Source organism: Eubalaena glacialis, chromosome 1 (assembly GCF_028564815.1).
Source record: "Eubalaena glacialis isolate mEubGla1 chromosome 1, mEubGla1.1.hap2.+ XY, whole genome shotgun sequence".
Taxonomy (NCBI): domain Eukaryota; kingdom Metazoa; phylum Chordata; class Mammalia; order Artiodactyla; family Balaenidae; genus Eubalaena; species Eubalaena glacialis.
This window is the reverse complement of record NC_083716.1, coordinates 128,100,096-128,172,184: the sequence shown is the minus strand read 5'-3', so window position 1 is coordinate 128,172,184 and position 72,089 is coordinate 128,100,096.

Sequence of the window (72,089 nt, the reverse complement as noted above, 5' to 3'; positions counted from 1 at the left end):
TTCCCTTCCAGGGTCTGGATGTGCTATGAAGGGCTTGGCTCTGCATGGTGCCCCTCAGGGGTCTAGCTCTATGGTGAGAAGCTGCCTTAGTACCTGCGGCTATACTCCTGCCAGTGTTGCTGGCACCCCAAAACAGTAATGTAGCAGTGATGGTAGAGACAGTGGTGGGAAGGGGTGGGTATGACAATTACAGAGACAGAATGTATCAGTCAGCCCTTGCCACAGTAATGCTGTATGACAAGCCATCCCCAAATAAAGTAGCTTAAAACAGTAATCAGTTATTCTTACTTAAGCATCTATTGGTTAGCTAGGGATTGGCTGACCTAGGTTGGGTTCAGCTCCGCTGGGTTTCAAATTGATACAAGGTATAATCTCCATGTCTCTCTAATCCACCTTGGAGCAATGGAGTAGCTAGATTATGTTCTTCTTGTGCTAACGGTAGAAGTGCAGGAACATAAACTCCATTTCAAGGTACATTTCAGGCCTTGGCTCACATCACATCTGATAACATTCTATTGGCCAAAGCAAGTCACATGGCCAAGCCCAGTATCAGCGGGATGAGGAGATATTCTGCAAACTCCTGCAAGGGAGGGAAACTGCAAACTCACATAGCAATGCATCAAGAGTGAAGAACTGAGGCCAATAATGCAATCTACCACATAGATGATAGGCCAACCAGCATAGGCATCAAGAGTTTGCAACAACTTAAGTAGGACACAAGGTGGTAGAGAGCCAGGGAAGAATCATGGGACCAATGGGGTAAAATCACCCCAGGGTTAGAGGTAGCCAGGACATACCAGTGCTGCCTGGCCTGACTCTTCTGATGCCCTGTAGGGTCTGCCATCCTGGTGGTTGGTGGAGGCTCTGGAAAAACTCTGTCACTCACTATGTACTGAATGTTTATATTCCCCCAAAATCCATATGTTGAAACCCTATCCCCCAATGTGATGGTATTAGGAGATGGAGCCTTTAGGTGGTCATTGAAATTAGATGAGGTTATGGGGTGGAACCCACAGGAAGAGGATTAGTGCCTTTATAAGAGTCATGGGAGAGTTTTCGTCCTCCCTTTGCTCTCTGCCACATGAGAATCCAACGAGCCGTCTGCAGCACAGAACAGGGCTCTCACCAGAACCCTGTGCTAGCATCCTAATCTCAGACTTCCAGCCTTCAGAACTGTGAGAAATAAATTTCTGCCCTTTGTAAACCACCCACACAGTCTATGGTATGGATACTTTGTTATTGCAGGCCAAACTGACTAAGACATCAGTCCATGCCCTCAACTTTCTTCTTTAAAAACTGAAACAGGTGGAGGATTTCTTCTGAAGCCCCACCTCTCTCCTGCCCCCTTTCTTATCTTTACACTCCTCTGCCTCTGTCTTCCTCTTCATTAATGTTACCTCTCCCATGGGGTACTTGTCCAAAGCAGGTAGAATTGCAAGTATCACCAGAAACTGGGCAGGGGCAGATATTTCTAGGTGGGTTGGACCCCCTTAGAGAAGGCAGTCTAGCTCTATAGTAAGGCAATGTAACTTTAGAGTCAGGCAGAAACATGGTCAAGTCTTATCCCCACCCTATCAGTGTGATCATTTTAGTATCTCTTAGCTTCAGTTTCCTTACCTACAAAATGTATATAATCATTTTTACCTTGGCATTGCTGTGAGAATTAACCATGCTAATGTGTATAAGGCAGGAATTTTCCAGCACGACCTTGGATGCAAGAAATATTTCCTTAAGATAAAAGTAACTCTAACTCTGAATCCCCATCCTAAAAGTTAGTAGTAAGTTCCATCACAAGCATTATTAGAGTTCTCTCCTGTTTCATGGTGTGATATAAATATGTGTTCATTAGTTTCTCTAAGCTGCACTCCAGGGACTGTCACTTGCTCTTTCCTGAAGTCCCACTCTAGAGGTGGTCAGCTACTATGTATCAGGAAGGCTACCCTCCAGAGGTAGCTACTGCTCTTTCATCTGCTATCTACATTGTGATCATTAGCAGACTTACTATATAGCATCCTAAATAGCAGAAAGGGGTTTCATTGAGCAGTGGGTTGAATTGTGACCACAAAATATGTCCATGTCTGAATCACCAGAACGTGTGAAAGTGATTTTATTTGGAAAAATGGTCTTTGCAGATATAATTAAGTTAGAGATCTTAAGATAAGGAGATTATTTTAGATTATTCAGTTGGACCCTAAATCCAATGCCAAGTGTCCTTATAGAGGGAGATTATACAGACAGAAGTGGAGTCAGTGTCAAGATAGAGGCAAATATTGGAGTGATGTGACCACAAGCCAAGGAATGCCAGCAGCCACGAGAAGCTGGAAAAGGCAAGGAACAGATGGTCCCCTAAAGCCTCCAGAGGGAGTACAGTCCTGACACACCTTGATTTCACACTTCTGGCCTCCAGAAACATAAGAAAATAAACTTCTGTTGTTTTAGGAAACCACATTTGTGGTAATTTCTTACAGCTTTCACAGTAAACTAATACATTGGTAACACTAATAGTGTGCTAAACTACATAAAAATGCTAGAAAGAGGTTCTCATTGGTCAACTATGGGGACTGACTAAAATAGCTGAGAGACACAATGCTACCAACAAGGGATTAATTTCCAAAATATACAAACAGCTCATACAGCTTAATATCAAGAAAACAAACAACCCAATCCAAAAATGGGCAGAAGACCTAAATAGACATTTCTCCAAAGAAGACATACAGATGGCCAACAGGCACATGAAAAGATGCTCAACATCGGTAACTATTAGAGAAATGCAAGTCAAAACTACAATGAGGTATCACATCACACCAGTCAGAGTGGCCATAACCAAAAAGACTACAAATAATAAATGCTGGAGAGGATGGATGTGGAGAAAAGGAAACCCTCCTACACTATTGATGGGAATGTAAATTTGTTCAGCCACTATGGAGAACAGTATGGAGGTTCCTTAAAAATGGTCCTACAATCCCACTCCTGGGCATATATCTGAAGAAAACTCTAATTCAAAAAGATACACGCAACCCAATGTTCATTGCAACACTATTTACAATAACCAAGACATCAAAGCAACCTAAGTGTCCATCAACAGTTGAATGGCTAAAGAAGATGTGGTATATGTACAATGGAATGTTACTCATCCATAAAAAAAGAATGAAATAATACCATTTGTAGCAACATGGATGGACCTAGAGATTATCATACTAAGTGAAGAAAATCAGACAAAGACAAATATCATATATCACTTATTTGTGGAATCTAAAAAATGATAGAAATGAACTTATTTACAAACCAGAAATAGACTCACAGATGTAGATGACAATCTTATGGTTACCAAAGGGGATGGGGGGGGAGATAAATTAGGAGTTTGGGATTAACATATATACGCTACTATATATAAAATAGGTAAACAACAAGGACCTACTGTATCACACAGGGAACTATATTCAATATCTTGTAATAACCTATAATGGCACAGAATCTGAAAAAGCATACATATGTATACATAAAAAAAAATAGTTGAGAGATACTCCCCATCTCTACATGAGCTAGCATAAGAACTCATCAAGGCCTTTAGCCTGGACGTGTAGGGATGATGCACAGACTTAATCTACAAACAATCCCGTGTTAAGCTATTGGTCTGGATGCCTGATGTCAACTATAAAGGGACTAGAACCTTGCCTCTGGTGTACTATTACATCTGTATCAAGTGACTAGTGCACATAAGGAAGTGTTCAAAGCACCTAATAGGACAAAGAACCAGGGCTTCACCAAGTGTACAAGAGCATGTGGTAGGAAGAGTGTGCCGACTGCTCACTACTAAACGCTAGTTCAAGCTACTCTACACTCCACATCTCTGAAATTCACTTATTCTTACTACCTGTGTTTCTTTAACATTTTTCTTCTGAGTATTGCAGACCAACCCTTAATATGTTGGACCATATGCTAAACATAAAGACTTGGTCCTCCAGTGTTTCGTGTACAAGCAAGCAGATGCTATGTAAGTGCTTCTTAATGGTAAGGAATATAAACAGTTTGTCACAGCAAGTGGATTTTAAGTGAGATGTAAGAAAGAATTCCTTAATGAGACATCAAGGATGTTGTGGAAACTCCTTTGGTGGAAGTCTTTTAAAACAGCACACTTTTTCTTTCTGGCCGATTAAAGTATCACTTTCCTAAAGAAAATGGATCCTTATATCCCTTCCAAAGTTATAAGATTCTGTTTTTCAGTGCTTAAATTAATAATATTTTCTTCCAAAAGTTAAAAATAATGATTAACAATAATAATAAAGCAAGAGGGAAGAGATATGGGGACATGTGTATATGTAAACTGATTCACTTTGTTGTAAAGCAGAAACTAACACACCATTGCAAAGCAATTATACTCCAATAAAGGTGTTAAAAATAATAATAATAATAATAAATGCTAGTTCAATGATGGCTGTGTGGCAACATTTGACCTGAATTTGATTTTCTTCTAATCTGGTAGTGAGTTTATGCTGGCTACTGTTATGTTGCAAAAAGAATTTAAGACTGGTGTGTGATCAAAGTAGCTTAGATCAGCTCTACAAAGGCTCTAAAGACCACATGGATCCTGAAACATCAGGGACCCTACAATCATCCCTCCACACCGGTCAGCAAGCAGGTGCCACCCTCAAGGTCTTCATGGGCCCCTGAGACAGGTGGCTCAGTGCTCTGTTGCACAAGCGGGTTTGATGACCTTGGCTGTTGCTTCAAGCACAGGTATCTGGAGTCCTCCTCCTCCTGGATGTGCCACAAGGCTTTCCCTCTGACTCCCCCAGGGAAAAGAACGCAGATCTCCACCACCCTCAGCCAGCCCCATCTGTTCCCTTTCCAGTTCTGCAGAAGCTGTTGGCTTTCTTAGTTCCCACCTCTGTCTCCTCCAACCACACTGCTCCGTCCCCTCCTCCTCTTGGACCCCAGCCACGATCTCCTCTGAGATTATGCCTAGAGGCCTCCACCAAAGATGAGGAGAGAAGGTGTTCCCCGGCAACATGAACCTCACCCTCAGGCAAGAGAACATCAGTGTGGGCCAGCACCCTTGGAGTGGGGAGAAGGAAAACTCTGAGAGAATACACGTACAATATCAAAAGAATTAAATTTTCCTGACACATATGCAAACTGCTAACACAGTGCTAGCTACACACTCAGTGAGTCACATTAATATCTGTCGACATCCGTCAGACCACACCGCCTAGGAACGGTGTGTGTGTCTACGGGCAGCCCACGTCTGGTTTGCTCACTTATGTATCCTCAAGGCCTAGCAGAGTTCCTGGCACATGATAGGCATTCCATAAACAGTGTTCAATGACTAACTTGCTATTCCACGAATGAACAGTGCAGAGTTTTCTAGAAACTGGTGCAAAGTTTAGAGATATGATTAGATACGAGATCCACTAAGTTTGTGGGTAAAACCAGGCAATCGCTCAAAAAACATACAACCATTTTGGTTGCTGACACCGGGGTCAGCCATTTATCTTTATAGACAAGTTTCCTTTTTTCTACTTTTCTGTGTGTTCCAAAATGTCTGTAATAAACAGATAGCAATTGCACTTTGGGTAAATTAACTGTCTAAAAACATAATTTCTTCCCTTCCCCACTGCCTATTTTCTTATTAATTTTGGAGACAGAAAGATGCATGTGTTCCCCACATTGCATGCTCCTGATTGGTCCCACTAGTTGGTAGGGTAAAGAATGCCATTTGCAGAAAGTGAAAGAAAATGGATCTAAGAAGCTGCTAATAGTGGTTAATGACTCTGTCTAATCCCTCCCAGACTTCACGGATGGGGTATGAGGAAATCTCGAGTTCTTCAGTTCCTTTGTTTGTTTACCCTGAGCTTCTGGGTAGGAATAATTTTCCTGCCATGTTATCAAAAAACAGGTGGAGTAAATACCTTTACCAGGGAGAGCTGGACCCTGTGAGCCTCTAAAGGAAGAAATGAGTCAACTCAAGAGTAAGACATTTGGGACCACATCTCACAGACCTGCACAGTAGGACTGTCTCTACGGGTCACATGCCTGTGATGTCATGTCTCTAACAGGAGCTCTCTCTGGGATGGGGATTCTGAGGGTTGTCACCATTTAAATGACACCATGGGCGGGGGGAGGTGAGGATAGGGCCAGAAAGGATTTTGCTTGCTCCTTTCCGGCCCCAGTGGAGGTCCTCAGATGGCTTCTGAGGGGCCGCCCCGGGTGGGAGCTGTTCCTTTCCAGGAAGAGGAAAGCGGAGTTGGCAAGCCCCTAGCACTAACATGCCAATGTTGATGTCCCTTCATTCTCCACTGCTCTTGTGGAAAAACAAGAGGAAGTAACTCACTCATCAATTCCAAGAAACATTTAGGGCACTACAGGAAAAACCGGGCAAGGCTCAGAGGATGAATGGTACTCAAATCCATGCTCTCAAGAGGAGGAGAGGAGGGTTTCAGCTTCTCCTGGCTGAGAAAACTGAGCAAGAGGGTTATACAAGGCCAGGGACTGCCCTGGCCCACGGTCTTGACCTTGAAGACAACTGGAGACAATAAACTCAGAGGAGAAGGCAAAGCCAAAGAACATATCCAAGACTACACGGCACCACTGGATGTCAAAATGCCAGAAGGATCAGGGTGTTTCCAACTCTGGAGGGATGCAAGCTGGGCCTGAGGGTCTAAGTCTGAAGACAGAGTAACTGCTCATTCAGAACCAGCAGCATAAGAGCAAACAAGGATGGAGTTTGAATGAATGAGCACATCAATGAGTGAATGAACAGAGGGCTGATGTCATGGGGACAATGCTGGAACATGCCCCGGCAGGAAGCTTTTGGGCTCCAACCAAAGGATGATGACGGGGGGTTGTCCAGCTTAAAGACAGAACCAGCATGGAAGTGGCTCAGTGTTGGCTGCAAGCAGAGCAAAGGCCTGGATCATTATCTCCAAAACCCCATTTCTCAGAATGCTTGTCCCAGGATATCATCCTTGAATAAATAATTCCCCAATGAAATAATTTGAGGAGGGGCTACACACCATGGGCTGGTAATGGAGCCCTATAATGCACTTATTGAAAGCTCTGAGACGGAACATGCTAAAGAAACCTGTTGAACCAAACATTTCTCAAATGGGTGAGGCCATAGTACATCTCTCGTCCATTAAAAAAAAAAATGCCACATAAAACACCAATTAATACCATACGGGACATGAGCCCTCCTCTGAATACACTTTGGGGAAAGCTGGCCTGGGTGCATGATCCCTTCAACTATTTTTTGTTTAAGATTAAAGGCAGCACCCACAAGTATTACACAGTCAGCCCTCCGTATCTGCAGGTTTCGCATCCCTAGATTCAACCAACCACAGATGGAAAATATTTTTTTAAAAAACAAAATTCCAAAGTTCCAAAAATGAAAAACTTGAATGCAGGCAACTGTCTACATAGCTTCACATTGTTTTAGGTATTATAAGATGATTTAAATTATATGGGAGGATGTGTGTAGGTTATATGCAAATACTGTGCCATTTTATATAAGGGATTTGAGCATCCAAGGATTTTGGTATCTGAGCGGGTCCTGGAACCAATCCTCACCCCCATACTGAGGAAGGGCTGTAGTCTCTCCCTCCCTCCTTCCCTTTCCTCATTCTCTCCCTCCCTCCTTCCCTCCTTCCTTCTTTACCCTCCTTCCCCTTTTTTAAACTGGGGGTTCCCTTTCATTTCCCTCTTTTCCTTGCCCACATTCCCTGACAATGCACAGCCATTCCTTGGGCCTGAGAGTTGATATCCCACCATAGCTGTAGCTGACCCAGCTTCCCCTCATCCCCGGAGCCATCCAGAGATCACTATCTCAGCAATTTGCAAATGGTACCGAGGGTGGGCACTGCTCCGACAATGGCCCTATTAGCTGCCAGCTCCATTTTACCAGCCCCCAGGTTAATTGGCTCACATGACAGAGATGGAGAGTAAACTGCACCCCATTAAATTGATCCTCTCTGGGTAACAATCTACTGTGCTCCCCACCTGTTTTCACAAAGCTTCCAAGAGACAGGTGAAGGCACCGGGCTTAAAGATGAGGAATGGTTTCTCATTAGCCTCCCTGTTCTAGAAGACGGCCTGGGCCCCCTGTCCCCTCCCCCATCCCCAAGCAAATCCAGTGGGCTCCCCACTTCTGTGGCCTTTGATAGCGCCACAAATTCATCAAAGGCTCTGCCTCTGGGTTTCTAGTCTTCTGTGGAAATAACTGCTCTTTATTTCTGAGAAGCTTTAGGTGAGGGTTTTTTTGGGGGGGCGGGTTGTTTTTCTTTTTTTTTAAAGCACATTTAGAGTCTCCCCAAGACTTTTCAAATAATTGCCAGACCTTGGATTCTAACACGCTGTTTCATCATATTCAAACATTGACTGCCCGGGTGGAAATCTATATTCCTTCTCATACTTAAGAGCCTTTTCCCCTGAGTAATGTCTGCCCTGCTATTTTATTCTAGGTACTATCGATCTTCCTGCTCCCCTCCAAAGTGCCTTGCAGAGTGCCAATAATTTTGTAATAGAAACCTTTTATTAATGGACTCCCCACAGCTTAATTCTTTTTAGATAAGTTTAAGTGTGCACACACACACACACACACACACACGAGAAAGAAAGCAACAGTTGACAAACTTTTATTTGCCCCAAGTCAGGCCACCTGTGGAGTGGCTTATAGGGACTTGAGGGTATGGAGTGAGCAGGCGGCACTGTTATAAACAAAACTTCAACCAGCTGCTGGGGAGCTCTGAGTCACCCAAAGCAAGCAGGATGTTCCACTAATCTACAGACTGTTTGATTACACCCAGAGCCGAGTGGCACCAAGCCCAGCGGTGACTGATGCATCAGGGCCCAAGGCAGCCAAACACCTCTTAGCTGGCTGTCCCAAGATGCCTCTGGAGCAGCTGTGGGCTGACATGTCGTACGTGTTTGATGTGAGAAGGAGTGCATTTCTTTCCCAAGATCAGCCTCTACACAGAGAGATTAAATCAGTCCCATACAGAGGAACTGGTTTTCCCACACTGACCTGTGTTTGTGAAAAGCTGTCAAAAGTTCTTGCAAATAAAGCTAATCAGAATGAAAGTGCTGACAGGACAGATCATACCCACAATCCGAGTACCCTGACCACAGAAGGAGCCTCACCACTGAAACCCTCCAAGGAGGTCAGCAGCGGGACCCAGGGCAGGTGCTTGCAGAGGCCTCCTCACCTGCTACAAACCTGGGCCTTCCCAGCAGTAAGGCCTTTGTGGCCTCAGCTACAAGGTGATTTCACATTCTATAATGACAGCAATTAGGCAGAGATGACTTTGGACTAAGCAGAATCCTGACAGAACAGATTTAAGCTAACTAGCTCTATGATTAAGCAGAGAATAGGACAGCTAAATTCACCATATGTTCCTCCCCAAATATTTGCCCCATTCACCTGTTATCATGCCAGAAATCCCTTCAACAGGGGAAGGCTTAATGTTAAGACTTTTAAAGCCATTAGCACTGTAGTTTAAATTAACTTGCTCGAATGGTCAGTCGGTTGGTTGGATGGTGGTTGGTTGGAGGATGGGAGAGATGAGTGGATAAAAGTATAAATGGATGGAAGGAGAGATGGAGGGATGGAGAGAAGGCAGACTTAGGCTCCAGAAAATATAGGATAAGACAGTAGAACACACATCAGTAGGGGTAAGAAAATGAGAAGAGGAAAACAAAGAACATGAGAGACTGCCTAATAGGACTCATTTTGGAGAGGAGATGATGTGGACGACCATGACAATACTGGTGGAGAATGGAAGATGGAAATGAAAATGAAGATGGAAATCCTAGGAGAGGTGAGACAAAAATGAATATCTTCTTCACAATTTTGACCAATTTTTTTACAGTCAGCATCTCAGCTGCGCGTACAGCCATTAACCATCATTTCATTCCAGCCATTCATCCAACTACTACACTAGTCCCTTCCCTTCTCCAACTCATGGAATGTAAAGGAAAACGACCCAGAGGGAAGATTGTCTGGTTAAGGATATTTAGTAACTGGACCCATGGATAGATCTTTAGAGTGGACCTCACTGTCCACAAGGGTTGTTGTGTGGCTTGGGAGAAGCACACACTCTCAGCAGCTGGAAGACCCGCATTCCCTGAACATGTAAATAACCTTGAACTCCTCTGGCATGTCTAAGTTCTCTTTTCCGGCCGCGCCTTTGATCTCTTTACCCCGACTCAATATTCCGCCAAAGATCCGGAAAACGAAGTACATTTCAAAGCCCTACCATTTGGCTACCAGTTGGCAGTGGAAAGATTCAGGAAAAAGCTAAAGAGTTGGCTGGAATGACATTGAGGGTCGAGTGAAGACTTCCTTTTTGACCTTTGGCCCTAACGGCAGGGATGATCAAGAGCTGATGAGCAACATCATCCTGCAACCTCCACCTGAAGTCGCCTCCTCCAGGGAAATGCCTGCACGCTCCAACGTTCACCAATCCTTTCCACGCCATGCAGAGTCTGACCCCCACAGCTCAGCATCCCAGTTAATCCCTGACTCTAGCTGCTTCCTGTGTACAAAACTGCCTCACCTGTCTTCTATGTCAACATCCCCATGGTGTCTGGAGGTTTTACACAATAAAAGGTTAATGAACGTTTGTTTAACGAGCATGCCCATGCAACTTTGGTAGAACTGAACTTTTAGCACAAATCATTTTGGAAAATAATTTGGCATGAGTCTTCCGGCAGAGACAATGGCTGCCCACCAATAATCATTCTCCCCATCTTTAGACCCCTGAATTTTAATTAGGCATAGCCAAGCTAGAAACTATATTTTGTAGCCTTCTTGCAGCTTAATACATCGCTATGGGACCAAGTCCTGACAAGGAGATGTGGGTAGAAAAATATGTGCCACTTCTGGGTCATGCCCTCGTAAGGAAAGCCCATGTGCCCTCTTGACGTTTTCCTCCCTTGTTGGCTGGGACAGGATGGGAGCTGGAAAAGCCACCAGGACCAGAGGTGCAAGCTGGTGTGGACATGGCAGAACCACTTAGCTCTGGTCTGTTGTATAAAAGAGAAGTAAATTTCCTTCTTTGTTAAGTCATTATATTTTTGAGTTTCACTGTATTTGGGGCTTTACTTCTAGCAATTTAATCAGTGTCCTAACCATAACAAGTTTTAAAATATCTTTGGCCAAGTAATTCCACTTCAGGACACACTAGTGAGGAAATAACACTAAAATAGCAAATAACAACAATAACAATAATAATGAGTTAAGCTTTTGTTCAATTCGACTATTCTTTTTAATATAAAAAATGACAACATCCTAAATGTATAACATTAGGGAAATTTATATCACTGGTGCAACATACATGCCGTCAGGCCTTACCACTTCAGAGCCTTAACTTATCTGCATTTCTTTGCCTGAGGACTTCCTCTGCCCTTGCATGAGGCAGGCTGGAAACGCTGGGAAACAAAGCCTTCTAGGAATTATCCACCAACCAATGATTGGCAGGAGTTGGTGTACACAGAACAAAACTTGGGAAATGCTGCCCATTTCATTTCAGAGATCACAGTACTGAGGTGCAAATGATTTACCCATGGCAAGAAATGGGTTAAAACTCAAGTCTCCTGCCTTTTCTCTCTGCTCACCACACCACACTGCAGTGTTAGGTGGGGTATAGATACAGCAACGCTGGAAGGCTTGTCACCTGTTCCTAGAAAAGGGCTAAGAACCCAATGGGGGGTCAAAATTAAGAGTGGCATCAACGGTAGATTAAACCTAGTGATACTTTAAATGGAGAAAGTGACTGCTGATTCAGCTATGACACTTGTAGCCCCATAAAGCGGTTGTTCCCACTAATCACATTTAATGAACAGGTTCAGACCCCAGCTTTATTTAATTACTTCATTCAGGTAAATGGACTGGAGGGAAAATTCTTCTAGAAAGATCTGCTAGTAAATTTCAGCCTTGGTATCCAGGAGTCCATCTTCTGGGGATAAAATCAAAGGGGCACTTGCCCTGATGGACCCCTTAGCTTTAATGGCCTTACAGGGTTCCCCCACACACAAGGATGGAGGGTTGTCCTGCCTCCCAGCCAGGTCTAACTGTGCATCGGTTTCCCCTTCTCAAGCTGATTTCTTGTCACTGCACAGCAAACCCATTGTTTACATCCATTCCCTACTGCATCCTTTCTGTTGAGGTTCCTCTTCTTTATCTCATCTCCTCTGTTGCAATTTGTGACTGGGTGAGGAAATGCATCACAGAAAGAGCAGCTCTCTTGCCTTCATTGGTCCCCGTTCTGTTGGCACAAATGGTGGGCTGCAGATAAGGTGAGACTGGGCCTCCAAGGGTGGGAGACAAGCCAGACCCAAACACCAACCCCCATGCAGGTGTCTGCTTCCTCTTTGTCGGAGCCCTGCTATATTTACATTTAGAGATCTGGAGAACTGTGCTCACCAACCGTCTTTTTACCTTACCTACAAAGTCTCCTTTAAGAGCATGAAGAAACTGTCTCATCAGGTAAGGGTAGCCCCGTTTAGAGGATTCAAGCTGAGTGCTTTCTCTTGAACAAGAAAAAATTAAAATACAGCAAAGATCTCTCTCACATTTCCTTAACAACCAAGTTCAGAAGAAGGAGACACTCCTGACCAGCTAAATGTGTGTTTCATCTGAAGGTGTCCTCTTTAGAGAATCACACCTTGGGCTGTCTTCATTTCTTTTACAAATTGATTCTCCTTTTGAAAAACACAGAAGGGCCCCGGTCACCCAGTTTCAGACTCATCAACATCCTGGATCTTAACAGGCAACAAAAAATAGAAATGATGGATGAATGGATAAATAAAATGTATCATAAACATACAGTGGACTCAGCCATAAAAAGGAACAAAGTTCTGATACATGCTACAACATAGATGAACCTCAAAAATATGCTAAATGAAAGAAACCAGATACACAGGTCATACATTGTATGATCACATTTATATGACATATCCAGAATAGATAAATCCATAGAGACAGAAAACAGAGAGGTAGTTGCCAGGACCTGTGGGAGGGAAAAGGGGGAGGGACTGCTTGGGGGTATGGGATTTCCTTTTGGGGTGATGAAAATGTTTTGGACTTAGATAGAGGTAGTGGTGGCACAACATTGTGAAAGTACAAAATGTCACTGAATTATATACTTTAAAATGGCTAATTTTGTTTTACATGAATTTGTCCCAAATAAAAAAAAATAGACGTGACAAATCAGGCAGCCACTTCTCTCCCCACAGACAAGCTGGATCTGTCTGAATGCTTGTGAAATAATTCATGAAAATTTCCAAATTTACAGAACACTCCACCACATGACAGGTGAGGCCTAGACAAGCTTCCACAAATGCCTGACCAGAAACCTCAGACAGGTTCAACAGGGCCTAACTTTGAAGGAGCAGAGGGTCACTTGTCTGGGCTGTTTCAACTCTTGGCCTAGAACTGAAACCAACCTGGGAACTGATGTTCAGAGTGTGGGCAGCCTCTTTGAATCATTCTTTCCTCCCAGGGTATTTCTTTCTGAAGCACTCACAGGTCTGGTCTGCAGGCTAGCCCCATCCTGGAAGACCTAGTCAATACCACTTAAAAGAGAAGGGTCCTATTGACACCTGGGGGCTTTCATTCTGGGAGAGCTGTTTGACCTGAGAAGAAGGTCAACAGTTGGGGAGGAAGTAGAGGCTTGGTGTGGGGTAAAGGGGGTTGGGGGGGAACATATGGGTTGAGCCAGGCAATGCAGATCTTGCTTAAATTGCTTCTCATTCTAAAGAACTATTTTTCTAACGAGGGCACCAAGTTCCTCATCTCCCAATGCAACTGTGTTACCAAGCAAGGACTTGTGTGCCCTCGGCACAGAAAGTCAAACTCTGACAGCAGGTGTTTGGTGTAAAGTAAGTGTTTATTTTCAGGGTGCCACACAAGAATAACACGGAGCTCATGCTCAAAAAGCCAGAACTCCCAACGGCTTTCTGGCAAGGGTTTTTAAAGACGGTCTTATGGGAGAGGGTCATAGGATGCCTGACCAGCTCCTGGACCTTCTTCTGACTGGTTGATGGTGAGATAGCAGGTGATGTTTTGAGAACCTCAAGCAGCTGGCTCCCAGTCTTGGGTCTATGTATTTGTGGTCAGCATAGCCACCATCCTCCACTTGGCTAGGGGTCTTAGTTTCTATAGAACAACTCAAAGATATCATCAGGTTGTTATCTACATCCCTCAGGAGGAACTAGGAATCCTGTGACTCTAGTGTCCTAATCATTAACTGCTTGAGCCTGCTCTTTGGAACTCGAGGAAGGCCTAGGAGACCGAAGCCTTTTTTACAAAGGAGCAACAGGAGACACAGAAAGGCTTTTGTACCCGAGAAGGTCCCACAGGGTCCTGCTTGGTTTCAGTCCCCTCTTTTCTTTGACACTCCTCAATCCTGAGGGGAACGGGGACAGAACAAGGAAGGGAATAAAGTTTTGGAAAGAGAGGTTAATCATAAACTCAGTAAGGGAATTCAGTTTCAGGGGGACTCGATTAATCCCCACTCCTGTTTTAACTTTCCTCAAATCTTCGAGGGAATAGGGTGACAACTGCTCTGGCTATTTCCTGCTGAAAAGGGACACAGTCCTGCCTGGCTCTGGGGAACAGACACCATTTCATCTGGACAGGTTTTTACAACCTGATTTGGCCCATACCCTGGGACACCCCACTCCCCCACTCCCAGGATCACTTTGGCTCAGGCAGAGGCACGTTACTCTGGGACCCCTCCCACACATTCCTGCGTGAGGTGGGAAGTGTCTTCTCAGACCCCTAGGGGAAGGTCACCAACCTCCTGGCTATTCTACGTCTTCAATTCTGATGGAAGAACTATCTCCCTGGCTCACCCACATGGGTTTCACCAGCTCAGGACCATCAGTCTAACAGCTGAAATTAGGATTTCAGGCTTTATAATGGGGGTTGGACTTTTAATCAGTCACCTCTTGACTGCCCACTTGATCTCTCTGCCTCCCACTGGAGACAGGACTTGGGTCTTACGACATGGTGTCTCCCCCACTGTGCCCAGCACATAGCAGAGCCTGAAAGGTCATCTGCTAAATGATCAATAAGTTAATGTCAGAAATTCATATGAAGCACTGGAAAAAGCTTTGAGGGTAAAAAATGAGAAGAGGTCCCCATCTATTAGGAAGGCCAAAGAGCTGCTATACAATACGACAGATGCTGGAATGGAGGTTTGTATCAAAGGCTTTGGGAGCACAGAGGAGACTGCAAGTGACCCTCTGGGGAAAGTCTGGACCTGCTGAGCAGGAGAAGGTGGAAAGAGTTGGACAAACCACAGAGGAGAAATGAACTGGGACCTGAAGGATGAGGAAGAGTTCACCCAGGACAGAGGGGTGGGGTATCTTAGAGACAAGTCAGTCATTCAAGGGTAGACTTTACTTCTAAGTCCTTTGGGCAATTGGCTTTTCCCTTATTTTCCTTTCTTCATTTTTTTATCTTTTTCTTTTTCCCTTTGGAATACCCAAGTGGCCTTCTTCTATGGGTATTTTTTATTGCCTTGGTTTAAATGTTTTTTAAAAAAAAAAGGAAAGAAAACAAAATGGGATCATCTTTCTACAGATACATTAAAAAATAGAGTAGCACACACGCCATAAGATATATGTCATTGATGGATTTTTTTTTTACATTCTGTTCTGGTCTTAGCTTAACAGACAAGTTCTTGGATGGGTCCTGATGGGACATCAGATGTGTTCCGCCTCATGTCCTCCTGGCTCACCTTTTCACTCTAGCCAGTGATGAGGCAACAGCCATGTGGAGGAATAACCTGACAACACCTTGTTTCAGCTGGCCCAGAGCTTCCCTGCAACACCCTATGGGACACCATGCATTTCTAACAGGACACAAGCCTGGAAGTTTGAGGAGTTAACACCCCCTGGGGCAAACCTTGACTAATGGAGGAAGGGAGACAGTGGGTACATTGGACAAACACTCCTGTCTTGTGTCTCCTAAGCAGATATTCCTTAGGCATATGCTGCATAGCTCCTCAAAGGGACCCCATTGGTATCAAGCCCCAGTGTCCCAAAGGGATGCCCAACTCATTCACTTAACAATGCCCTCTTGAATTAACTTCCCCTCCTTGCCTGTTACACTCTTCCCAGTACCTTGTGGTCACTTCCTAAAATAATATGGATGTAAACCCTTCTCTCAGACTCACACTTTTGGGAAAAACCGAGGTTAAGACAGTGGATAACAGAAGTGGCCCTAGAAAGCAGACTCTTGGGATGGGATTTTGGAATTTTTTCACTCATGGGTCAGAAACCCTCTGTTGCTGGTGGTAAATGAGGTGGTAACGAGCACTGGTGTGCAGTAGCATCACAACAACTAAGACTCTCACTGGTAGCCATCCTGGATGAAGCATAGGTGAAAGATGAAGCATAGGCTTATGTGGTAGTGATAGCCCTTGAATGGTAGGGACAATGTAATTTCAAGAATTATGGAGGTATGCACTTTTTGTCAATGACTTTAGATACTTTGGTAAAAAGAAAAAGAGAGGTCAACTGAAGATACATATTCAACGATCAACTTCAAGATACCCTGTGAAAGTGAAAATGTATCTTTTGTAGTTTTTAAGATAGAAGATATGGCTTATTTCCTAAAGCCAGAGACCAGGCTGTGCTGAAAACCATGGGCAGGATTTAATAATAAGGTTAGCAGAGCTCCAAAAGAGACTGAATGCACAGCCTCAATCGATCTCTTTGACGAAGTCAGAATCCTCAAAGAGCTGGTTCCAAAAACTCAGGATGGGGACATTTGGATAGATGAGCCTGCACACTTGGAATGCTCAGAATCTTCTTAATTTGCAGCCTAGCAAGTGGCTCCCTCTCCCTCGCCAGAAAAAAACCAGTCTCTTCTCATCTGCAAACAGCAATAGGACCTCTCCTGAGGAAAGTACTTTGTAGGATGACACTTGTCCTCCTCAAGATCACTTTGCTTCCCCTCATAACCTCCAGACTAAAAATTGGAGTCAGGTTACAGCACAGCCCAAGCAAGTAAACTCAGCCCTTGCTATGGAAGGAAATAGCATATAAAACCAAAGAATTGTAAAACCTGCTCAGACCCCTAGGGGAGGGTCACCAACCTCCTGGCTACTCTATATCTTCACTTCTGATGGAATCATTATCTCCCTGCATCATGTGTTTCTACCATGAGCACAAGCCTGGTTATATGTGCCAGAAGGAGGGAGCAGGTGAATAGATCTTGAAAGTTGAATATAAGGCTGGATAAGGAAGAATTTTACTGAGATCAGACCATTGTCCCATGAATCTGGGTTTAATATTCTTCCTGGCGAGGATACCTGGAACCAGTCCTAATACACTGCTAGGATGTCTCCTTGAAGCCTGAACACAACAATGGGACTCAAATGCAATAGAGATTCGCCAGACTGTCTCGGTGGGGTAATGGGGGAAGAGGGGAAATGGAAGGCTCAGGAACATGTAAATGTTAAAGTGGATTTGTTATGTAAAGCTGAGAACCATCCTCTAGGCTGTGTTCTCTGAAAGGGCCTACAGGGTACACACTTTGAAAGGAAAGCACTGGTGAAGGAGTGCTTTCTGGACCATCTTCACAGACCTTGTAAAGCCCGAGGGCCTTGGTGCTGTACCTATAGTGCCTAGTGGATAAATGGCCTTGTTCATAAAATTCTCTGAGAGTCTCTTTCAGACAATATCAATGGGGACCATCCCTTCTGATTCTTAAGCTGATACCCTTAAAGAGAGCATTTTCAAATGTCACAGAATTTACACATTGAAAAATACTCTCAGGACCTTAAGCAAGTAGAAATGTAATATTATCATTGCTTTCTCCCTGTGTCATGAACTTGACCCCCTTTGGAAACAAATAGATAGCTCCCAGATGAAGAAAAGTGTATAATCATCTACAGAGGGAAGAGAAAGAACTTCTGAAGCAATGTCATACCAACTTCAAACAGGGAACAAGCCAGTAACTTCACAAAGCATTTATATAAATCCAAACCAAAATTTTGGGCACCCCACGTAAATCAAGTCAATTTTGTGGGAAGTCTGATAGAGCAAACAGTCCTTTGAAAAACTTGTGTGCCTCTGCCTTTCCTCTGGCTCTCTCTGCGTAAAGGAAATTTAGGACCCTATGCATCCCCGCTCCTGCTCAAGAGTATTTAAAAGCTCATAGATTCTCAATATTCTGTCACTGGAACAGACTTAGAGCATCCCAACAAGTAGTTCTCGGGCCCAAATGCTATAGAGTGAATTACAGAACTTTAAGAAAATGCAAGGTTCTGAATCCCAACCCTGGAGATTTTAATGTAGTAGGCTTGGAAGGGAGAGGTCCCCAAGCAATTTCAATGACCAGCCAGGTTTGAGAACTGAGTCTGTCAATCTTTCACTGTAAAATCTCAAAGTTAATTGATTTCATAAATTTATGTTACACACACACACTTGCAGAAGAAAAAAACCAATAGATTCTGGACAGAGAAAAACAAACAAACAGTTTGCATCTCTTAGTCTTAGTTTCACCAAATTCAAAGCCTGAGGCAAGGACTTACGTACAAGTATTTTCAATAGTTTATCTTAGGCAGCGATCCCAGGGAACAAGTGTGGGCAACTAGGAATAATGAAACAGAGAAAAAGGGTACATCTCCAAGATAATCATCACAGTAAGTACCTGAGGGTCAGTCCCACTGGGGACTCCGATGGTCTGTGTAAATGTACCTTAGGATTATACAACTGAAGGAAAGAAGATAGGAGCATTTATCCACAAGCCTCTATTATCCTTAGTCAAGGATGCTCCATAGGGTGGTGATACCTCATGCTGCAGGTTTTTTAATGCATCAGCATGGCTGAGCATCTCTTGTGAAGTAGCAGAGAATGTCCAAGGTAGAAAGCAAGAGAAACGAGGATCAGTTGAAGAACGATGCTCTCAGGATATAATTGTATGCAGCTGGTGACCACAGCAGTGCTGAAATTTAAAAGGCGGGCCAAGATAATATGAAGCAAGGTACATAAGCTGTCAGATAAGTCCACCCCTTACACTGCTCAGCTCTGCTCAAGCCTTACTTTAAGTCAAAACCATCACAGAACCTTCAAGGTGTTAGCCAGCCAAAATCTCTACAAAAACCTTCAAACAGCTTTAGTGGTATAAACTCTAGTCCCTGCTGATGCCAAGGCCATATCTGGTATTTTTCATCTCCCTCCTCCATCACTTGTTGTAGGTTTCCCTCACCCTCAAGCCAGCAGTGACAGCTCAGACCTTCATGCTCTAAGAATCAGAATCCTCAGTGGCTTTACTCTTCTTGGACTGTGGTTGCTGCACTTGCTCATTTACAGTTAGCACACAGACACCCCAATGAATCCCCTTCATTCCAGATACAGTCCTTCCTGTCCCCATGGTGTAGCAGCAAGTCTAGTTCTTAATGATAGTCAGGGTCAATCACTCCTGCAAATATGGTCCATCAGCATAAGGAGCCTAAACTGACTGGGTGGTCATCATAGCTTCAGATCCAGCAGAACCTTAGCTGGGTACCTTGCCTGTGGTTCTCTAGCCCCTCTCACCAAAACCCCAAAACCAGGCCTTCTAATCCAGCACAGCCTAAGTTTTCAAGGATGAGAAGTATGAATTCCACAAGCAGGTCATGGGAATTGTTGATATTAGAGGCCAGTCCTCTTAGATCCTGGACCTATGTAATCTAGCTACTGAGGACAAGAGGCAAAAAGCGACAATGACACAATAATACTTCTTCAAGGTCCTATGCATTTTTAAAATACTTTATGACTTCAAAGGATTTTATAAACTGGGCCATTATAAATATCAGGTGCTATGAACACAAGGCTTCTCAAGAATCTATAGAAATGTTAGAGACTGGGGGGAAAATGTATTGGTTTCAAAATACAAAAAAAATAAAATCACAAAATCTAAATAAATATTTAATTCAATAGCTACAAATATAACAAACTTGACACTGTCACCAATTGTTAAATTTAATATGTGTAAAAATGGAATTATATTTGAAAAGAATTTGCAGGCTAGATTTTTCTCACATCAAAAGGATTTCTAGGGCTTCCCTGGTGGCGCAGTGGTTGAGAGTCTGCCTGCCAATGCAGGGGACACGGGTTCGAGCCCTGGTCTGGGAAGATCCCACATGCCGCGGAGCAGCTAGGCCCGTGAGCCACAATTACTGAGCCTGCGCGTCTGGAGCCTGTGCTCCGCAACAAGAGAGGCCGCGATAGTGAGAGGCCCGCGCACCGCGATGAAGAGTGGCCCTCACTTGCCACAACTAGAGAAAGCCCTCGCACAGAAACGAAGACCCAACGCAGCCATAAAAATAAATAAAAAAAAAAAAAAAAAAAAAAAGGATTTCTAATTATTCATGAATCATGGACAATTCTAGTCAATTACAAATAAATAAGTTATAATGACTATATAATTTTAAAATCTAATTTATAAAAATCCATAAAACTGTGTGTATGTGTGTATTTAATGTGAAATATGGGTGCTTTGTAATATGTATGCTTGGATGTACAGTGGGAAATCTCTGGGAGTAGTAGTTTGGTCCATAAAATTCTTAAATAAGCCTTGTTTATAAACATCAACTTGATATTATCATTCCTGTGATTATGTCATTAATTCTAATTTATAGATGTGTTGACTTCATATGGAAATATCTTTGACTCTTCAACCTGAAATCAGAACATACCTGTTAATATGTATTATTATAATTTAAAATTTTAACAAATAATCTTGTGTGAAATAGCTAATATATTTAAATCAATCCTTCTCAGGAAATACACTCTATTATCTATTAAATGAAAGTTTTACCAATGGCAAAACTGGTCCACAAAGTTTTACCACTGGATAATACTGATTAGAAATTCAAGTCCCTGGACTTCAGCTCAACTCTGAACTGTTTAATCCAAGAGGAACAATCGGTCCTGCTTTATATTATCATAAATTATCATCTTTTTCAGATCACTTCCTAGTTTTCTCAGGAGTAATCGCCAGTTGGGATTATATTCATTTACAAAAGGATTATGACATTTCAATAGTTTAAAATTTAACAGGCCAACCTGGCAGAACTGTCAGAGATGAACGATGCTTTAGGGGCATAAAATTTTAAAAGATACATAGTGAAGATGCTGCTCCAAAGATCTGTTTATTGAACTGTGTGCTAAGATGGTGGTGGTTTCTTTTGGACAATTTTGACACCATTTCTAATGAGAGAAGAGACCAATATTCTATTTTGTTTAACCGTGGAAACAAGTGGGACCAGAAGCTTCTTCCTCCTTCCTCCTGGGAATAGACTTCGGGTTCACAGCAAAATTCCCCTCTCTTTCATTCTGTGAGATTTCACAACAGAGGCCCACTGGCTATGCTAAGGCACTCTAGTTATTTTGCAAACCAACCATCAGAAGAAAATGCCCACAGATGACATAGCACATCTCGGTGTGAAGACTGTGGAAATGGTAGCATTATTTCAATGCCCTCTTGACTGTTTTACGCCAGTGTATTTCCTGTGTCTGAACCTTCTATGCAAAATCTGACCTTAAATTGGGCTACCTGATACCAACTCAAAGCTTTGAGGTTTTTCTTGAATAATATAGGCCGTTTTTGAAAGTTGGGAAAAAAAGACAAGAGGATTTATCTATCTGAGGTTTATGGGAACTTTAGACACGTGTCTCTTGAGGTCCTTCAGAGAGACAAACAGTCTGATACCAGGAGCCCCATTATTTAGCCTTCCTTAAACACCAGGTCAGATGTTTTGCTTCCCTGTTTCCCATTTCTGTTGTCAAGAGATGTCCCGGCTTTGCTCTGACACCCCATCTTCATTGTCTGTCCTCACCTCTGCCCCCGCCACCCAGGGAATCTGTTTACGAATCCATCTGGTTAGTCTCGGAAAGCCACAGAGCTGCAGTGCTGGCGGCCCGGACCCCAGCTACCAGCAGCTCACCCTGCGGACCAAAAAAAAAAAAACCGCAGGTTTTTGTTGTTGTTTTTAAGTTGATGAAACTAACAAGGTCCAGTAACTCCTTTGGAAAGCTGGGACTTGGTGATAAACGAAAATTGAAGACAAGATTTTTTTTTCAAACTTCTCCTCCATCCATTTTTTAAAACTACAAATTTAAAACTAGAAATCATCAGGAAAAGTGATTGAACTTAGGGGCAATGCCAGTGAGCCTGGCATCTCTTAAGTGTGTTTTGAGAACCCATAGAGCCCACAGTGGATTCCTCCTCACACATAATTCTGCAGAATTTGAGAACCTACAGCTGTACACAAATTTAGAGAAAATATCTCATAATATCTCAAAATATCGCATCCTGGCAGAGCTTGTAAATAAAGAAGCATGCGTAGTACATGAACATGCTGTCCGTGTTTGCATTTCAGGAAGGGGGACTGTAAAGCAATAGAGCAGGGAAGGCAGGACCTGAGTCAGCCCTTGTGGGGTTGCTGCTTTCAGCGCTCTCTTGATGAAACCCAGACGCCCACACAAAGTCAGCACAGATTTGAGGAAGGTTTACCAAGTGTCTTGGGGAAACTTCTGTGGCCTGCGAATGGTTGTCTGAAAATGCGTGCCTGAGGTTTTGCATAGCATGCCAGGAGTGCTGCCCCGGAACCGCTTAGGGAGTGCACAGCATCCCTTAGGCTCCGCTGCCTGGGGATTTCCAGGGCTGAGGGATGAAGAAATGATGCTCCCGACACTCTCCCCAAGCGGTCGGCGTTCTCTTTCTGTCACATAAACGGAGCCTCGTAGCAGCATCTCTGCAGACACCCGTCCTTGGCTTCAGCACTAATTTCAATCTCCCTGGGGTAAGTCATAATAGGAGGGAGAGAGGACCAGAGAAAGCAGCTCTTAACTGGACATTGTACCATTTAGCTGACTCTGACTCTGAACCTCAACTGCTTCATCTTTAAAATGGGGATCATAATTCTTATATAGCTGGTTTTGAGAAACAAAAGTATGTAAAAGGACTTGGAAAATATAAAAAGCACTAAGTAATGAAAGATATCATTGCGAGACGAGGCTCTGATACCAACTAGTTGTGTGATCTTAGTGATTATGAGTAAAACTACTAAAGGCCCTTCTGAAAATGTTGTGAGCCTGTGATAGATCAAAGAAGAATTTTAAAGAGCCAGGGGGGGCTTCCCTGGTGGCGCAGTGGTTGAGAATCTGCCTGCCAATGCAGGGGACAGGGGTTCGAGCTCTGGTCTGGGAAGATCCCACATGCCGCGGAGCAGCTAGGCCCGTGAGCCACAACTACTGAGCCTGCGCGACTGGAGCCTGTGCTCCCCAACAAGAGAGGCCGCGATAGTGAGAGGCCCACGCATCGCGATGAAGAGTGGCCCCCACTTGCCGCAACTAGAGAAAGCCCTCGCACAGAAACGAAGACCCAACACAGCCAAAAATAAATAAATTAATTAATTAAAGAGCCAGGTACTTTCTGTCCGGCTAATAAGATGTTCAAGGCAAATGTGTTCTCTCGGCCTGATCACGTGGAGTCAGTTCTTCTAGTTCTAGTTTAAGTGGTGAAACCCATCCTCCTCTCCACTTCTCCCCCTCTGGTAGTCTTGGGTCTACTTTAGAACTTTTCCCTCAAAGCACCCTGGCTTTGGAGAGGAAACTGAACCCTTCTGCAGAGGGTCAGGCAGCTCCGTTCCTCTCTCTCTTGAGTTTTAATTCTATGAACAAACGAGTACTGAGTGGCCTGCAAGGTGAATTAATTTGGGAGCTTAACAAACGCTGCACCTATGACTGTGGGCAGCCCGAATCTGCTTCCTAATTGGCAGAGATGGGCACACCCAACCTCCCTCTGAGAGCATTTCCGTGAGAGTTGACTGTCCTAATTAAAACTGTGACCCAGATATAGTCCCCTCTGCTCCAGAGAGCTGATATAACTGTCTCTGCAGGAAAGAGTTTCCAGTTTGAGTTTTAAATACATTAAAGTGAACTAGACTCAGATTTCTATCAAGTCAACCTCAAAAGCAGTGAAGGAGGTGATGTGCTCAGCTGGGGAAGAGGAATTGGGACAGATGCCTTGAAGCTCCCAAGCTGCCAAGAGTTGACCTGCCCTGACCCAAACCATCGCGCTCAGCCAGGCTGATGCCGGGCCCCAGTATGCACCGTGGCCATGCCCATCTCTGTGCCTTTGCTTTTGCTCTGACTTCTCTTCCAGAATTGCCTTCTGCTCTGCTTTTCAGTGCGTCAATTGGTCATGCAACAAACACTTCCTGAACACATTTTGTGGTTCAGCACTGGGCTAGGTATTGTGGGTCTAGAAAGATAAACCTGATATGACCAAGGCTCTCAAGGAGCTTGTTTCCTGGCAAGGGAGATGGGGCATGTGCCCAAGTCATTCTAGTAGCAAATATGCAGGGAGAGTGGGATGAATGCCTGATAGAGTGCCTAGGAGAGTATGGAGAAAGGAGAAATCCCTTATGACAGAAAGGGGTGAGGAAGGCTTTGTGGAGGAGGTGGCATTTCGTGGAAGCCTCGATAAAGGTTTCAAGAGACTAAGACTGGCACAAGGTGATGTGGAAACAGGGATTGGCTTGGCTGGGTCTGCAGGCCTAATAGGTCCAGGAAAGGATTTGAAGGGACAGTGCAAAGGAAGGGAAGAAATGTTTATTGAGCACCTACTATGTGCAAGTCCATATGTCTTCATATAGTCTATATTATCGCTCTCCGTAGGTTTTACTATTCCTGTTTTGTGGGTGGAAAAACAGAGCTTCAAAGAAACTAAGTCGCTTGCTTTAGGTCCCAACAGCTAGTGAGCGGCAGATCCAGGACTTTTAGGCATGTCTGCCCAACTCCAAAGCCTGTCCACTTTCTCTACACGAAGCTTTCTCTACGGGAAGGATCTGAGACTCGAAAAGGCAGATTACAGAAATCTGTATATTCACTTCCTAGAAAGCTAAAGAAGTTGGATTTATCCTTCCTCTTTGCTCAGTTGCTCAAACTCTACCCTTCCCACTAGACTTTGCGTGCATGTTCCAAGCCTTCTGATATTCCCAGTTACTGTTGACAGGGTCCCATTGCCCCTGTAACATAATATATTTGGCCCATGTGAATCTATCATAAATCCCCAGTAAAGATGCAAGTTCTTAAGGAAGAGGAACTGATCTTACCCTTCTTCCTTACCCCTGAATGAGCAGTTGTGGAATTAATTATCTCTTTTCAGAGAAGATGTAGAGATCAGCAGTGGCTGCCCCTCCCCAGTATGGTCTGCCTGCACTGATGTTAGAATTAGTGTGGACTCCTCAGTTCCCCAAGACCCATCCACAGACATTTGCCTTCCCTGAAGTTTCTCTCTACAAGGAAGTCACAGGGAAACATGCCTAGTTCTGCTGAGAGCAAACAACTCAGTGGGCCAGGGGGCCACAGCTGGCCTTGCTTACTCATACACTGGCCTGAGAGTTGATTATGGAGTTTTTACTGATGGCTCTAAAGAGCTGCACCTCCCTCCCTAAGTGCGAAGGAGAAGTTCCCAGCCTGGAAGGAGACACGGCCCCAGGCAGCTCCAGCTCCCACGTGGAAAGGCCTGCAGATGGTGCCAATTCACAGCCTAGGAATTTACTTGGGTATCTCTGAATTTAGGGCCTTGAGAGATGTGTCAAAGGGAGGAGGTTTCCCACTGGTGTGGATTTGATGGCCCTGATCATTTCCAGACCATTTAACACTTCCACTCTTATAATGGTTGATTTTCCAGGTCACAAATTTCATGGGCATACTTGCTACTTACAGGATAACTATTGATCATTTAATTGCAAGGTAAGTACCATGGAAAGGATGAGAAAATCACATGGTAAACAATTATAGCCTACGTGCTTGGTTATTTTTGAGTCTGCCTGGCTACCAGTCATTTATTTTCAAAGTAAAATTTAGTCCCAGAAAAACTCCCATTGGTGTACATAGGGATGATCAAAAAGCATCTTCCTTTTCATTCATAATTATATCAGCAGTATATTAAGTATTTCTTATTTACTCTCCCTGAAATCTAACGTGGCCATTTTCTTTCCATGGTACATTCCCCAAGGTAACAAAGTAGAAGAAGGCCTTCTACTTCTTCTACAAACCTGGGGGATACAAACCTGGTAAAGAATCCCAATCCCAGCAATTACCAGGGTACCAATTACCAGATAACACCTTAGGCAGGATACTTAAACTCTCTAAGCCTTAGTTTTTCATTGGTCAGATGGAGTGAAAATACCTACTTCATGGGAATATTGTTAGCAACAAGTAAGATAATTGATGTAATGTGCCTGGTGCATAGCCCTAATGACTGTAAGTACCCATATGGCTATTACTCTGTGTCAGCCACTGTCTTAAACACTCCATATTACGCATTGACTTGATCTTCACAACCACCACCATCAAGGAGCAACTGTTATCAGCCCCATTTTATGGATGGGAAACTGAGTCACAAGTAGCTTGCTCAAGCTCGTCAGCTATCAAGTGGTAGAGCTAGGATTCAAACCCAGGAAGACAGGCTGCAAAGTCTGTGCTCTTAACCTCTGTACTAGACTGGTCCAGAGGCAGTGAGCACAAGTTATTTAAACTCAGAAGGCACTGTGTGATGATGTGGATTCACTAAATGAATGAGAGGATCAGATATTAGGTTAGAGGTTGTAGTAGGCGGCCTTTAAGATGCCTCTCAAGGATTCAAGCCTCCTGGTATTCAGGCCTGTATGTAATCCCCTCCCCTTGAATGTGAGCTGGACCTAGTGACTCGAGTCTGAAAATTAAAATATGGCCAAAGTGATGGCGTGTCACTACCAAGACTAGGTTGCAAGAAGATTGTAGTTTCCATTTTGGAGCCCCTTTTACTCTACTCCCTCTGAGGGAAGCCAGCTGCCATACTGTGAGCTGCCCCAAGGTCAGGTCCATGTGGCAAGGAACGCATGTCTCTTGGTGAACAGCCAGCCATGGTTTGCCAACAGCCATGCCAGTGAGTTTGGAGGCAGATCCTCCACAAGTCGAGCCTCGAGAGAACTGTAACCAGCATTGTCAACATCACCAACTTCAGCCCACAGTTTCTAAACCCAATAAGCTAAGCAAATACATGGTTCTTTCCAGCACTGTCAGATCCTTCACGAACAAACTTAACAAAGACAAACTTACAGCCAAACAAAAAGAGATAAGGAAGAAGATAGGTTTGTCTATTTGTTGGTTTATATTTTCTTAATAAGGACCATTCATGTCCCTGGCAGAGCTGGGGAGTGGGTGGAACTATGTCTGCATCGGAAAGAATAAGACCCTGGTCCCAGTCCTGTCCCAGTCTCTCTCCTCTTCCTATCTCTGCACTGAACAGCCACAGAGATTTGGGAAAGTCTGTGAACCCTCTGGGTCTCAGTTGTCCCATCTGTAAAAAGGGGTGATACTTAGCCTGCCTGAGCAATGAAGTGGACTGAGCCAGATTACCCTTCAAGGATCCTTCTAGTTCTGAAATATATGATACTCCGTTGCTTTATTCAGAGTGTGTTTTAACAGCTCTGTTACTGTGGTTCTCAAACTTTCTGGTCTCGGGACCTCTTTACTCTTTAAAAATTTCTGAGGATCTGAAAGTTCCTTTTGTTTTAGAGGGAGATATATATATATATATATATATATATATTATATATATATAGACACACACACACACACACACACACACACACATATATGTATCAGTCTTTACTGTAGTAGAAATTGAAACAAGAAAATTTCTAAAAATTATTAGTTCATTTAAAAATAATAAGCCTATTACATGTTAACATAAAACTATAATTTTATGGAAAGTAGCTACATGCTATATTTTCTTAAGATAAATGAGAAGAGGGGACATTGTTTTACATTTTTGCAATTCTCCTTATGTCTGACCTAATAGGAGACAGTTTCTCATATCTGCTTTTGCATTCATTCTGTTGCAACATCACATGTTGGGCAGCTTCTGGAAACTCCTCAGTACTGGTGGTGAGAGAATGAAAGTGAAAAGAGCAAACATCTTAGTGTTATTATGAAAACTGTTTTGACTTTACAAAACCCCTGAAAGGGTTTCTGGAACCCCCAGGGGTCCCTGGACCACACTTTGAAAACTGCTGTTCTGTTAGTACTGGTTGGAAATGCCAAGATTTCTTCTAAACATTTTGACTACCTACCCACCATCCAAAAAACAAAAAAACAAATGAAAAACACATGTATATACAACACACAGACACACACAAACACACACATACAAGGGCAATTTCCACACTTTTTTTCTAAAGCCTCTCTCTGAGAAACTGCAAGTCAAAATAATTCACCCCAAGGGACTTCCCTAGCTGTCCAGTGGTTAAGACTCCACCCTTCCACTGCAGGGGGTACGGGTTCGATCCCTGTTTGGGGAACTAAGATCCCACAGGCCTCGCAGCGCGACCAAAAAAAAATTCGCACCAAGCAGATCCTCTGCAGAGACTCTGCTCCTCAAGGCAGGGGTCAGCTCATCCTCCAAATGGTGGCTTCCCACTTATCTACAGAACCCAGTGAAAGTAACAAATGGCTTCTTGAGGGTCTCCATCTAGCTCTCCAATCAGATAAATAGCTGAGGAATTTCAGATGTTGCTTGCCTTTGAAGTTTTGGCTTCAAAAACAAACGCCTAGAGGAAATCAGCAATGAGCAGGCCTGCTTCAAAAGCTAGCAACACACACACACCCCCATCCAACAAAACAACAGGGACCCTCTAAAGCCTCTGCAGTCAGCCAACCAGGAAGCAACCCAAAGTGCGGGTGGGGGAAACATCAGACCAGTTGGGGGCTTTCTGAGAAGACCTTTAATAAAGAGCTAAGTGGAAGAGGAAATCCCTAGATCTGGTCATACTAATTGGGTGGGATATGAAGTCGGAAGGCTGCCCAACAAGGAGTTTTCGTTCTGGTTCTACCATCTTGGTGTTGGTAGCAAATGACTTTTTCTGAAAAGGACAAAGGGGGTAAGAAAAGTGCTAAAGTTCCTTCCAGCTCTTTCATGCTGCATTTCTCACCAATAATGCACACAGGTCTATGGATATATTTCTGAAACAAAGAGAGGACACGGCCCCAATCCCATTTATGCCTGAAGTACATAACTCTTTCATTTATTCAACAGCTGTCAAGACCCCAGTTTGTTGCAGGCACTGTTGTAGCACTGAAACAATGCTATTACTGAAGTGATATTCAGTGTTCTATCACTGAAGCAGTGACCACAACAATGAAAAATGCTTGCCTTTATATTCTAGTGGGAGAGATAGACAAACAAAATATATCAGACGTCAGTGGTGATAAGCATCATAGAGAAACTTAAAGCAGGGAAGGGGAATACGGGCTATAGGGTCAGCCCTATAGTGTTGTTTGCAATTTTAAATAGACTGGTCATTGTAAGCAGACCGTATCTATGAGCCTTGGAATTTGAAATATTATATAACTTTGCATGAATTTGGCCATCATAAAGTCAATCAGCATTCATCCATTCAGTGAGTCGGTTAATCAGTCAGCCACTCAGCAAACATTTACTTGGAACATTGAAGACGTTGCAACTTTGGGAGCTTGGGGAGGTAGCCCCCTTGGGTGCAGATCAGTTATTGTTCAAGAGGCAGCATAGGGCGATTTGTTCCAGGACCCCCCACGGATACCAAAATCTGAGGATGCTTGAGTCCCTTATATAAAATAACATGGTACACTCGGCTCTCCACATCCATGGGTTCCGCATCTGCGGAATCAACCAGCAGCAGATACAGAGGGCCGACTCTACTTACTTGAAGGGTTGTTGTAGGATGTAGCTTTAGTCACACTTGACACTAGACATAAAACCACTCCCAGATGGTAGCCATCAAAGCAGAAATCAGAAGAGAAGTCCAGGAGGGAATTGTCTTTGGGCACATGAGACACTCCCTCATGGAACCCTCCCCCCAAAATAAATGGGGTCCAGTGAGATTTGAGACTTATTTGGATCCCATTTGGCTGATTGAGTCTTGGGAAAATCAGGTTACACTACTCTTTTTCAGTAGATTCTGCTGGGCTCCCAAAGCAGAAGGGAAAACAACTCCCACTGATGATTGTAATTGACCAACAGAGCTGGCTGCAAAAGGGGCCATTCCAAACAGATCAACTGATTTTATTAGAGAAGGAACTGGTTTTCCATGAAATAAAGGACTGTTACGCCTCTGCCTAACTGGAATCCAGGCTTTGCCATCCTCACTGTCCGAGTGCTGGCCAAACCCACTTGGGATATGAGCATCCCCACTCCTGCCCCAAAAATGTTGCCATCAAATGACTGTAGCCCATTCTTCATTTGAATAAGAATCCTGCTCCATCTGTTAGAAGGAGCAATATCTGTTCATGCTAATCTGATTGCTCCTACAACTTGTATTAAAAAACATGGAGGTTACCAGAGGCTTTACTCTGACCTTTGATTTTCCAATATCGCATCTGGGGTAAGCTCTTCCTTTTAATCTCTACGGACAATAGGCAAAATATCACCGAGGGCTCTGCCGACAGAGGCAGAGATCATAGAGCATGTGTCCATGACCCCAGGTTAGATGATTATAGTAACGCTTTTTAGGCTCTTCTAATAAAGAATATGCTGAACAGGCTCCAATGCGCGCGTGCAAAAGTCTAATTGCTGTTAACATGTCACTCCCATCACGGAGGAGCAACAATGTCCTGACGGCTTGTCAAATCCCGAATTGATTTTGAAATTGCTTTAATGAGGCAATGAATAAGTTTGCAGGGGCCCTGGCCATCTGAGAGGCCTCCGCGGCATCAGCCCAGATCACCTGCATTTGCTTTGTTGGCCGCTTATAAATGAGGACAGGGCACACAGAGGGTTGCTGTTTGGCGGCTGAGTATTTGCAAGCTCTGAGCTGGGATTTCAGTCCCTGTTCCCACCTCTGAAGTCCCTTCTTGCATTTTAGATTTGTTTTGAGGTGTGTGTGTTTGTGTACATTTCCCTTCCAGCTTCATCCCCCCCTCCCCCAATAAATACCTCCAACGGAAAGGGCTGGGCTGGTTTTTCTCAGAAGCACAAGGAAGGGTTACAAGTTCCTTCTTGCTCCTCATCCAATACGTATGAGAGTCGCTCTGAGAGTAACGCGCCTCCCTGTTTTGAGCTTCGTCCTGTCAATCAAGACTGACAGTGGATAAAGATGGATAAAGATGGATAAAGATGGATAGAATCAAGCTTTCTACCTGCATCACTGCCCAAGGCAGAGGATTTGAACAACTCTCCCTCTGCCTCCAAAATTACTGCACCCACTTTCTGTGTCCCCTGAAGGATGAGAAAAGTTGGTAATGGTTTTCCAGACTGTCAAAGGCTGGACCTCACGGCTCTTCTCAGTATCCAGCCAACTAAAACCTAGTGGGGCAGAAAGGGCCACGTTTGTTTTGATATCACGCTCTAATAGCAACTATCACCAGGTATGTCAACGTTGCAAGGAGGGTATGGGCACAGTACCAAAGAAACCTTCCAAATCTGACCAAATCTGACATGATGTGCCACCTCATTCCTGCTTAAGATGTGGTTTGGGATTCAAGATGGGGAAATGGCGTTTCCCCGGCCAAGAGAACTGAATAAGCTTTCCTGTTTCCTTGTCTTTCACACGTAAACACCAACACTCTGACAATGGGGACAAATGTATGCCCAGCTTGCAGTAAAAATGAAAAAAACTGCCAGTAACACTTCACAATCGTTGTTTTTATTACCTGCCTCCCCCGCCCGGAACATTATTTCATTCAGAGCCAAGGTAGAGAGCCAAACTGCCTATTTCAAAAGGATATGAGCGCATTTTAGAAAAGCATCTGTGTGTATTATATTCCGTGGGGCTGCATCTCATTTATATAGCCCCTGTGCTTCTGAGTGCCTGACTGGCATCCTTATCAGGTACAGATGCCTTCAAGAAATTGGATGCTACAGCATCCATACATCAATGTTATGATGATGTATTTTTCATGAAATCTGTAAATGAGGTCGACAGTTTAGGGATATTCTGGATGACAGACTCTATAATGGTTTTTGAGGAATGGCCTGTTTCTCTCTAAAAGGTCAATTTAACCTTTTTTTTGAATGCTTGCTCATTACAGTCTGATCTGGCTACTTTGGCACAAAGTTCCCCCCACCATGGCATGCTGCGAGAAAGAGGTATTTACTTCTCTATAAACCAATGAGTAGAAATGCAAGTTGTTAACATGGAAGGGGTAGGTAGTTGGTACCTCTGGGGTTTCTGATATCTTGTCTTTTCTTATCACCAGAAACATAGTCTCAAGCTGAAGGAACAGATGACTTGGTCGTCAAAGAAGAGAGTGACAAAAAAGGAAAAAGAAAATGCTGAGGGTCATGAGTGCTAGGATTTAAAGTTTCAAAATGTCATTTTATACTCTCAGTGAAATTGGAAAGTAACCTCAGCTTCTGCCAAGACCTCTGTCTGTCCCAGAATCAACTGCACATTGGGGCCTATTATTATAAGAAGTGTCTGACGGGGCTCAAGAGTGAAGGAAAATGGAGCTCTTATGTGCTGCTGTCCATTCCCCCACTCGACTCTGGGCCACTCAGGGCTGAACGCAGGCACCCAGCACAACTCACACACCTCCCCACCCCACTGAAGGCCAAAAGTAGAGCTGGGTCCCAGGAAGGAGAGACACCAGGGACAAAGGTGACAGAAATGAAGCATGGCTCAGAGTGAAACTGACAACTGCCAGCAGAACCGGGAAGGCTGAAATCTAGTCACCAGATTTGCTGTCTGGGCATGAGTATGTTTTATCATTTTTCTGGGCCCTCCTCTCCGGAGCTGCGAAATAGGAATAACAGGAACTCTGTACAAGAAGGCAGTTATGAAGAAAAGGAAATGTTAGGGCTGCAAAGGCCTTAACAAAGGCCATTTCTGTGAAAGTAGTAAATACTGAACTCATGCTGTAGATTTAGATCCTGATCCTGATCTGTATACACATATGTATACATGTGTGTGTATACACACACATAAAGACAGAGAGAGGGAAATGTGGTTTTAAAGATGTAATAGGAACTTTTAAGCAACTTTAAAAAAGGAAAATACCCTTCTATATTACATGCATTACTTTCTTATTGTCCTTACGATTAACAAAATGGTGTAGACAGTCTCTTCCAGATCAATGAGCGTGGCCTCAGGCCTAAACACAGGAGGGAAAATGAATCCTGAGTGACAGAGCCTGGCATTTCACTTGTTCCTGCCACCTGCTCTTGGAGGTCACCGGCACCATAGTATGTAATTACCAACCTCATGGCCGCCTCTTCCTTCCCCTCTCCCACTGGCTAATTGATGGCCTTCACACCAGTGCTGGGTCAGCCCTCTGAAAACATCTTGAGCAGGAACTATTCCTCCATCTAACAGATGCTGCTCACTCGGGAGCCCCCCAGAGCCAGGACCTCAGCGATGGCTTGTGTTTGCTCAGCCGTGAGAAAAAAATGATAGAGCAAAGAACAAGATTACAGATCTACTCAAGGCGGAAGGATTTATTGGTCCTCTTCCAGGAGAAAGATAACTGAGCTTCAGTTTCTTGCCTTTCTTTTCAGGTCTTCCTTGCTTCCCTCTGAAATTACACGCAGACAGTGAAATCATTGCCTCAGCAAATGCTGAAATATTAGAAGGAGTCCACATGGCAATGGGTGGATCACATCTGTCAGCGGATGCAAAGAGAGCCCCCAACTGCCCCCAGAGCTTCTGTACAAATGAAATACAAATCGCCAGCCCGAATCTGGGACTCTATGCCTAGGTGCTGTGCCGTGATACTGACCTCTCCAAAACCAGAACCGACTTTGCACCCAGGAGAATTTGGGGGAAACTGGTCTCTCTTCTTGCTCATCTCTGAGCCACTAGAGAATAAAGCTCCTAGCTGACTCCTGGAAGCATGTCGCTTTTTTCTCCCCAAGCAGCAAACCCCAACTCCCCTGGGGGACCCAGATCCTCTGTGAAAGGTCTGGTTTCCATTCTAAGCCCTTTTTTATTTCAGCCCATGATTGTAGCCCAGCCAAGACAGGACAAGAGGCTTCCCCTTGAAAACGCGAGGGCAGGGTACCACTCAGAGCTTCTGGTCATCGAATACCTCTGTAAACACTCTCACTTGAACCGCTCACTCTACTTATACACGTAAAGTTCAAAAAACACAAAACTGGCAGCAGGTGCTATATGCTAAGAGTCAGCTTAAAAGCAGGGCTTCAAAGGCCAGTGGGGTAGGCTAGATATTTTTCGTAGCTAAAGCTATCTGTTTCTATCACTTGCTCTAGATTAGGGATCAGCAAACACAGCCTACAGGACAAATCTGGCTTGTTGCCTGTATTTGTAAATACAGTTTTTGGAATATAGCCATGCTGGTTCATTGGCATACTGTCTATGGCTGTGTTGGTCTCACAAAGGCAGAGGCGAGTAGTTATGACAGAAACTATGCAACTCACAAAGCCTAATGTATTTCCTATCTGGCCCTCTATAGGAAAAGTTTGCCGACCCCTGCTCTATTGGTTGTCCTGACATCTCCCAATTATTGTTAGTGGCAGCATTCATCAATTCATCCGCTATTGATTATTTTGGCTTATGATGGAAAAGCTCACATAATCCTTCCGAAAAAAGGAAACTCATATGCACTAGGTCCTGGTTTGAAGTGGCTACATACATGAAAGGTAGAGCTAACAATTACATGCGAGCAAAATAGTCCAATGATTTTTTTAAAGAATGACAAGGCAGGAGTTGCATACATTTAACTGACACCCACACTGTGGACACTGAGCAAGTGCTTTAAAATCATGGAGCAAATAAAGATAAAAGAACTCTACCCTGTAGAATATCAATGCAAAAAAATTTATTGAAGATTGTTTTGTATCAGACTCGACTCGCCGAAGTCCACAGATAGGAAGACAAAGGAAATCTCTTTAGAGATTTGTCTCAAATTTGTCTCGCTTGATCAAATACCAACTATTAAGTGGTTCTTCACAAAGAAACCTTTTCATAAGGAGTAAATTTTAAAATGAGAGCAAAGAAATGGGTATTTGTTTTTCCACAGAATACATAAAGCCAAATCTAGCCCACTTCCTGACTCTGCCCCACGTCTATTGGCCATTTTAGGAGTCATTGTTGAAACCTTCCTGCTGGTCTGATATGAAGTGAGACAAGGTCTGTGCAGAGCTCTGACTTGTATGTTTTCCAAGCAGTAAGTAACTAGACCTTACAGCAAACTTAACTTGTCTAAGTCTCCCTCAAACCCCAATCCCTTGGACAGAACTTGACCCAGGTCCCATTGGCTTGGCCAAAAGAGTTGAAGATTGACATGGATTGGGGGTGGAAGTGAGCTGGAAAAGCTCCTTCCTGGGCCAACTTGGATTTTCCCAATTGTTGGATCACAGACCAAAGGAGTTAAGTGTCCAGTATTGTGAGGCTCATGTTTGCACCACAGTCCCAGATGGCTGCACACATGCCCCACCCATTTGACCAAGCCCCTTTGGATGGTGGGCAAAGAGCCTTGAACCTCCCTATACTGACTCCAGGCTAGGATGGGACAGGCACAGTCAGACAGGCAGGCAGCATCTACATCCATATCCACATCTCTCACACACATACCCACCCAGAGAAAGCCTATTTCTTGCAATTAAAATACAAGTCACATTTAAAATTCAAGGGCAGAAGGACTCTGCTGGAGTTGAAAAAGATAAGTGCTATAAATGCATCCCCTCTTTATTTGAAGCTCATCTCCCCATAGGACATGGTGCCCTTCCACCGGACACTGTTCACACTATTTTATAATTAAACTGTGTCTTATCCATCCATGAATTCCCGGCGTCTGGCATAGTACGTGGCAAGTAGGTGCTCAATAAATGTTTTTTCATGCGTCCGTTCATTCAAGCAATAAATGTTTATTGAACACCTACTATGTGACAAATGCCTTGCTAAGAACAGTAAATTAAAGAAATGAATAAGACAATCTGTGTGCCCAATGTTCCTCAAATCTAGAGGAGGAAGAGCAAATAAACAGATAATTACAATATTGGGTGGAGGTGCTTCAGTCAAGACTTACAGAGTTGGGCACCTAACCTTGCCGTGGGGTGGGTGGGTGTGGGAGTAGTTAAGCCATGGATGAGGACACTTCCTCTCTCTGGAAATGTAGATAAATGTTGTCATATTGGGACTTGGATCTTTACAGGGTGCAGTAAGGAGAGGAGTTTACTTTTTGACTATGAAATTCATATTTTTCAGCACTGATAGTTCACTAAGATGTGGGATTGCTCTTCACAAGCAGAGAAACTTAACAAAAGGTTGTTTTGATTCTCCTATTGATGTGCAAAGACATCACCAAAATTCCTTGGGTCTTGCCTTGCTTTAGGCACATGGCAGTTAAAAATAACAATAAAAGGAAAAAAAATCAATCAGTCAATAAGTTAGAATCGGAGGATCATAGAATGTTAGAGTCAATAAAAGGGCATTTAAAATGTTACTAGAGTCTGTCTGATGCCAGATGACTAGTGTGACCTATTTCATTCTTCTGTTCAATTGATAGAGTGACTGACGGATCATTTGGGCTTTGCCGGAAGGGACAGTTGCACAGGAAGACTTGGCATGGGGTGGTCATTTGATAAATGGGCTCTGAATGAATGAAGGCAAACACCTCAGGCTCTGTAGAGCAAAGGGGGGGGGGCCTCAAATCCACAAGCTCAAATAACACTGCCACGTTGACCTTCTCATCAATCAACAGTCAAGGTCCAGCAATGTTCTGGGAGCAGTGGAGAATGCAGAAGAAATTATACCTGGTCTCTGACCTTAAAGAATGTACAAACAAGGATATGAACAGGCAGTCTTTGGAAGAGGGAAGTCAAAAGTATATGAAGAGATGCTCAGACTCATCAATTGTTGGGAAAAGTGCAAATCAAAATATTAATGAGATGTGATTTCATACAAATACACTGGGAAAAAAATGTTTTTAACTGGATGATAATATTGAGTGTCAGCTTAGAGGTGGGATACACGGTCCTTTATGCATGGCAGGTGGGAATGGAGACCAGTGCAGCTTGACTGTGAGTAACTGGGCACTTCCCAGTCAAATTAAGCATGTGTGTAACCTACATATCATTATTCTGGTTCTGGGTATGCATATATCCCAAAGAAATCCTCACACAGATTCATAAGGGACCATGAATTAAGATGCTCATGGCACATTATTTGGGATGATGGCGTGAAGTTGGAGGTAATCTGGGCACCCACCCCTAGGCGACTGGACAGATAAAATTTGGAGGGAAGGGGTATAACCCATGGTGTACTACACATAGTTGGAAGCAACTGACTAGATGTCCCCATAAAAACATGGATGATTTTGAAAGCATAGGGATGGTTGAAAAGAGTGAGAAACAGAAGATATATAAAACAATACCATTTAGGAAAGTAAAAAGTTACACTCATAAAACGAGTATAATCTTGTAAGAAATTTTCACAAAGTGATTTTCTTTAAATACTTTAGAATAGTCGCCTCTGGAGGTAAGATGTGGAAAGGATAAATACAGATTTCGGTTCCCGGAAGTGGGGTGATGCTCTAACAAATACGTGTGGGAGTGGCTTTGGAACCTAAGAGTAGGCAAAGCCTGGGGAGAATTTGAGGAGTGTGGTAAGGGGAAGCCTAGTTGTCTTGAATAAACTGTTAGTAGAAATCGTGACTTTGAGGACACTGCTGGTGAAGGCTTAGAAGGAAATGAGAAACACGCTCTTCGAAACTGCAGGAAGAGAAACCTTATTATATAATGGCAAAGTTTAGCAACACTGTTACCTGCAGGTATGTGAAACTAAAAATATGCCTAATGAACTGGGTATTCAAGTTAAGAAGGAGTGTTTCCAAGGTGATGGATGTGCCACCTGGTCTCTTGCTGATATTTATAGTAAAATGCACAAGCAGAGAAATAAATTGAGGAAAACACTGTCATACAAACAAAACAAAACAGGTTTTAAAAATTTTCACCTTCTCCAGACAGCAAACAACGCTAAAATTCAGAAATGACTTCCAAGCAAAAGTCAAGTCCAGGCACTGCTAGGAAAACAGGGTCTAAAGATAAAACTGAGGATGTAAAAGTAAAACTTTAAAACCTCAGAAAGATCAAAGGTGGTGCCTCAGAGTCTATAAAATCCCCCTTAAAGAGGAAAGGAAAAACTCCACTTTCCCTCTACTTACACTCCTGACACCAGATGTGCAGGATTTTCCACACCAACAAATTCTCTGATTCTCAGAGGACACCAACTGCGTGTCCTACAATTTAACCCTATTCTGACACTAACTGCCCGGAGTTAGCACAGTCCCAATAGGCTAAGGACTCGGCCCCATAAGACTGTCCCCCCCGCGCCCCCAACTTCAGGCCCCAATCTCAAGCCTGTCCTATTTGCTAGAAAGGACACAACTCAGGGACAGCCAAATGGAAGAGATGCAGAGGGCAAGGTATGTGGGAAGGGGCACAGGGCTTCCTTGCCCTCTCCAGGGGCTCCACCTCCCAGCACCTCCATGTGTTCGCCAACTCAGAAGCTCTCTGAACCCCTTTAGTTAGGGTTTTATGGGTTTCATTACACAGCCATGATTGGTTAAATCATTAGTGTCCCCTGGAGGTCAGGGGGTGGGACTGAAAGTCCCAATTCTCTAAGCATATGGTTGGTTCCCCTGGCAACCAGCCTCCCACCCCGCCATCCTTAGGGGCTTTCCGAAAGTTGTCTCATTAACATAAACTCAGGTGTGATTGAAAGGGACTTGGTATGACAAAAGAGTCTCCTTTTACCTTTAGCGCTCTGGAGCTGTTCCAGGAGCCAGGGACAAAATCCAGATAAACAAAAGATGCTCCTAACGCTATCATCATTTAGGACATTACAGTGTCCTGTGGAGCTCTGGCCAGGAGCTGGGGATGAAGACCAAACACATATTTCTTATAATATCATAAGATATTAAGGGTGTGCCTCACAAATCCTCTCAAACTACAGGGTCCCTAGGAAGTTAAGGGTATTGGACCTCAGCCATCACAAAAGGGGTTTATCTCAAAAAAATTTGTAAGTATGGATTTGCCTAATGGAGTGAACCCCAAAGAGTTTCACAGGAGACCTACAAGTTTCTTAAAAGACATATTTGTGGAAACATCGCCAACTTGGACTGCAGGAGACAGAGATGGAACAGAATGAGGAGATGCTTTTTGACTCCCAGAATTCTATTGGCAGGAAGCAAGCTAAGAGAGCTGCTCAGCTGCCGAAAAGTACTACCTTCCATAAAAAAGTAAAGATGATCTAGAGGGCAGAATTGATAGCCCAGAGAGTGGAGCCACGAACCATGGAGAAATAACCCCAGGACTTGGGTGGTTCTAATCAAGGAACATCCAACATTTGCTTGGCTGGCTTTCAGAATTTCTATGGTCCCGTGAGCCCTTGTGCCTCGAATTTTCCACCTTGTTAAACAGGAATATATTCCTGAACAACAATATATTCCTGTATGTTGGGTATTTGGGGGCCAGATCACTTATCTCTTTAGTTCCACAGGTCTATAGATCGAGTCTACACTTGAGGAGCCTCATCCACACCTGAACGATTTAGATGCAATTCTAGACTTTGAACTGATGTAATGAGATGAGGCTTTAGGGATCTCGGTAGCGGAGGACTGTATTTTGCATGTGAGAGGGTTGTGAACCATTGGAGGTCAGAGGGTGGACAGAGGAAGGCAACCTCTAAGACAGCTCCAAATTATTCCTGCCCCTGGTACTCAGGCCCTTGTATAATAACCCCCTTGAGTATGGGGCAGACCTTAGTTTCTTTTTTTTTTTTAACATCTTTATTGGAGTATAATTGCTTTACAATGGTGTGTTAGTTTCTGCTTTATAACAAAGTGAATCATCTATACATATACACATACCCCCATATCTCTTCCCTCTTGTGTCTCCCTCCCTCTCACCCTCCCTATCCCAGCCCTCTAGGTGGGCATAAAGCACCGAGCTGATCTCCCTGTGCTATGCAGCTGCTTCCCACTAGCTATATATTTTACATTTGGTAGTGAATATATGTCCATGCCACTCTCTCACTTTGTCCCAGCTTACCCTTCCCCCTCCCCGTGTCTTCAAGTCCATTCTCTAATAGGTCTGTGTCTTTATTCCTGTAGTGCCCCTAGGTTCTTCGTGACCTTTTTTTTTTAGATTCCATATATAAGTGTTAGCATATGGTATTTGTTTTTCTCTTTCTGACTTACTTCACTCTGTATGACAGACTCTAGGTCCATCCACCTCACTACAAATAACTCAATTTTGTTTCTTTTTATGGCTGAGTAATATTCCACTGAATATATGTGCCACATCTTCTTTATCCATTCTTCTGTCGATGGACACTTAGGTTGCTTCCATGTCCTGGCTATTGTAAATACAGCTGCAATGAACACTGTGGTACATGACTCTTTTTGAATTATGGTTTTCTCAGGGTATATGCCCAGTAGTGGGATTGCTGGGTCATATGGTAGTTCTATTTTTAGTTTTTTAAGGAACCTCCATACTGTTCTCCATAGTGGCTGTAACAGTTTACATTCCCACCAACAGTGCAAGAGGGTTCCCTTTTCTCCACACCCTCTCCAGCATTTATTGTTTGTAGATTTTCTGATGATGGCCATTCTGACCGGTGTGAGGTGATTCCTCATTGTTGTTTTGATTTGCATTTCTCTGATGATTAGTGATGTTGAGCATCCTTTCATGTGTTTGTTGGCAATCTGTATATCTTCTTTGGAGAAATGTCTATTTAGGTCTTCTGCCCATTTTTGGATTGGGTTGTTTGTTTTTTTTTTGATATTGAACTGCATGAGCTGCTTGTATATTTTGGAGATTAATCCTTTGTCAGTTGCTTCATTTGAAAATATTTTCTCCCATTCTGAGGGTTGTCTTTTCATCTTGTTTATGGTTTCCTTTGTTGTGCAAAAGCTTTTAAGTTTCATTAGGTCCCATTTGTTTACTTTTGTTTATACTTCCATTTCTCTAGGAGCTGGGTCAAAAAGGTTCTTGCTGTGATTTATGTCATAGAGTGTTCTGCCTATGTTTTCCTCTAAGAGTTTGATAGTGTATGGCCTTACATTTAGGTCTTTAATCCATTTTATTTTTGTGTATGGTGTTAGGAAGTGTTCTAATTTCATTCTTTTACATGTAGCTGTCCAGTTTTCCCAGCACCACTTATTGAAGCGGCTATCTTTTCTCCATTGTATATTCTTGCCTCCTTTATCAAAAGTAAGGTGACCATATGTGCGTGGGCTTATCTCTGGGCTTTCTATCCTGTTCCATTGATCTACATGTCTATTTCTGTGCCAGTACCATCCTGTCTTGATTACTGTAGCTTTGTAGTATAGTCTGAAGTCAGGGAGCCTGATTCCTCCAGCTCCGTTTTTCTTTCTCAAGATTGCTTTGGCTATTTGGGGTCTTTTGTGTTTCCATACAAATTGTGAAATTTTTTGTTCTAGTTCTGTGAAATGTGCCAGTGGTAGTTTGATAGGGATTGCACTGAATCTGTAGAGTGCTTTGGGTAGTATAGTCATTTTCACAATGTTGATTCTTCCAATCTAAGAACATGGTATATCTCTCCATCTGTTGGTATCATCTTTAATTTCTTTCATCAGTGTCTTATAGTTTTCTGCATACAGGTCTTTTGTCTCCTTAGGTAGGTTTATTCCTAGGTATTTTATTCTTTTTGTTGCAGTGGTAAATGGGAGTGTTTCCTTAATTTCACTTTCAGATTTTTCATCATTAGTGTATAGGAATGCAAGAGATTTCTGTGCATTAATTTTGTATCCTGCTACTTTACCAAATTCATTGATTAGCTCTAGTAGTTTTCTGGTAGCATCTTTAGGATTCTCTATGTATAGTATCATGTCGTCTGCAAACAGTGACATCTTTACTTCTTCTTTTCCAATTTGGATTCCTTTTATTTCTTTTTCTTCTCTGATTGCTGTGGCTAAGACTTCCAAAACTATGTTGAATAATAGTGGTGCGAATGGGCAAACTTGTCTTGTTCCTGATCTTAGTGGAAATGGTTTCAGTTTTTCACCATTGAGGATGATGTTGGCTGTGGGTTTGTCATATATGGCCTGTTATTATGTTGAGGTAAGTTCCCTCTATGCCTACTTTCTGGAGGGTTTTTATCATAAATCGGTGTTGAATTTTGTCAAAAGCTTTTTCTGCATCGATTGAGATGATCATATGGTTTTTATTCTTCAATTTGGTAATATGGTGTATCACATTGATTGGTTTGCATATATTGAAGAATCCTTGCATTCCTAGGATAAACCACACTTGATCATGGTGTATGATCCTTTTAATGTGCTGTTGGATTCTGTTTGCTAGTATTTGTTGAGGATTTTTACATCTATGTTCATCAGTGATATTGGCCTGTAGTTTTCTTACTTTGTGATATCTTTGTCTGGTTTTGGTATCAGGGTGATGGTGGCCTCATAGAATGAGTTTGGGAGTGTTCCTCCCTCTGCTATATTTTGGAAGAGTTTGAGAAAGATAGGTGTTAGCTCTTCTCTAAATGTTTGATAGAGTTCACCTGTGAAGCCATCTGGTCCTGGGCTTTTGTTTGTTGGAAGATTTTTAATCACAGTTTCAATTTCAGTGCTTGTGATTGGTCTGTTTATATTTTCTATTTCTTCCTGGGTCAGTCTTGGAAGGTTGTGCTTTTCTAAGAATTTGTCCATTTCTTCCAGGTTGTCCATTTTATTGGCATAGAGTTGCTTGTAGTAATCTCTCATGATCCTTTGTATTTCTGCAGTGTCAGTTGTTACTTCTCCTTTTTATTTTCTAATTCTATTGATTTGAGACTTCTCCCTTATTTTCTTGATGAGTCTGGCTAATGGTTTATCAATTTTGTTTACCGTCTCAAAGAACCAGTTTTTAGTTTTATTGATTTTTGCTACTGTTTCCTTCAATTCTTTTTCATTTATTTCTGATCTGATCTTTATGATTTCTTTCCTTCTGCTAACTTTGGGGTTTTTTGGTTCTTCTTTCTCTAATTATTTTAGGTGTAAGGTTAGCTTGTTTATTTGAGCTGTTTCTTGTTTCTTAAGGTATGAGTGTATTGCTATAAACTTCCCTCTTAGAACTGCTTTTGCTGCATCCCTTAGATTTTGGGTCATTGTGTCTTCATTGTCATTTGTTTCTAGGTATTTTTTAATTTCCTCTTTGATTTCTTCAGTGATCTCTTGGTTATTAAGGAGTGTATTGTTTAGCCTCCATGTGTTTGTATTTTTTACAGATTTTTTCCTGTAATAGATATCTAGTCTCATAGCCTTGTGATCAGAAAAGATACTTGATACGATTTCAATTTTCTTAAATTTACCAAGGCTTGATTTGTGACCCAAGTATGATCTATCCTGGAGAATGTTCCATTAGCACTTGAGAAGAAAGTGTATTCTGTTGTTTTTGGATGGAATGTCCTATAAATATCAATTAATCTATCTTGTTTAATGTATCATTTAAAGCTTGTGTTTTCTTATTTATTTTCATTTTGGATGATCTGTCCATTGGTGAAAGTGGGGTGTTAAAGGTCCCTACTATGATTGTGTTACTGTCGATTTCCCCTTTTATGGTTGTTAGTATTTGCCTTATGTATTGAGGTGCTCCTATATTGGGTGCACAGATATTTACAATTGTTATATCTTCTTCTTGGATTGATCCCTTGATCATTATGTAGTGTCCTTCCTTGTCTCTTGTAATAATCTTTATTTTAATGTCTATTTTGTCTGATATGAGAATTGCTACTCCAGCTTTCTTTTGATTTCCATTTGCATGGAATATCTTTTTCCATCCCCTCACTTTCAGTCTGTATGTGTCCTGAGGTCTGAAGTGGGTCTCTTGTAGACAGCATATATATGGGTCTTGTTTTTGTATCCATTCAGCCAGTCTATGTCTTTTGGTTGGAGCATTTAATCCATTTACATTTAAGGTAATTATCAATATGTATGTTCCTATTACCATTTTCTTAATTGTTTTGGGTTTGTTATTGTAGGTCTTTTCCTTCTCTTGTGTTTCCTGCCTAGAGAAGTTCCTTTAGCATTTGTTGTAAAGCTGGTTTGGTGGTGCTGAATTCTCTTAGCTTTTGCTTGTCTGTAAAGGTGTTAATTTCTCCATCAAATCTGAATGAGATCCTTGCTGGGTCGAGTAATCTTGGTTGTAGCTTTTTCCCTTTCATCACTTTAAATATGTCCTGCCACTCCCTTCTGGCTTGCAGAGTTTCTGCTGAAAGATCAGCTGTTAACCTTATGGGGATTCCTTTGTATGTTATTTGTCATTTTTCCCTTGCTGCTTTTAATATTTTTTCTTTGTATTTAATTTTTGATAGTTTGATTAATATGTGTCTTGGCATGTTCCTCCTTGGATTTATCCTGTATGGGACTCTCTGAGCTTCCTGGACTTGATTAACTATTTCCTTTCCCATATTAGGGAAGTTTTCAACTATAATCTCTTCAAATATTTTCTCAGTCCCTTTCTTTTTCTCTTCTTCTTCTGGGACCCCTATAATTTGAATGTTGGTGCATTTAATGTTGTCCCAGAGGTCTCTGAGACTGTCCTCAATTCTTTTCATTCTTTTTTCTTTACTCTGCTCTACAGTAGTTATTTCCACTATTTTATCTTCCAGGTCACTTATCCGTTCTTTGGCTTCAGTTATTCTGCTACTGATTCCTTCTAGAGAATTTTTAATTTCATTTATTGTGTTGTTCACAATTGTTTGTTTGCTCTTTAGTCCTTCTAGGTCTTTGTTAAACGTTTCTTGTATTTTCTCCATTGTATTTCCAAGATTTTGGATCATCTTTACTAGCATTACTCTGAATTCTTTTTCAGGTAGACTGCCTATTTCCTCTTCATTTGTTTGGTCTGGTGGGTTTTTACCTTGCTCCTTCATCTGCTGTGTGTTTCTCTGTCTTCTCATTTTGCTTAACTTACTGTGTTTGGGGTCTCCTTTTTGCAGGCTGCAGGTTCATAGTTTCCATTGTTTTTGGTGTCTGCCCCCAGTGGCTAAGGTTGGTTCAGTGGGTTGTGTAGGCTTCCTGGTGGAGGGGACTAGTGCCTGTGTTCTGGTGGATGAGGCTGGATCTTGTCTTTCTGTTGGGCAGAACCACATCCGGTGGTGTGTTTTGGGGTGTCTGTGACCTCATTATGATTTTAGGCAGTCTCTCTGCTAATGGGCGGGGTTGTGTTCCTGTCTTGCTAGTTGTTTGGCATAGGGTGACCAGCACTGTGGCTTGCTCTTGCTGGTCGTTGAGTGGAGCTGGGTCTTGGCATTGAGATGGAGATCTCTGGGAGATTTTCACCATTTGATATTATGTGGAGCTGGGAGGTCTCTGGTGGACCAATGTCCTGAACTCGGCTCTCCCACCTTAGCAGACCTTAGTTTCTAACAAATAGAATATGGGGAAAGTGTTGTGATGTCACTTCTGAGGTTAGGTTATAAAAACACTGTGACTGCTATCTTGGATCTCTCTCTCTTGCTCTCTCATTCACTCTGGAGGGAGCCAATTGTGAGCAGCTCTATGGAGAGGCCCATGTGACAAGGAACTGACTTCTCCAGCCCAGAGCCAGTGAGGACCTGAGGTTTGCAAACATCCCCACAAATGAGCTTGCAGGTGGATCCCTTCCCACTTGGGCCTTGACATGATGGCAGCTTCAGCGACACCGTGATTGTTGCCTTGTGAGGGATCTAGAGCCAGAGGATTCCAGCTAAGCTGCACCTGATTCCAGACTCTGAGAAACTGAGATAATAAATGTTTGTTATTCTAAGCTGATGAGTTTCGGGGTAATTTATTATGCAGCAAAAATGACTAATACAGATTTTATCTCCAGTTACAGATTTGATATTCTAAGGGGATAAAAAATGTTTTTAATGTATACTTTTAAAATATTAAGAGGAGTTTTCATCCTGTTTATAATTACCTAGTTGAGTAATTATACACAGTCCACCACAGTTTTATTCAGTTAAGTCCTCATTCTACAGAGATTTTTGTCTGATTCTGTGCAAGGGCATGTATGAAGTATAGAGATTAAAAAAGAGAAAGAGAGAGAGAGAAGTCAGATCCCCGGGTTTCTAAGAGTAGATGTCCCTTGGGGAGGCAGGCATGTGACACAGAATAGTACAAGGTGATCTGGACCACGATGAAGGCAAGTCCAAGGCAGAATAGGAACACAGGGGTAGCAGTTTCTGAGGCCCACTGTGGTGTCACTAAGAGGGTACTTGACTCAGGACTCAGTGACACAAAACACATCTAATTTGCTGCTGCTCAATAACTAAAAGGCCCAACAAGTGTCACACTGGCTTTCAGCACAGCTAGATTTAGGGGAGCCCAGATGATGTTATAGAGACTCAGTCACCCTCTGTCTCTGTTTCCTCTATTTTGGCTCCTTTTCAAGCAGACTGTTTATCAAGGGCCGAGCTGATCTGCGAACTGTCAAAGTAGTCAATTAAGACAACATGGCAAAAGGAAAATAACAATTAAGCCTTTATTTACTGACTGCCATAGTATAGGGAAGAGGCTAAAGCCCTGGCCCCCCAATGTTCCATGGAACCGCACCTGGGGAGGGGCAGATGTATCAGCACAGATGGGGGGAATTGTCTCACTGCTGAGGGAGCCCTAAACAATAGGCTCCTGGCTTTCTATGGATCTGGGGTGGGGGGAGTGGGGATACCTAGGAGGAGAAAAGACCTCAGTACTGAGTCAGAGTAGAGAAAGTATCTGCAAGGTTCCCCCAACTTCCCCCACAAGAAGGTTTCAGCCGAGTCCTCTGCACACCCCCCAGTAAAGAGGCCTCTGACAGAGGTGCCTGGGCCAGGAATGCAGTTATGCATAAGATTAGGTTGGCCATGGGACCTAGTCTTTGACTGCAACTCCCTTCAGAGCCTACCATGCATTGGCTGGTGTGGGGAGGACAGCTTTCCCCTGTGAGGCCTGCCAGGTAAAGAGTTAAGGACTAAATGTTTCTGCCCCCCTCCCAAATTCCTATGTTGAAGCCCTAACCCCCATCTGATAATATTTGGAGGTAGAGCCTTTGGGAAGTAATGAGGGTTAGGTTAGGTCATGAGCGTGGGCCCCGCATGATGGGATTAGTGTACTTATAAGAAGAGGAAGAGGCACCAGGGCTCCCCCCTCTCTCTACACATGCATATACACAAAGAGGTCACGTGAGCACACAAGGAGATAGCGGCTGTCTGCAGACTAGGAAGCAGGCCCTAACCAAGACCAGACTCTGCCAGCACCTTGATCTTGGACTCCCCAGCCTCCAGAACTGTGAGAACAAGTGTGCCTTGTTCAAGCCACCCAATCTGTGGTATTCTCTTATAGCAGACCGAGTTGACATGAAGCCTTTGTAATTGCCTATGGTCAGGCCTGAAAGATCACCCATAGGTTTTGGGCCAGGATCTGACCCCCTGCTTTTCCTTGGCGGTAGTGAGATGGCTATCAGCAGCTCCGGACAGACATCCTATTCCTCTCAGAAATACCAGTAGGGAGAGAATACTCTGTCTTAGCAGTTCCAGCAGAAACTCTGAGACTGGCTTTGATGAGACCGACTCAGGTTCTGTACCCATCCCTGAACCAAAGACTGTGAGCAAGTGGATGAAACTAACAGATTGGTCTGGACCTGAATCTGGGGTTTGAGGCAGGACTTTCCCAAACTACTTAAACTGAGAGTGAGGGAGGAAAACTTTCACCAGAAGTGGAAGTGGATCCTAGGTAAGCAAAACCCATAGATGCCCACTCTCCAGTTCTTGAAAGTGAATGGATTTCTTTCTTCAACCATTCAATAAACATTTACTGAACTATGTGCCAGGTACTGCTCTAGGCCCTGGAGAGACAGCAGTGAACAAGATCATCAGCTTAAATTCTACTGGGGGTGATAGATAATAAAAACAATCAGCAGGTGAAATATAGCCTGTTAGATTGTGATAAGGGATAAGGGGGGAAAAAATAAAAGCAAGAAAGGAGGATAGAAGGTGTGTGTATGAGGGAGGGGTACCCAGAAAGGCCTTGCTGAAGGCAGTCAGAGAACATGCATCCCAGAGAACTGGGGAAAATGTGTTCAAAGCAGAGGGAACAGCCAAGACAAAGGCCTTGAGGTGGGAGCACGCTTGTTGTGTTCAAGAAACAAGGAATACAAGTTGCCAGATAAAATACGACATGCCCAGTTAAATTTGAATTTCAGATAAACAACGGATACATTTTTTAGCATAAGCACGTCCCAAATATTGAACGGGACATACTTATGCGAAAAAAAATTTTGTTTCATGCAACATTTGGAACATATTTATACTAAAAAACTATTTGTTGTTTACCTGAAATTCAAATTTAACTGGGTGTCCTGTATTTTTATTTGCTAAATTTGGCATCTCTAGGCCAGTGCGACTGAAGTAGAATGAAGAAGCAGGAGAGGGTGTTATGGGTTGAATTATGTCCCCCCCAAAGAAGATATTTTTAAGTCCTCACCCCCAGTATCCCAGAATATGACCTTACTTGGTAATAGGGTCATTGCAGATGTAATATTCAAGATGAGGCCATACTGAAGTAGGGTGGTCCCTGATCCAATATAACTGCTGTACTTATAAGAAGATGGTCCTTCCATGACACAGAGACATACAGAGAGAAGGCCATGTGATGACAGAGGCAGAGATTAAAGAGCTGCAGCTGCAAGGCAACAAATGCTAAAAATAGCAACAACTACCAGAAGCTAGAAAGAGGCAAGAAAGGATCCTTCCCCTTCAAGTTTCAGAGGGAACGTGTCCCTGTCAACACCTTGATTTTGGACTTCTAGCTCTAAGAACCATGAGAGAAATTTCTGTTGTTTTAAGCCACCCAATTTATGGTGCTTTGTTACAGCTGCCCTGGGAAACTAACAGAGGGGAGCAGCAGGAGATGAGGGCAGAGAGGTAAGGAGGGTGATGGCCAGATCCCACGGGGCCTTGGAGGCCACGTGAGGACTTGGCTTGCACTCTGAGTCATCTGAGAGTTTGGGGAGAGGAGTGACATGTGGAAAGAGATGTTAAGAGCTCTCCAAGAGGATGCCAGGGAAGGAAATGGTATGCAGTGCTCCAGGAACTACATGCAGTGAAGTCCTGCTAAAGTGTGTAGTGCCGGCAGTGGGTATGAAGGCAAGAGGTGAGCCAGATCTTGAAGAGCCTTTTGGTAACAAAAAATAGGGATATGCTTCCCCCTGTAGGCAATAGGAAGCCACAGAAAACTTGGAGCAGAGAGCTGTGATCCAATATGCCCACTCTTCGTGGTTTTTGTTATTCATCATATTAGAGATGGGTGCTGAAGAGTTCAAGATGGTGGACAGTGGTGGAATTCCAAGTACCTCGATTGGCAAGGGAAGGAGATGACCTTTCCATTAGATAGGGGCTCTTAATCCAAGCCCCTCAAATCACACAACTGAGACAGCTGCATTCCCACACACACCCAAGGTAACTTGGAAAATAGCTAGGATTCTCTGGAATATTAGAGATTCTACCCAAGACCACTGCTACGCGGAGGGAGATAAGATTCCCATCTGCAGGGTAGGGTCTAGAGGAGCAAGTAGATGGTCTAGGAGAGAGCAACAGGGAGATTCTAAGAATTCCTGGGTCCCATCCGGGGTATCTTAAGTAAAGGTGGTCCTAGAACCACACTGAGTGGGTGTGGACAGGTATAATGGTGCAATTTTGGACAGGGTAGCAGGTAATGTCACTAAGAAGGTAGTATTATATGCTGGAATTACATGCAAATTTTTGTGAGTATATCCCTTCCTTCCAGGAAGATCCTTAAAGAGATTTTGAACCCAACTGTAAGGAGAACCACTGCAGATTAGTTAACAGACATTTTCTTTTTTCAGATAGAAAGCATTTTCTTTTAGATCAAAGTTCAGAAGCCACTTGTATTTTGAGTGTCCATAATATTTTGACCTTAAACAGCGGTTCTTGGCCTTAGCTGCATACTAGAATTACCTGAAGAGTCATTTAAAAAAATACTAATGGCTGGGTCTTAGCCCCAGAAAGTCTCATTTAATTTGTTTGAGGGTATGCCCTAGGAATTGGGGTATTAAAAGCTCCCCAGGAGATTCTAATTGCAGGAAAAGCTGAGAAAAACTGAGGTAGGGTTTTAGATGAGCCTCACCTGGTGATAGGAAGACTGGAGTGATTATTTCCGCTCACCGACTGGGAAACTGAGAGTCTGGAGAAGGTGTGACAACCCGAGGTCCCACAGCTGGTGAGTAATTCAAGACTCAAGACCAGGTTCTTGGGTTCCCAATTCTGTGCTCTGGCCACTATCCCACCGTGGGGCAGAGGCCAGCAGGATTTTGATAAGGAGTGAAGGGCCAGAGCTCGGGCTCCTGCACTAGGCAGGGCAGGCCTGGGGGGAACCCCTCGTGGTAGGAAGGGTGGGGTGATTATTCTGGGGTGATTAAGGTACAGAGGGGAAGAAGAGGTGGCTCAGAGGAAAAGCGATCAAGAGCTGATAAAACCAGCTGCCACCTAGCAGGCCAGCGAGAGAAGCTAGCGCTTGGCCTGCATCTGCAATCCAGTCGACACCGGCCTCCCGGCTGGTCCAGTGCTGAACAAAACAACAGCGACCACAAACACTCTCCTCTGAGATAAACGACATCAACAGCTTTGTGGCTTCCGATAATCCAATTCCTTCCTCATTCCTTACCACCAGCCAGGACTGCTGATGTGGGGAGCAGGGCGGTGAGCAGACGGCAGACCTGAAAGAAGTCGCTATGCAGAAAGGAACGGCTCCATCAGGTCAGTAAAATCCTAAAATGCTTTCAATTGGGACAAAGCTTTCCATTCTCCACGTGGTAATTAGTCACGACTTCAAAAGCAAATGCCCCGGGCTTCCCTGGTGGCGCAGTGGTTGAGAATCTGCCTGCCAATGCAGGGGACACGGGTTCGAGCCCTGGTCTGGGAAGATCCCACATGCCGCGGAGCAACTAGGCCGTGAGCCACAACTACTGAGCCTGCGCGTCTGGAGCCTGTGCTCCGCAACAAGAGAGGCCGCGACAGTGAGAGGCCCGCGCACCGCGATGAAGAGTGGCCCCCGCTCGCCGCAACTAGAGAAAGCCCTCGCACAGAAACGAAGACCCAACACAGCCAAAAATAAATAAATAAATAATTTTTTAAAAAAAGCAAATGCCCCTAGGAGAGAGAAGACCGCTAAGAGCTCAAGGTCTTAGTGTTCAAACTTCTTTTTAAACAGAACGCTTTTGGCAAAACTATCTTTGTATGTGTGCATATGTGTGGGCATGTGTATGTGTATCATATATGTGCCATATTATCCTTTACATTTGATGTGTTATGTATACATACATGTAATATGACTATTACATGTATACTCTATTGTATATTAAGTATATTACAGGTGATAGACATAATATATATAATTTAATATATGTGTATAGAAATATAAAACAGATCAAAGTAAAAACTTGCTGTGGACACAGCAGGGGCCTGGACATTTCCTGGTGGGTAGGAGATGGTGGGAGAGGAGAATGCCCCTCCCCACTCCCCCTGGCCCCCAGCCTGCCCTTCCCCCAAGCCGGGTGGCCCTGGAGCCACCTCAGCCAAACCCTAGGATAGTTGGTAAGAGCTGCAGGAAGGAATTCATTAATTCATCGGACGTGTGTTGAGAGCCCACCGTGTGCTCGGCATTGTGCTCGATGCTAGGGCCATAGGTGCAGGAAGAAGAGCCTCTTTCTTCAAGGACCTCATCATCTCTTGAAGGTCATGGACAGGAAAGGGATAATTATGCAAAATGTGCCAGGCATCTCACCCTGTGGGAGTGGAGGAGGGAGCAAGGAAGGAGGAGACCCCCAAAGTGAAGGTCCATTCTTACAGCAGCAGTTTTGTTTAATTGAGGTATAGTTGACTTATAATATTTTATTGGTTTCAGTTGTGCGACATATGATTCAAAATTTTATAGACTATGCTCCATTGATACTTATTATAAAATATTGGCTATATTCCCTGGCTCAGAGCGGATTTTGATAAGATGCTGACAGGGGAGCAGGAAGACTTTGAAAATCAGAAGATAAATGGGGCAGAGCCAGAGAGAGGAAAAGGCAGGGCACCTGCAGGCGCCAGAGACCAGGGTCTCAGGGGACAAATCCTGCTACCTCACAAGCTTTCCCCACTGGCCCCAGTGCCAGGATGCCAGGCTCTCCTCGCAGTATGTAAAGAAGAGACCAGAGGCCCCGTCCAGACCTTCAGCCCAAAGGGGCAGGTCCGGGGCCACCAGACTGGGGCTCTGGCGTGAAAAGAACTCCCTTTGAAGTGAAAAGATCAAAATGGCTTTTGAGAAATCGGATCTCCTCAGCTGGATTTCAGCGGAGAGCTGGCTTTGCCAAAGGCTGGCAGTAAAAAGAGAGCAAACGCTCAATAAAGTTCTGAAGGGCCAGAGGGGAAGCCTCTTCATCTGAGGCTGACTTCCAAGAAGACCCGCCCCCTACAAACAGGCAAGCAAAGCCGCGCAGAAGAGGGAGGGGGCAGGGGCCTGGGTCAGGGGTACCACGAGGCCAGGCATCACTGGGAGGAGAGGCCGAGCAGAGCATCGCCCTCTGAACAAGCTCCCGCTGTAGGAATCGGGTCACAATGACTGTCTGTTTGAGGCAATAGAGATAAAAAGAGAGAGGGCGGTGTGTGGTGTCATCACACCTGCCGCGGGGCCCTCCCCGTGTTCCTCTTCACCCCAAGAGGAAATCAGAAAGCATTTTGGCCTTTTTTCATGGTCTCTGGTCTCAAAAACTGCTTTTCCCTCTCTGCTCCTTCATCTTCCTCCTTCTTCCGCAAGACTCTCCTTTCTCCCATGATACCCTGGCCAAGAAAAATGCCCACATGGGCTTTGTTTTCAAGGTTCAATCAAGGCTCTCAGCTTTTATCTCGCTCGTAATAGCGCCTTGCCCCGATAGAGCCCGGCAAGGCTTTGCGGGCCTTAATTATCTCCCAGAGATGGATGGGGCCCCTCACTCCGGGGAGCAGGCACCACCAGCAGCTCTTCCAGATGTCTGAGCTGTGTCCCAGGAGGCAAGGCTGGGCTACCCTGCTTCTCGCAGGCACCCATCTTCGTTTCCACCCCCCAGGGGATTTTTCAATGAGACTGCAGGCTCACGAAGGCCCGCCCAGCTCAGACGAGAGGAAACCGAGGCCCAGGGACTTCCCGGTGCCCCAGCCCAGGCCTGTGACGAGACACAAGAGCCCAGCGCGAGGATTCCCCGGCCCACGCGCTATCACGTCTCCTTCCGGGGGACCTTCAGCACAGGGAGCAGTATTACTAAACAGCCTGGGGAAGCCAAGGGGGCGTCAAGGCCTCCCCAGAGAGGCAGAGAAGAGCTCGCTTTCGGTTCCATCCCCTCCTTCTGCAACCGGCACGAAGGAGGAAATTAAAGCTTCAGGGAGAGTTGGCTGACGAGAACGCCCTTCACACTAAGGTGCCCGTATCAAGAACCTCAAACGGCCTGGTGCCACCTGGAGCAGTCTGCAAGCTGCAGCCTGTGACACTGTGCCCGAACCTGGGGGAGGATGTGAGATGCTGCAAGACTGAGGAGGCAGGGAGGTGGAGGCAGGGAGGCTGGGCCTCTGATAATCTTTACTTGATAAGAACAGTGCGTTTTAGAGCAATATAAGTGGGTAATAACAACTGCTAACTTTCACTGAGCTCTTCTGTGCTCTCACAGGGTTTCTTTCTTTTAAACTCAGAGCAGCGCAGCACACAAGGTGGGCATAGAGGACTGAGTCTCTTGCCAACAGCCAGAAACTGGGGGATCTGGGATTTGAACCTAAGCAGTCTGGCACCAAAGCCCACGTTACTACTACTCCCTTTGACAGGTCATTCAGCAAAGTTTTAGGCCCCCTGGGCTTCATCACAGAAGGCAGGAGGGCTTCAGGTAGAAGGCACCTGACAGTGTCTCATTTCCTCATTAGTCCAAAGTTGTTTTCCAGGCTGGGCAAAAGCTATACATTATCCAGGGTGACCCTCCAGAAAGGGGAAGGCTGTGGGCCCCCTGAGGACAGGCACCAGATTTGATTCCTCTTTGCATCCTCACACCTAGTACAGTGCTTGGGTCAAAGCAGGAGCTCAAACAGTCCTTGCTGACTCCCAGCCCAGCCAAGTACAGACTGTGCAGTCAGAGGCAAGCTACTGAACTTCTCTGGGTTCCAGGTCCCCAAGCTGTAAAATGGGGGTAATAATGCAGCCCTCCCAGGGTAGCTGCATGATTAGAAACCCTATGTGTAAAGTCCCACCTACCATGCCTGGCACATAGTAGGTGCTCAATAACAATGGCTGTCATGGCTATGTTCAAAGCTATGATACCAAGGGTCAGGAGTGGGATTGGACAGACCCATAGTTCTTGCCTAAAAGCCAGATAGAGCAAAAGGAGATAGCTCAAGATATTCTTACAGATGTTTTTCAAGCACCCTTCTCTAAAAGTTCTCTTTTAGAACTTTAGAAGGCTCTGAGTCCTTCAGCCTCTCAAAGAAGGAAGATTCTGGGGAATCTTTATTGTACAGAATACTTTGATTGGGTGCTCCCCTTCTCTTTCCTCCTAACAGAATCCTGATGTCATGCTACACTCTTCAGTAGGGTCTTATGCTCCCAGGAAGTCTGGCTCCAGCCCCAGAAGATGAGACATAATTGGTCTAAACCTATAATTGTGGTTCATGGCCCATGTCAGAAATTCATTCAGACATGGGCACAGGACGTGGTTATGACTAATGGAAGATGAGAAAAAATAAAAAGCTTCTAGAAAGAATTTTCCTGAAGGACCAAAAGGATGCATGCAGTCCCTTTTCTCCTCTAGGATACTGTCATGACAATGTGACACCTGGAGCTATGGCAGCCATCTTGTACTCATGAGGAAAGCTGATGCAAAGACAAAGACAACACACTAAGTATAGCAGAAAAGAGAAGAAAGAACTTGATCCTTAACGACAAACTGGAGCTACTGAATTAAACAACTCTGTAGCACCCTACCTTGGGACTTCTTGTTATTAGACAATAACGTTCCTTTCTATTCAAGCCAGTTGAGTCCATGATATCTATTGCTCAAGACAGTTGAGCACCCAAGAGTATTCTGGCAAACTTGCCATCTTAAAAAAGGTAATCTCTGAGAGGAAGTAATCCTTAAATTACCTTGGTAGAGAACCAAATATCCTGAGTTGAATTAAGAACCCATATTCTGAGGCTCAAACACAAATATAATACTTTTGCAAGCACAGGGTGAAGCCAATCACAATACTTCTGAGTCCAAAAAGTTAACCATGGTCTCAGGAAGGAGCAGTCAATGTTCCTGAGTCTGCTGAAATCCTGGCTTCTTGACCAACAATCCTGAAACTCAAGAAGCAGCAGATCTGCAGACTGTCCAGGCCAGAGCCACAGCCTGGTTCAGAAGGGCTCCAGGTTTCCTCCAAACCCAGGGGCAGACACATTCGATGCTTTGTGAGCAGATAACAAATGTTGCTAACAGGTTTGTTCAGGGTAACATTCAGAACCAAGAGAGCACCCTTAGGAAACATTCGAGTGGGGAAGGGAAAAAAGATGGAACCCAGTGTGGACCATGAGGCATGCACGCTGTCACACATGATTTGTGCTGTGTAGCAGACACTGCTCTGGGTGCTGACAGGGGATGCGGTGGTTGAAAACCTGCTGCTGCTGCTGCCCTCATGGGTCTCTCAGAGGAGCTGGAGAGTGTGGGGTGAGGCAGGGAGACCAGCCTGCGCACACATGAACACAGGAAACCATCCTTCCAAAGGCCAGGCAGTGGACGCTAACTGCCAAGATGGTCCTGCAGAACAGGATTTTCACGGGCTGGGGGATTGGTCAGAGGGTCCAAGGAGTCATGTGACTTCTCAGTACATGTCCAGTTTTCCAAAAGGGGTATCCAGATCTGAGTACCTTTTTGTCCAAAAGGTACCCAGACTGGCTGCTGGGTGCCCACCATCACATCTCAGTGGCTTCAGTGTGGATAGCAAAAATATTCACTGTGTTGTCACCAAACACATTACAGGAGGCAGGGCCGGCTACTACGGCCTTGGGGCCAAATCCAGCCTGAAGCCTGTTTTATTACTGCCCATGAGCTAAGATTGGTTTTTACATGTGGAACAAGTAAGAAAAAGAAGGAGGAGGAGGGAAAAGAGGAGGGAGGGAGGAGGAGGGGAGGATGGGGAAGATGGGGAGGAGGGAAGGATGGGGAGGAGGGGAGGATGGGGAGGAGGGGAGGATGGGGAGGAGGGGAGGATGGGGAGGAGGGGAGGAGGGGAGGATGGGGAGGGGGAGGGGAGGGAAGGATGGGGAGGAGGGGAGGATGGGGAGGAGAGGAGGGGAGGGGAGGGGAGGATGGGGAGGAGGGGAGGGGGAGGGGAACGGAGGAGGGGAGGGCGAGGGGAGGGGAGGGGAGGGGAGGGAGGAGGAGGAAGAGAAGAGGGAGAGGAAGAAGGAGCAGCAGCAGCAGGGAAATCTGTGGTCTGCAAAGCCTAAAATATTTACCATCTGGTCCTTTACAGAAAAAATTTGCTGATTCCTGGACTAGACCACAGTGGCCAAAAGTGTAACCCTTATTTGTCAAGGTTTCCTTGAGGCCCGCCTCGGAAAACCGGAATGCCTTTGGCTGCCAAGGTCCCCTCCTGGTCCAGGCAGGTGCTCTGGGTGTGAGAGCGGCCAGTTCAAGGGCTGAGGGGTTTGAACTCCTCCTAATTCTCCTCTGCATTCAACCTGGCAGGTCTGTGCCAGCCTGCAGCGACTCCCCACTAATGATTCATGCAGGACAAATGGACATTCCAACACACTCCTGGCATCCACCGCCCCTGAGTGCCAGCCCTTCAGGAAAGCCATGGAGAGTTTAGCGCAGCACACAGCCCATCAAACAGACATACTCTTCCTTCCCCAGGTGGGCAGAGCAGGTGGGGGAAAAAAAGAGAAGTAAATGCCAGGAGGTCTGGGGCACCCTCCAGCTCCCCATGCCAAGGGGACCTTCTGGCTTGCAGACTGCAGGGCCCCCAGCCCTGCACCAGACTTATTCCTTGGGCACCAGCCCTGCCTGCCCTGGCAGGAAGCTGTGCCAGAGCGGCTGCCCCATGTTGGGGCCAAGGATCTACTCTAGGGATGCTTATCACCCAGGAACAGAAGCTACAAAGGGAGCCAATCCCCTTATGTATCTGAATAGGATGCAAACAATCTAAGTTTTTGGAGTCTTCCAGCTGGCTGGTATTTCAAGCAGCAATCGGCAGACAGAGGCAGTTATTGTATCAGCTCGGAGAAGACACTTTTATGATCAATGAAACTCATTATATTCAAATATACGATTCCTGCCAGTACACAATTTAAATAATTCCAAAGCAATTTGTTATATAATTGAGTCTTTTATACATATTATATATATATAATTTGCTATATAATTGGGTCTCTTATAATTACCGCCTCCACAAAGCAGCAGCAGCAATTTTTATTTTGGGAGGCAGGGATCAGACTTGGCTGGCAAAGGGACTTTTGGTTGTCCCTGGACATCTGGCCACAGGCAGTATTGGTAGTGAGAGGGGAGGGGTGGGGGGGGTCGTTTGAGGGGTTCCTGCCTATTCTCTTCCTTTAGCTTGAGGGGTTGACTGTTAACCTAAGGGTACTTTGAGAGATGTATTTATTTTTGGCAAAATGTTAATAGCCTTGGAAGGTCACCTCTCTCAATTATTCAGTAATGGGCATGTCTTTTCTAGTGGAAAAATTATATTTTTAAAGAGAAATAAATGGTGTGCGAGGTATCTGATGTGAACCTCACTGATGAAAATACCTTCTGCTATAGGTGGCCAGTGGCAGAGGATAAGGCAAGGCTGGACCAGCAGTGGGGACCCTGACTACTTAACAAAATCCCAGGGTCCATGAAAAAGGCTATTCCGGCCTTGAACTAAGGGGAATCCGATTCCTGAAGGCCCAGATCATGTAGGATGGGTAAGATATGGTGGGGTGGTGAAGATTCCTCTTTCCACCTCTTGATCCATTTATCTTTGTCAAGGGCAAAATGCAGATGTCAATAGGGGTCAGACAGGTAACATAAATGAAAGAAGTGGACAGGTACAAGTCAGTAGGAAGTTCTGGGGGCTGTGACTAGCTGGAAAACTCTTTTCAATAAAGGGAGCAGCCACTGTTCAGCTCCAACCAATACTGGCAGGAACAAAGGGCCAGTGCTGCCATATCATCTACTTTTTAAAATAGAAGTTGGAAATTCAGAGTTTATGTGTGATATCCCAATTTTTGTATTTTGACTCATTTTTGTAAACATCGTACAGGTCAATCAAAATATGTCAGTGGACTGTGTCTGCATCCTATAAACCGTGACAGTGATATCTGTCAAATGGGAGTGAATAGAGAGGGTACTGTCACAGGCCGGGTCTCCGGCAGCAGATGCTAAGATGGGGTGTGAGGGGCAGAACATTTACTAGGGATCCACACCTCTGGAAAGAAGGGGGCAGAAGCAAGATTGGACAAAGGGAGAAGGCAGACATGCCTGACCAAGCTTCTACCAACCTGGCAAAACGTTCTAAATCAAATACTGCTTGTCAGTTGTCTCATGTCAGTCCAAACTGGCTGGACATTTTTTTAAAATGGAAGTATAACTGATTTACAACATTGTGCTAGTTTCGGGTGTACAGCAAAGTGATTGATTCAGTTATATATTTTTTTAGATTATCTTCCATTATAGGTTATTACAAGATATTGAATATTGTCTCCTGTGTTATACAGTATATCCTTCTTGCTTATCTACTTTATATATAGTAGTTTGTGTCTGTTAATCCCATACTCCTAATTGATCCCTACCCCATCCCTTTCCCTTTGGGTAACCATAAGTTTGTGTTCTATGTCTATGAGTCCATTTTTGTTTTGCTATATACATTCATTTGTATTATTTTTAGATTCTACATATAAGTGATGATATATGATATTTGTCTTTCTCTGACTTAACTTCACTTAATATGATAATCTCTAGGTCCATCCATGTTGCTGCAAATGACAATCTTTCATTCTTTTTATGGCTGAGTAATATTCCATTGTATATATATACCACATCTACTTAAACCAATCATCTACTGACGGGCATTTGGGTTGTCTCTATATCTTGGCTATTGTAAATAGTGCTTCTATGAGCATTGGGGTGCATGTATCTTTTTTAATTAGAGTTTTCGTCTTTTCTGAATATATGCCTGGGAGTGGGATCGCTGGATTATATGGTAGCTCTATTTTTAGTTTTTTAAGGAACCTCCATACTGTTCTCCATAGTGGCTGCACCAATTTACATTCCCACCGACAGTGTAGGAGGGTTCCCTTTTCTCCACACCCTCTCCGGCATTTATTATTTGTAGACTTTTTGATGATGGAGATTCTGACCAGTGTGAAGTGATACCTCATTGTGGTTTTGATTTGCATTTCTCTAATAATTAGCAGTGCTGAGTATCCTTTCATGTTCCTGTTGGTCATCTGTACGTCTTCTTTGGAGAAATGTCTACTTAAGTCTTCTGCCAAAATGACTAGACATTTATAATCCATCTTGCTCAGTCATCAGATACAGATTGTCCTAGGAAGGGTTTGACCTTGGGCAAGGCAGCTCTCAGCAGCAGAGGCTGACCCTGGAGGAGCTCAGTGCTGGAGGCTGTTTCATAGCTGGGCAGCATGTCCTTTCTTGAAGGTCAAATCCTTCCTAGGACATATGGATAGTGCGTCTCACGTCTACCAGAGGTACAGAATCAAAATCCCAGACTCAGTATAACACAATTGGCCAGGCATGTAATAGAGTCACAGTGTCCAAAGCCACCTTCTGCAGGTCACTGAGACGGCCTGGTCTGTAGCAACGAACTTGAACTGATGGCCAGAGTATCTGGGGATTCATCCCAGGACTGACACTTGCTTCCTTGTTTTCTTGCCCTGGAAATATAGACAGTAACCCCTTCTTTTTCCCGAGCTCTGCAGTGAAGATCAAATGCTATGTAAGTTCTTAGAAAAGTTAAAAACACTTTGCAAGAGTCTTGGAAGAACTGTTACTCTTAACCACCCCCAAGCTGATGACTGTCACACTTTCCTTAACTGTGTATGGTAAACCAGCAGTTTGGATCCCTCTAGTAGAAAGTTCCTGAAGCCTAGGATTCTGGGTTCTGAACTGACCAGACTTCTGAGTTTCAATTCAATGTCCTTTATGGATACAGATGACAGAAATGACTTGGTCCATTTGTTTGGACTAAGGCATCAGTAAGACCACCATTATAAAAAATAGTAAGTGGCACATAAGATATGGTTCTAAAGAGCTAAAGATTGTCTCCTCTGACCTCCTGGGTACCAGCCTGCAAATGTGCACAGTCAGGCCATCCTTGGCATCTCAAACCCAGTATCTCTAAAACACACCCTGCAAAAGTATGTAAGATGACTAACAAACCTAAACCACAAACAAATCCAAGCAGCTGGCAGGACTTGGGTCTAACCCCTTGGGAACTCATGGCCCCAGGACCTTCCTGCCACTTCCCATATAACCCAGCAAGCCACAAAGATTTACTGAGAGCTTGTGTAAGACCTGGGCTCTGAGCTCTCTGGAGGGACACCAAGAAGGAGAAAACCTGGCCCCAGCTCTCAAGAGCAGCTCACGTCATAGGGATGGCAAAACATGCACCCATGAAAATAGTGGCAGGAATCAAAAGAATCAGAAGCATCAGAGGGGTGCCCTTGGAAGTCCCTTCTGCTCTAAACTTCTGGGATCTAACAAGTCACTGTCCAATGTATTTTAGGTTTTCTTTCTCAGTAAAGTTACCATTTAAAAGTAATAGTACTTGCCCGCTTTCTCAGTTTTCTCCTCTCTATCGGTTACCTATGGCTACATAACAAACAATCCCCAAATTTTGTGGCTTAAAACAACCTTCAAAATTTTTCTGATTTGCTCATGGGTCTCTGGGTTAGCAATCTGAGCTGGGCTTAGCAGGGCAACTCTTCCCCCAATCTCACCTGGGGTCAGTCATGTGGCTGCAGTTATCTGGAGCTTGACTGGGGCTGGACACAGCCTCAGATGACCCAATAGAGTCTCAGTCCTATGTCTGCAGGTTGAGGCTGGCTCTCAGCTGGTGGGCCCAGGGGGCCTCAGCTGGGATGGCTTGTCTCTGTTCCATGTGGCTTCTTCACGGGGCAGACTCAGGGCGGTGTTCCAAGAAGACAAGAGCAGAAGCTGTTATGGCCTCTTAAGAATTAGAGGCCATAGAGGCTCCAGAGTTTTACAGCTTCTGCTGCATTTTATGAGTTAAAAAAACAAGTCACAGGGCCACATAGATTCAAGGGATGAGATTTTGCCTCTTGATGCAAGGAATAACAAAGGTCACTGAAACTGAACTTAAATTGTTTGCAGCTTATCCTGACATTATCTGTTCACTTATCTCCACAGTCCATTGGTCACCAATACCAAGTATTCATGTCAATTTCATTGGAAATCCACCCACATGCGAAAATACATAACTACAATCACAGAATGCGATTAAGCAGCTTTTGGAAAACTGCCTCTTGCGTTCCCATACATGAAGCAAAAAAAAAAAAAAAAAAAAAAAAAAAAAAAAAATATATATATATATATATATATATATATATATATATATATATATGTATCTCGTCTACTTCCTTACTTTATACCACACTTGATCCAATACCTTCACAATGTCTACCAAAGAATTTCAAACAAAACAGTCAGTCACCTTCTTTTGGAACCAAGTCCAACAAGCATTGATCACAATGTTCCAAACAACTGTTGTAAATAAAGGTAAATTAAGAATGATGCATTAAAGAAAGGCCAGGGCTTCCCTGGTGGCGCAGTGGCGGAGAGTCTGCCTGCCAATGCAGGGGACACGGGTTCGAGCCCTGGTCTGGGAGGATCCCACGTGCCGCGGAGCAACTGGGCCCGTGGGCCACAATTGCTGGGCCTGCGCGTCTGGAGCCTGTGCTCTGCAGCAAGAGGGGCCGCGATGGTGAGGGGCCCGCGCACCGCGATGAAGAGTGGCCCCCGCTTGCCGCAACTGGAGAGGGCCCTCGCGCGGAAACGAAGACCCAACACAGCCATAAATAAATAAATAAATATTTTTTTTAAAAAAAGAAGAAAAAAAAAAAAAAGAAAGGCCAGCTGATGTTCACAGTTCCGGATTAATTCTAGATGCATTTTAGGTCTAAAGGCTGAGTAATTTTTCACGGTTATGCTAGAACATTATATAACAAGCAAGTCACCTATAGCTCTGTCGTGGGAACTGATTATTGACCGTACTCCTTAGGACCTTATTAGTTTACAGCTGTCTCTCCCCTCCCCCCACCCAAATATTTGGAGGGAGAAATCCAAGTAGCAAGTCATGGATCAGGTTGCCCAGCAGTTCACAGATCTAAAACAACTCATAAATCAAAACTGACAGATATTAGTAGACTAGCTTAGACAGTAAAAATCTTGCCATCAAATCTTCCAACTCAGAGGCTTACAAACACTTGATACCCCTTGATAAGATAGAACCTCGCCTTGACACGCAAAGCCAGCAATAACAAAGGCACTCATATTGCCTTCTTTGTACATCACACAGAGTCAACCTTGTCAGAAATTCAGCCCTTCCAGTGACGCCTCACCCAAAACACTTACAGCTTCCTCAGACCCTTGAGAAGATACTCTGAAGGAAAAATAAGCTCAGGCCCAGTTTGGTTGAAATTTGTCACTTCCTCAAAATTTACTCAAATCATCAAGGCAAATCAAGGCAACTTCTCTTTCTGGTGTTTGGAATTTGTTCATTCCATTATTTTAGGGGGATTTCCTTTGGGGGTTAGAGAGAAAAACAAACAAACAAAACAAAAAGTAGATCCTGCCTTCAAGGAAGAAGTAGGGCTGTTGACAGTGAGCTTGGCTTTTTCACATATCAACACATTTCTTGTTTAACGCTCACAACACCCCTATGATACTGGTATTATTATTATCCCCATTTTAAAGATTGGGAAACTGAGGCTTCAGTTAGCAACCAACAGAGCCAAGATTCAAATTCAGGGAAGAACAAAGTGAAAGAAGCAGAGTTGGGAGGGTGATGGAGCTCAAGTGAAACACTGGGGGTACGGCACTTTCTAAGCAATAAAGGACTTTGCAAACACTGTTGATGGTAATGGCGGTCAGTATGGGGCATAGATGGGACATCCAGGTGGACGATATCCTGCTGCCTGTTGGAAATGAAAATTTGAAACCTGGGCAAGATTTGAGATGTGCTGAGAGTGAAAATGAAGAAGGGGCCCAAGGATGGGTCCTGGGTGAATCTGGCACAGGTGGAAGGGAAAAATGCAAATGCGAGAAAGAGCATCTGAGTGAAGCATCCACTGGCCCAGAAGCCAAGAGTGTCAAGCTTTATGAAGGAGTTAAATGCAGCCAAAGGGTGGAGTGGGATGAGGCTTGGGGTAAAAGTCACTGGATTTTTGAATGTGGGAGACCACTGGGGACCATCAAGAGAGATTTCGGGTAGATGACAGATTGTGGGGCATTAGAGAGAGGGTGGGTGGTGAGGGAGTGAGGCCACCAGTGTAGACTCCCCTTCCAGAAAGCTTCTCAAGGAAGGAATCAGGGACCTGAATGCAATGACAGTTTAGAGGATGGTAAGATCAAAGGAAGGGATGAGTTCCTAATATCCAGGAACTCTGGAGGAGGGACGAGTGTGGGCGTGGAGATTTGATCCCATTCCCCACTTCCTCGCCTGTGTAACTTTGGGACTATCCGTATAAAGAGAGATTTCTCTCATTGCTGCCACAGCTAATTAGAAAACAGGTCCTCACTTTTTCATCCCACCATGTTCCATTAATTCTTTCTGTTCCACGTTTCTTGACTTCATCTTCTCTTTTCTGCTCCCCTACCGGAGAGCACAGGCCTCTCTCCCGGAACTCTGTGTCATCCTGCTCTCCGCTTTTCCAAGCCTCCCACTCCCTCCCCTCATTTTGAATCTGAACCAGATTAACCTGCCATAAAAACTAGTTTGCAAAACATGAAAAGCACCAGAGGGTGAAAGCACCCTCATACGCATTGGCCCAAGTCCGAAACTCCTGGCCCAAAATGGAAGAGATTCCATCAGGAGTCTCCATTCTTCAAACCCAGCCTTTCTTACACCCCTTCTATATGACTTGATGGTCCTGGGACTGTCCTCAGCCCTTTTGCACACTAGACCCATCAAGGAAGCTATAAAGTGCCAAGGCCCAGGCACATTCCGGAGGCTCTGGTTCATTTGGTCGGCAGTGGGGTCCAGACGTGGGTGTATTTGAAATACTCTTGTCAGTTCTTTCCTGCAGCTCTTTATTGCTCTATGGGATATTCATAAACCTTGCTCTGAGCCTTTGGTCAGCAATGCTCTCCATGCCTGAAATGCCCTCCTTCTTCCTTTCCATGAATCTAAATATGCCACATTTCCCAAGACCTAATACAAGCCTGACGTTTTTTTTAGGAAGTCTTCCCAGACCACCCCGGCCTGTAAAGATCTTCCCCATCTCTAGTTCTGATAATGCTTACAGATGGCACCTCGAAATCCAGTTCTTAATTCAAGAAGCATGTGCCAGGTCCTCACTTAGTTACTGGGGGTCCATACAGATAAAATATGGTTTCTGTCTTCAGAATTTATCACTGAGGTGGGGTATGGTTTCCGGGGTGCTGATGAGGCACACAAAGCATAGAGAGCTGCACACGTTAGGGCAGGGCAGAACAGAGGCCCAGGAGTTAGGAAAGCCCCCAGGGTTTGGGCAGCAGGACGTGGGTCTGGATCTGTAGCCATGGCGAGATCAAGAAGGACCCCGTACACCAACAGAAGATTGGATCCTGCAGTCCCCAAACCCTTGTCCGAGGAAATGTCCTCTGAGTCTGTCCTTCTGCCTTTGACCTGACCCCATGCTCACCTAGCTGCCCCTCCAATTCCAGTCCACCTTCCCTGGGTGGGGCAGGGGGTTCCTCCCCAATGGCAGATACAAACCGTTTTCCCCAGGAAGGAAAGATCCCTTATTGCAAGTGAGCAAGATTGTCAGCGGCTTATTATTGTGTTTATCTCAAGGCAGATAGCTCTGCCTTGATAACTGCCAGATAACTCGGTTCCAACGACATCCTACAGAACGACAGGTGGGCCCCTTCTCACCACCCCACCCCCAGGTATGGGGGGATGCACATCACACAACAGGAGGCCTCCGGAAACACAGTGTGAAAACCATTGTCAGAGGCCACTGGGGAGTCCTCAGAGGTATAGGTTGTCCTATAATTATTTCATGTATACAAATCTCACCTCCAATAGGTTTTAAACCCTTAAAGGCAAGAAACCTGCTTCTCATAGCTTTGCCTCCTCTAGTTCGTCATTCGGGACACAGAGCATAATAAAGAGTTGATACGTGAGCTTGAACAAAGGAGGCTACCCACAGTCAGGAAGCATGGAAGACAGAATTTTCAAAGGGTTATTAATCATTTCAAGACAAATTTAAGTATCTAGATGGTACACGAGGAATAGAAGTGAAGTTGACTTCCAAGAACTTGAAAGACAGTTGCCCTTGGAAAGTTAGGTTGGTGAAATTCATGCACAAGTGGATGAGGTTAGCTATTATACTAAGAAAAAGGGGGAAAAAATAACCTAAAAGAGTTTCTGCAAGTGTGTGCCCAAGGAGTTTGGGAACACCTAAGGCTCCCTTCAAGGTGACAGGGTTGAAATACAATTGGATTCAGAAAATGTGCTGCCTGGGAAAGTTCTGTATAAACAGAAAGAGGCCAAGTTCATGGAGAAAGGAAAACCAGCAGGGTCACAGGTTGGCAGTGTTTACCCATGACCCCCAGGGGAGAGAGAGAGAATTCGATGACAGAGCCTCATCATTAGAGGGGTGCACCCTGTGTGAGGCAAGGAGGGCTCCATAGGTCTAACCAGGACCTTCATCTGTCAAGGTTTTTGACTGCAACACAGCAACTGACACTGGACTATTTCAGGAAAAAAGGGAGGTAGGGATGGCGTATGCTTTATTGGAAGGGAAAATATATACAAAAGCACAGAAGATCACAGGGGCTGGCAAACCAGGCTTGGAACAGGTGAGACCCCGGCCACCTGTGAAGGTCTTGGTCATAGAAGCTACTACACAGCCTCACCTGGGTCCTGTCCCCAGTATAAATGAACTCCAGCCATTACTCGCATTCAAGAAGCAAAGCCCTGGGAGAGAGAGTACAGTGGAGCAAGATGAGCTCATTTGCTTCCTTCTCAGTGGAAGGCTCCATTAGGAGGAGCCTTTCACTTATAACATACGAGGGGATGTATTGGACCAACCAGTCCCAAAGCCTAAACGCGACGGAGGAAAGAAAAATCCCTGGAAGGGAACTGGGGTGCTGCTGGAAAGAGGGAATGGTCACTGGGCAGTCAATATCCACAGCATGGTCTGAGGAAATGTTTTCTGAGGCCGTCCCTCTATCTTTGACCTGACCCCATGCTCACCTAGCCACCTTTCCAATTCCGATCCACCTTCCCTGGGCTGGGGCAGAGGACTCCTCCCAGATGGCAGATGCAAACTTTCCAAGGGAAGAAGGATCCCTCACTGTAAGTTAGCAAGATTGTCAGTCACTTGGGGACATCAATCCTGCAGATATGATGCTCAGGCAGGAATAAATGGACCCGTGGCAACAGACCGGTCTGCTGAGACCTCAGAATCGGGAAGGCCGCTGTGATGATATTTATCCTTTGGATCGTAGTTAAAGCTGGAAGGCCTTTTAGCAAACACTTGGTTCAGTTTTCTTCTTTTTCAGATGAGAGCTTTTCTGAGCCCAGAGAGAGGAAGTGACTTGCTCAACATTGCACAGCTCATGGGTGGAAAAACTAAAACAAACCTTGATCTCATCCATCCTTTGCATTACATCATAACACTGTCTTAAAAATGAGAAATGGCCTCAACTTTCCAGGCCTTCTGGAAGTAAAGTGGGGGTACACCTCACTGTCTTCTCCACCCTTCAGTTGAGGGCAGTGATGAAAGCAACTTCTGACCCTTCGTACCCAAATACCAGTCGTGATGCCTCCCTTGCCTTGATATGTTAACTCAGTGAAACTTTCATACTCAAAGCTCAGGAACTGTGGTGCCCTGAGAATTCAGATGCCTGAAGAGCAACTGGAAAGAAATCGATTGGCAAGACCTTTTAAAGAAATACTTATTACTGAAAATGTTACTAAATTGTGTGTGTGTGTGTGTGTGTGTGTGAGAGAGAGAGAGAGTTTCCCACCTTAGTAAATATCATCAGAGCCAAGCTCAGACTCTGAGGTCAGCGTCCCTGGAATGGCATTTCTGCTGCATCACCTTGGGAAAGTTCCTTAACCTATTTGAAGGCCAGTTTCCTCTTCTATGATATAAATAAACTACCTCCTCAGCATGCTGTTTTAAAATTTGAGTTAGATAATTTACAGAAAACATTTGGGACAGTGCCTGGTTAATGGCAAACCCTCAAGTGTTCTTAATGTTATTTTGAATGTAATGAAATCCTTGGTGTTTGCGGTTTCTCACAACACCCAGGAGGATCCCAAGAACACCTCCCACATATTTCAAGGCATAACACTGATTCTCACCCTTGTTTAGAATCACCTGAAGAGTTTTTAAAAGTACAGATGCCTGGGTCCCACTCCCAAAGATTCCGGTTCCACTGGTCTAGGGTGCACCTGGGACATGGCTCCCATTGCATCAAGCTCCCAGGGGAACCTACACACAACAAAGTCTGGCAATCACTGATCAACAGAATTGAACCTATAACTAGAGACCACCAAGCAGCCAAGCTTACAGCCACTGTACCATCACCTGTCTCCCTACTTCACTGAGGACATCGATGAGAAAGAACCTGCAGCTGTTCTCAACCATCTCAAGCTCCTCCTTCCAAAACAATTAGAATGAAAGAAATTAGGCCAAAGTTGAGCTAATTCCAGATCTCACCCTGGCAGCTAATTTTGGGGGACCAAATCCTTTACCATTTTCTCCTTAAAAAAAAAGAAAAGCACCTAAAAATATTAGAATTTTAAAAACCCAGCTCATCAAAAGTACAGTGATGGTGGTCCTAAAAAATTCAGGCAGTCACTGCTTTGTTTGCCATATGGAGGGTAGGCTCTCACTGTGCCTATAAAACATTTTCCTACCTGTTTGTCAGGCTTGAGTTTGGCCACATTTTAACAGGACACAAGAGTTTGGCTATATTTTAATAGGGCACAAGAGACTCAGAGGAAGCTATTTTTGGAGGCACACTTTCTTTTTAAGGCTGGCCAGGATGGAGGGGAATCAGGCATGTGACCTCCTTTTCCAGCTGACTTCACAAAAGATCGGGAAGAGGAGGGCACCCTGGATGGTCCCCATGAGTCACTGACTCCGATCCCACCCTTCTGCTGGCCTGGCCTTAAAGATCCCAGGGTGCTGCGGCCAGGCGGGTGCAACTTTTCACGTGCCCACATTTGGGGAAGTGAGCCTGGGAAAGCAGCAGTGCAGGGGCAGTTTGTTGCTCGTCAACGGAATTTTGCCCTGAGAGCCGGGCTTCCTCCTCTCAGAGGTCCAGTCCTGGCAAGTCCCTTCACGAGCCAGCCTGTCCAAAGAGGAACGCCTGGGGGTGAGCTCCTGCCCCCTCAGCTTCCTCTCCTTCCCTAGCCCTGCTGCGAGGCTGGCTCCAAGGCCCCTGATTCCAAGCAGCTCCAAGGGCCGCTGTGGTGGGAATCTTGAGGGTGGAGGCTCAGACCTGGGACCAATGGCCTGATGCCAGCAGGAGACCGCTTTCAATGTAGGCAATAACTTTCCAAGAGTTCCATTTGGGGGGCAGCTCCAGTGGTTGGAGATCCGAGTCAGAACAAGGGTTCACACAGGGCCTTAAGCAAGTCATAGAGGAGATTCTGGAACCAGAAAGAGGTTGACCAGATGTTCTCAAAGGCCTTCTCCTCACCTGAGAGTCTATTTCTGTGATTCTTCAAGTTAGTGTCACTTACCCAAGACAATATTTAAGCCCGAGAAACAGTTTTCTTATTATTTTAAATTTGTAAAGGGGAAATATTTCAATCATACTGAATAAATAATAAACTAGACTTTTATAAGCCCATCACCAAGATCACACATATTTTACCAAACTTGCTTCAGACCTCTTTCTCTCTCTTTCTCTCTCCTTTCAAAGAAATAAAAATGTCCAGATATAGTTCCATTTCTTCAACCTTCCCTTTTCCTTCCCCAAAGGAAGTATTAACCTACAGTTGGCCTAGATCATTCCCATGTATGTTTTTGTTTTTTAATAAACATGAGTGTATTAATAAAAATCAATTTTTTACACTTTAATATAAATTACATCTATATATATTATGTATATGTATGTCACACACATATATCCTTTTACAACTTGTTTTTTCACTCAACAATGTTTTAGAATTTATACCTTTTGATAAGAAGCCTAGTACACTTACATTAACTTCTGCATAGTATAGTATTCAATTCCATGAAAACATTCATAAACCACAGCTTGTGGGCTGTGTGATCAGTACTCTTTTGTGTATGTGTGTATATATATGTACATATATGTACATGTGCATCCATGTGTGTATATACATGTACAGGTATACTATACATATATACACAACACAAATCTGTACACATATATGATAGCTTCTCTGGGCTTTATGCCCAGGAGCAGAATTGATATTTCATAGCAGGAGCACATCTTCGACTTCAGTAGGTATTGCCAAATTGTTCTCCAAAGCGACTGTTCCAATTTACACTCCCACCAGAGTTCCTTTATGCCCACATCTCACCATCCCTGTTGTCATCAGACTTAATTAATTTTTGCTAAGCTGGTAGATGTGAATGGTATTTCATTGTCTCAATTTGCATTTCTCTTATCGTGGGGAACCAATTATAGTTTTTGAGGCCAAGAATAGAAGCTAACCCCTCCCCACCCCAATCCCACACACACACACGCACACTTGGTGGAGGCAGGAGGAAGCGTGGGAGCCCAGATGGTAAGGTTCCAGACACCCAGGGCTGGAGCAGGGATGTTTCACTTAAGGGTCAAGCACAGGTGAGCGTCAGAACGAAAGAAAGGCTGAATTCCAAAAGGACGGGCCGAGGAGTTGCCAAAGAGAAGGGACCAGAGAAGGGACAGAGTCATAACTCTGAAATCAGAGAAGGTCGACAAGCGCAAAGCACATTGGAATCAATGGGAAAGGGTCCATGCTGCTTCCTGAGAACAAGGGCAGTTGTTTGCAGCTCGCAGCTGAAGAGGGAGCAAGATTGGGGTCAGGACAGCTGAGCAGAAAGGAAGGGGGAGTAACAGGCGCCAAGGCTCCTGCAGTTCAGCCTGCCGCTCTCACCATACCCTTGGCCATCGTTGTTCTCCACTGTGAACCCCGAGAGCCCTAAATAACGGTGTTATGTCCTTCTAAATGAAACTCCTCAGGTCAGGCCATAAAATCTGGGCCACACTTGGGTTTGAGGGTTTGGGGTTTTCATTTCTTTTGAGCAAACAACAACAGAAACTCTGCGATGGGTGAGTGACTTATTTTTGGCAAATTGTTTCTCCTTCTGGTGGCTTCTTTTCAAAACATGTTTTGGAAACATTTAACCATCTTTCCCATAGCACTGCTTCTCAGGGAAGTTAAACAAAGCCAGACTGACAGACGGACTTCAAGATATGTGCGTCAAAATATGTCTCCCATATGAAAGAAGCTGGAGCTTTCTGGGAATAACTCATTTCCTTCGGGGGCACTGGGGGGTGTGGGAATCCCATATATCTCCGTGTCCTCTTACCAGGCAGAACTCTGAGAAGCAGAATCCTCTGTCAATGTGTGTGACAGATATGGTTCTTAATGGGGACAGGAAACCACTCTAACCTCAATAAGTCCACAGTTTCAAAGCCAACTTTCCCTTCGGCGCACTTTGCTTCAAGTACGGCCCAGTGTTAAGGACAACAGCCAAGGAAGCCTCCAAAGAGACAGATGAGGAATAACAAGTCATGGCTGCACAATGGCATCTTGAGGGGCTAAGACACCAGGACCCTAATGTCTCCGTTTCCTCATTTGACACCATGGCAGTATAAAATGGGATGAAGTCTTCAGTCCAAAATGGACAGGATCTAATAAAAACCTAGAAACACTGAGTGTCTGGAATTATTCTGTAAACCCAAGATGTAGTGAGAGTGAATCCTCACTATTCTGACCTCTCTAAGATTAAATATGACCAAGATACATTATATTTCTGATGACTTGTGGAGGACAAGGCCATGCATGATACTGATGGTCCTTTCTAATATCTCTTGGCTTTGAAATCTACTGTAGAATACCTGCATCTTTGAAGTAAGTTTTAGGGCCCATCATGTACATGCAACACACACACACACACAGAGTAGCATCGTATTAACATAAGAACATATGAGTCATGCCCTCTGGGATACCAAAAATGCCACAGAGCTGTTCCATTCAAGATTCTTGGCTGAGCCCCTGCTAGGTAGGGGTTGATTAGAACAGGCTATGAGTAAGTCAGGGTCAGCCAGTAGGCAGCTCACAAACCATCACAGATGCTTCTCATGAAAGGATTCCTGATTCAGGTGTGGGACAGGTTGAGGGAACAGACCAAGGATGGTGAGGTGCCCAGCCACCAGCAGGAAGCCGTACCACGCTAGGGCTGAGGGGACTCAAGGAGGAAGTCATGTGTGGAAGTAGGAGCCCACTGGGAGCTGGAGCCTTGAAGGATGGCTGCCCAGTGGGAATTGCAGTGATGGAGGGACACAGCCACTGCTAGAGACTCAGGACAGAGACATAACCCAACCTCTCTCTCTTCCCACCCTTGGACCTCCTGCTGTGTTCTCCTTTTTGCTAAACCCACCTGGAAAGCAGCTGGCAAGGAGACCTGGGTGATACAGTCCTCTGGAGTCAGGCCCCACTGAGCGCAGAGCAGGGTGGGGAAGAGAGAAGCCGGCTCAGGGGCTGGAGGGCAGGTGGGTGTGCTAATGGAAAATAATCAGCCCACTGGCTCTCCTTCCGTCCTGTGCTGCTTCCTGTTTGAACCGGGGTGTCCCGCAGTCAGAAGGCACCTGCAGAAAACAGCACAAATCCTCTCTTGATCTCTTGATCAAACAGCTCGTAAGTTCTCCTGATCCA